The sequence below is a fragment of the Salmo salar genome, chromosome 12 (assembly GCF_965601325.2).
Source record: "Salmo salar chromosome 12, fSalSal1, whole genome shotgun sequence".
Taxonomy (NCBI): domain Eukaryota; kingdom Metazoa; phylum Chordata; class Actinopteri; order Salmoniformes; family Salmonidae; genus Salmo; species Salmo salar.
Genome location: NC_138302.1, coordinates 7,059,320 through 7,114,564, shown reverse-complemented (window position 1 = coordinate 7,114,564; position 55,245 = coordinate 7,059,320). Strand labels below are relative to the sequence as shown.

Genomic DNA, 55,245 nt, shown 5'->3' with positions numbered 1-55,245 from the left:
GGGGGAAGATCAGCTTTAATATTGAACATAGATTCTAACTCAGTCCTGGGGGGAAGATCAGCTTTAATATTAAACATAGATTGTAACTCAGTCCTGGGGGGAAGATCAGCTTTAATATTGAACATAGATTGTAACTCAGTCCTGGGGGGAAGATCAGCTTTAATATTAAACATAGATTGTAACTCAGTCCTGGGGGGAAGATCAGCTTTAGTATTAAACATAGATTGTAACCCAGTCCTGGGGGGAAGATCAGCTTTAATATTGAACATAGATTGTAACTCAGTCCTGGGGGGAAGATCAGCTTTAATATTAAACATAGATTGTAACCCAGTCCTGGGGGGAAGATCAGCTTTAGTATTAAACATAGATTGTAACCCAGTCCTGGGGGGAAGATCAGCTTTAATATTAAACATAGATTGTAGATTCAGTCCTGGGGGGAAGATCAGCTTTAATATTGAACATAGATTGTAGATTCCATCAATGTAATTGTCTGCATCCATTGTCGCACATTTCCTGTAAATGAACAAAAATATAAACACAAAATCCATTAATTTCTAAGATTTGACTGATTTACAGAAAAAAGTAAATTGAAATAAATTCTTTAGGCCCTAATCTATGGTTTTCACATGACTGGGAATACAGATATGCATCTGTTGGTCAACGATACCATGAAAAGGTAGGGGCACGATCAGAAAACCAGTCAGTATCTCATGTGACCACCATTTGCCTATAGTTGATCAGGCTTTTGATTGTGGTCTGTGGAATGAGAGACTAGTCAAGGTCCATATCACCTCCACCCTACCTGACACCCTAGACCCACTCCAATTTGCTTACCGCTCCAATAGATCCACAGACGACGCAATCACACTGCCCACTGCCCTAACCCATCTGGACAAGAGGAATACCTATGTAAGAATGCTGTTCATCGATTACAGCTCAGCATTTAACACCATAGTACCCTCCAAACTCGTCATTAAGCTCAAGACCCTGGGTCTCGACCCCGCCCTGTGCAACTGGGTCCTGGACTTCCTGACGGGGCGCCCCCTGGTGGTGAGGGTAGGTAACATCTCCACCCCGCTGATCCTCAACATTGGGTCCCCACAAGGGTGCGTTCTCAGCCCTCTCCTGTGCTCCCTGTTCACCCACGATGTCGATGTTGTCCAACTCCTCTTCTATGGCTGTGCAAAGTTGCTGCATATTAGCGGGAACTGGAACACGCTGTCGTACACATCAATGTAGAGCATCCCAAATATGCTCAATGGGTGACATGTCTGATGAGTTTGCAGGCCATGGAAGAACTGAGACATTTTTCAGCTTCCAGGAATTGTGTACAGATCGTTGCGACATGGGGCCGTGCATTATCATGCTGAAACATGAGGTGATGGAAGCGGATGAATGGCACGACAATGGGCCTCAGGATCTCGTCGCGGTATCTCTGTGCATTCAAATTGACAACGAAAAATTCCAATTGTGTTCGTTGTCCATAGCTTATGCCTGCCCATACCCTATCCCCACCTCCACCATGGGGCACTCTGTTCACAACGTTGACATCAGCAAATCGCTCGCTCACACAACACCATACATGTAAGGCCAGTTGGACGTACTGCCAAATTTTCTAAAACAACGTAGCTTATGGTAGAGAAATTAACATTAAATTCTCTGGCAACAGCTCTGGTGGACATTCATGTAGTCAGCATGCCAATTGCACGCTCCCTCAACTTGAGACATCTATATCATTGTGTGACAAAACTGCACATTTTAGAGTGGCCTTTTATTGCCCCCAGCACAAGGTGCATTTGTGTAATGATCATGCTGTTTAATCAGCTTGATATGCCACATCTGTCAGGTGGATGGATTATCTTGGCAAAGGAGAAATGCTCACTGACAGGGATGTAAACTAATTTGTGCGCAAAATTTCAGCGAAATATTTTTTGTGCATATGAAAACTTTCTGGGATCTTTTATTTCAGCCGGTGAAACATGGGACCAGCCCTTTACATGTTGGATTTATATTTTGTTTTAGTGTATATACAATGCATTCAGAAAGCATTCAGACCCCTAGACATTTCCACAGTTTGTTACGTGACAGCCTTATTATAAAATTGGAAAACAATTCAATCTGATCAATCTACACACAATACCCCATAATGACAAAGCACTCATTCAAGGGTTTTTCTTAATTTTTTACTATTTTCTATATTGTAGAATAATTGTGAAGACATCAAAACTATGAAATAACACATATGGAATCATGTAGTAAACAAAAAAGTGTTCAACAAATCAAAATGTATTTTATATTTGAGATTCTTCAAAGTAGCCACCCTTTGCCTTGATGACAGCTTTGCACACTTGGCATTCTCTCAACCAGGATTTCCCATATGCTGAGCACTTGTTGGCTGCGTTTCCTTCGCTCTGTGGTCCGCCTCATCCCAAACCATCTCAAATGGGTTGAGGTCGGGTGATTGTGGAGGCCAGGTCATCTGATGCAGCACTCCATCACTCTCCTTCTTGGTCAAATAGCCCTTACGTGACACTTGGCATTCAGGCCAAAGAGTTCAATCTTGGTTTCACCGGACCAGAGAATCTTGTTTCTCATGGTCTGAGAGTCTTTATGTGCCTTTTGGCAAACTCCAAGCTGGCTGTCATGTGCCTTTTACTGAGGAGTGGCTTCCGTCTGGCCACTCTACCATAAAGGCGTGATTGGTGGAGTGCTGCAGAGATGGTCGTCCTTCTGGAAGGTTCTCCCATCTCCACAGAGGAACTCTGGAGCTCTGTCAGAGTGACCATCAGGTTTTTGGTCACCTCCCTGACCAAGGCCCTTCTCCCCCGATTTCTCAGTTTGGCCGGGCGGCCAGCACTTCTTACATTTAAGAATGATGGAGGCCACTGTGTTCTTTGGGACCTTCAATGTTGCAGAAATGTTTTGGTACCATTCCCCAGATCTGTGCCGTGGCACAATCCTGTCTTGAAAGGAATATTTCACATCAAATATAGGCTACTTAAAGTTCATGAGAGAACACACATACTGCTCGTACACTTGTCTCATGTTTTTTTACAGAAATATAATTGTGCTTTAGGTCATTAAGCCACATTAAATCAAACTGTATAAAGCTGTATGCTTTTTATTTCAACACCTGCTCCTAAGCTGTACCTCAGTACATTGACTCGATACACGTACCTCCTGTATATAGTCTTCACATTGACTCTGTACAGGTACCCCCTGTATATAGCCTCCACATTGACTCTGTACTGGTACCCCCTGTATATAGCCTCCACATTGACTCTGTACCGGTACCCCCCTGTATATAGTCTTCACATTGACTCTGTACAGGTACCCCCTGTATATAGCCTCCACATTGACTCTGTACCGGTACCCCCTGTATATAGCCTCCACATTGACTCTGTACCGGTACCCCCTGTATATAGCCTCCACATTGACTCTGTACCGGTACCCCCTGTATACAACCTCCACATTGACTCTGTACCGGTACCCCCCCCCTGTATACTATCCTCCACATTGACTCTGTACCGGTACCCCCTGTATATAGCCTCCACATTGACTCTGTACCGGTACCCCCTGTATACAACCTCCACATTGACTCTGTACCGGTACCCCCTGTATATAGCCTCCACATTGACTCTGTACCGGTACCCCCTGTATACAGCCTCCACATTGACTCTGTACCGGTACCCCCTGTATATAGCCTCCACATTGACTCTGTACCGGTACCCCCTGTATATAGCCTCCACATTGACTCTGTACCGGTACCCCCTGTATATAGCCTCCACATTGACTCTGTACTGGTACCTCCTGTATATAGCCTCCACATTGACTCTGTACCGGTACCCCCTGTATATAGCCTCCACATTGACTCTGTACCGGTACCCCCTGTATATAGCCTCCACATTGACTCTGTACCGGTACCCCCTGTATATAGCCTCCACATTGACTCTGTACCGGTACCTCCTGTATATAGCCTCCACATTGACTCTGTACCGGTACCCCCTGTATATAGCCTCCACATTGACTCTGTACCGGTACCCCCTGTATATAGCCTCCACATTGACTCTGTACCGGTACCCCCTGTATACAACCTCCACATTGACTCTGTACCGGTACCCCCTGTATATAGCCTCCACATTGACTCTGTACCGGTACCCCCTGTATATAGCCTCCACATTGACTCTGTACCGGTACCCCCTGTATATAGCCTCCACATTGACTCTGTACCGGTACCCCCTGTATATAGCCTCCACATTGACTCTGTACCGGTACCCCCTGTATATAGCCTCCACATTGACTCTGTACCGGTACCCCCTGTATATAACCTCCACATTGACTCTGTACCGGTACCCCCTGTATATAGCCTCCACATTGACTCTGTACCGGTACCCCCTGTATATAGCCTCCACATTGACTCTGTACCGGTACCCCCTGTATATAGCCTCCACATTGACTCTGTACCGGTACCCCCTGTATATAGCCTCCACATTGACTCTGTACCGGTACCCCCTGTATATAGCCTCCACATTGACTCTGTACCGGTACCCCCTGTATATAGCCTCCACATTGACTCTGTACCGGTACCCCCTGTATATAGCCTCCACATTGACTCTGTACCGGTACCCCCTGTATATAGCCTCCACATTGACTCTGTACCGGTACCCCCTGTATATAGCCTCCACATTGACTCTGTACCGGTACCCCCTGTATATAGCCTCCACATTGACTCTGTACCGGTACCCCCTGTATATAGCCTCCACATTGACTCTGTACCGGTACCCCCTGTATATAGCCTCCACATTGACTCTGTACCGGTACCCCCTGTATATAGCCTCCACATTGACTCTGTACCGGTACCTCCTGTATACAACCTCCACATTGACTCTGTACCGGTACCCCCTGTATATAGCCTCCACATTGACTCTGTACCGGTACCCCCTGTATACAACCTCCACATTGACTCTGTACCGGTACCCCCTGTATATAGCCTCCACATTGACTCTGTACCGGTACCCCCTGTATACAGCCTCCATATTGACTCTGTACCGGTACCCCCTGTATATAGCCTCCACATTGACTCTGTACTGGTACCTCCTGTATATAGCCTCCACATTGACTCTGTACCGGTACCCCCTGTATACAACCTCCACATTGACTCTGTACCGGTACCCCCTGTATATAGCCTCCACATTGACTCTGTACCAGTACCCCCTGTATATAGCCTCCACATTGACTCTGTTCCGGTACCTCCTGTATATAGCCTCCACATTGACTCTGTACCGGTACCTCCTGTATATAGTCTCCACATTGACTCTGTACCGGTACCCCCCTGTATATAGCCTCCACATTGACTCTGTACCGGTACCCCCTGTATACAACCTCCACATTGACTCTGTACCGGTACCCCCTGTATATAGCCTCCACATTGACTCTGTACCGGTACCTCCTGTATATAGCCTCCACATTGACTCTGTACCGGTACCCCCTGTATATAGCCTCCACATTGACTCTGTACTGGTACCTCCTGTATATAGCCTCCACATTGACTCTGTACCGGTACCCCCTGTATACAACCTCCACATTGACTCTGTACCGGTACCCCCTGTATATAGCCTCCACATTGACTCTGTACCGGTACCCCCTGTATACAACCTCCACATTGACTCTGTACCGGTACCCCCTGTATATAGCCTCCACATTGACTCTGTACTGGTACCCCCTGTATATAGCCTCCACATTGACTCTGTACCGGTACCCCCCTGTATATAGCCTCCACATTGACTCTGTTCCGGTACCTCCTGTATATAGCCTCCACATTGACTCTGTACCGGTACCTCCTGTATATAGTCTCCACATTGACTCTGTACCGGTTCCCCACTGTATATAGTCTCCACATTGACTCTGTACAGGTACCCCCAGTATATAGCCTCCACATTGACTCTGTACTGGTACCCCCTGTATATAGCCTCCACATTGACTCTGTACCGGTACCCCCTGTATATAGCCTCCACATTGACTCTGTTCCGGTACCTCCTGTATATAGCCTCCACATTGACTCTGTACCGGTACTCCCTGTATATAGCCTCCACATTGACTCTGTACCGGTACCCCGTGTATATAGCCTCCACATTGACTCTGTACCGGTACCCCCTGTATATAGCCTCCACATTGACTCTGTACCGGTACCCCCTGTATACAACCTCCACATTGACTCTGTACCGGTACCCCCTGTATATAGCCTCCACATTGACTCTGTACCGGTACCCCCTGTATATAGCCTCCACATTGACTCTGTACCGGTACCTCCTGTATACAACCTCCACATTGACTCTGTACCGGTACCCCCTGTATATAGCCTCCACATTGACTCTGTACCGGTACCCCCTGTATACAACCTCCACATTGACTCTGTACCGGTACCCCCTGTATATAGCCTCCACATTGACTCTGTACCGGTACCCCCTGTATACAGCCTCCATATTGACTCTGTACCGGTACCCCCTGTATATAGCCTCCACATTGACTCTGTACTGGTACCTCCTGTATATAGCCTCCACATTGACTCTGTACCGGTACCCCCTGTATACAACCTCCACATTGACTCTGTACCGGTACCCCCTGTATATAGCCTCCACATTGACTCTGTACCAGTACCCCCTGTATATAGCCTCCACATTGACTCTGTTCCGGTACCTCCTGTATATAGCCTCCACATTGACTCTGTACCGGTACTCCCTGTATATAGCCTCCACATTGACTCTGTACTGGTACCTCCTGTATATAGCCTCCACATTGACTCTGTACCGGTACCCCCTGTATACAACCTCCACATTGACTCTGTACCGGTACCCCCTGTATATAGCCTCCACATTGACTCTGTACCGGTACCCCCTGTATAGAGCCTCCACATTGACTCTGTACCGGTACCCCGTGTATATAGCCTCCACATTGACTCTGTACCGGTACCCCCTGTATATAGCCTCCACATTGACTCTGTACCGGTACCCCGTGTATATAGCCTCCACATTGACTCTGTACCGGTACCCCCTGTATACAACCTCCACATTGACTCTGTACCGGTACCCCCTGTATATAGCCTCCACATTGACTCTGTACCGGTACCCCCTGTATACAACCTCCACATTGACTCTGTACCGGTACCCCCTGTATATAGCCTCCACATTGACTCTGTACCGGTACCCCCTGTATACAGCCTCCATATTGACTCTGTACCGGTACCCCCTGTATATAGCCTCCACATTGACTCTGTACCGGTACCCCCTGTATACAGCCTCCACATTGACTCTGTACCGGTACCCCCTGTATATAGCCTCCACATTGACTCTGTACCGGTACCCCCTGTATACAGCCTCCACATTGACTCTGTACCGGTACCCCCTGTATATAGCCTCCACATTGACTCTGTACCGGTACCCCCTGTATATAGCCTCCACATTGACTCTGTACCGGTACCCCCTGTATACAGCCTCCATATTGACTCTGTACCGGTTCCCCCTGTATATAGCCTCCACATTGACTCTGTACCGGTACCCCCTGTATACAGCCTCCACATTGACTCTGTACCGGTACCCCCTGTATATAGCCTCCACATTGACTCTGTACCGGTACCCCCTGTATATAGCCTCCACATTGACTCTGTACCGGTACCCCCTGTATATAGCCTCCACATTGACTCTGTACCGGTACCCCCTGTATATAGCCTCCACATTGACTCTGTACCGGTACCCCCTGTATATAGCCTCCACATTGACTCTGTACCGGTACCCCCTGTATATAGCCTCCACATTGACTCTGTACCGGTACCCCCTGTATACAACCTCCACATTGACTCTGTACCGGTACCCCCTGTATATAGCCTCCACATTGACTCTGTACCGGTACCTCCTGTATATAGCCTCCACATTGACTCTGTACCGGTACCCCCTGTATATAGCCTCCACATTGACTCTGTACCGGTACCCCCTGTATACAACCTCCACATTGACTCTGTACCGGTACCCCCTGTATATAGCCTCCACATTGACTCTGTACCGGTACCCCCTGTATAGAGCCTCCACATTGACTCTGTACCGGTACCCCGTGTATATAGCCTCCACATTGACTCTGTACCGGTACCCCCTGTATATAGCCTCCACATTGACTCTGTACCGGTACCCCCTGTATACAACCTCCACATTGACTCTGTACCGGTACCCCCTGTATATAGCCTCCACATTGACTCTGTACCGGTACCCCCTGTATATAGCCTCCACATTGACTCTGTACCGGTACCCCCTGTATACAACCTCCACATTGACTCTGTACCGGTACCCCCTGTATATAGCCTCCACATTGACTCTGTACCGGTACCCCCTGTATACAACCTCCACATTGACTCTGTACCGGTACCCCCTGTATATAGCCTCCACATTGACTCTGTACCGGTACCCCCTGTATACAGCCTCCATATTGACTCTGTACCGGTACCCCCTGTATATAGCCTCCACATTGACTCTGTACCGGTACCCCCTGTATACAACCTCCACATTGACTCTGTACCGGTACCCCCTGTATATAGCCTCCACATTGACTCTGTACCGGTACCCCCTGTATACAACCTCCACATTGACTCTGTACCGGTACCCCCTGTATATAGCCTCCACATTGACTCTGTACCGGTACCCCCTGTATACAGCCTCCATATTGACTCTGTACCGGTTCCCCCTGTATATAGCCTCCACATTGACTCTGTACCGGTACCCCCTGTATATAGCCTCCACATTGACTCTGTACCGGTACCCCCTGTATACAGCCTCCATATTGACTCTGTACCGGTTCCCCCTGTATATAGCCTCCACATTGACTCTGTACCGGTACCCACTGTATATAGCCTCCACATTGACTCTGTACCGGTACCCCCCTGTATATATCCTCCACATTGACTCTGTACCGGTACCCCCTGTATATAGCCTCCACATTGACTCTGTACCGGTACCCCCTGTATATAGCCTCCACATTGACTCTGTACCGGTACCTCCTGTATATAGTCTCCACATTGACTCTGTACCGGTACCCCCCTGTATATAGCCTCCACATTGACTCTGTACCGGTACCCCCTGTATATAGCCTCCACATTGACTCTGTACCGGTACCCCCTGTATATAGCCTCCACATTGACTCTGTACCGGTACCCCCTGTATATAGCCTTCACATTGACTCTGTACTGGTACCTCCTGTATATAGCCTCCACATTGACTCTGTACCGGTACCCCCTGTATATAGCCTCCACATTGACTCTGTACCGGTACCCCCCTGTATATAGCCTCCACATTGACTCGGTACCGGTACCCCCTGTATATAGTCTCCACATTGACTCTGTACCGGTACCCCCTGTATATAGCCTCCACATTGACTCTGTACCGGTACCCCCTGTATATAGCCTCCACATTGACTCGGTACCGGTACCCCCTGTATATAGTCTCCACATTGACTCTGTACCGGTACCCCCTGTATATAGCCTCCACATTGACTCTGTACCGGTACCCCCTGTATATAGCCTCCACATTGACTCTGTACCGGTACCCCCCTGTATATAGCCTCCACATTGACTCGGTACTGGTACCTCCTGTATATAGTCTCCACATTGACTCTGTACCTGTACCCCCTGTATATAGCCTCCACATTGACTCTGTACCGGTACCTCCTGTATATAGCCTCCACATTGACTCTGTACCGGTACCCCCTGTATATAGTCTCCACATTGACTCTGTACCGGTACCCCCCTGTATATAGCCTCCACATTGACTCTGTACTGGTACCCCCCTGTATATAGCCTCCACATTGACTCTGTACCGGTACCCCCTGTATATAGCCTCCACATTGACTCTGTACCGGTACCCCCTGTATATAGCCTCCACATTGACTCTGTACCGGTACCTCCTGTATATAGCCTCCACATTGACTCTGTACCGGTACCCCCCTGTATATAGCCTCCACATTGACTCTGTACCGGTACCCCCCTGTATATAGCCTCCACATTGACTCTGTACCGGTACCCCCTGTATATAGCCTCCACATTGACTCTGTACCGGTACCTCCTGTATATAGCCTCCACATTGACTCTGTACCGGTACCCCCTGTATATAGTCTCCACATTGACTCTGTACCGGTACCTCCTGTATATAGCCTCCACATTGACTCTGTACCGGTACCCCCTGTATATAGCCTCCACATTGACTCTGTACCGGTACCTCCTGTATACAGCCTCCACATTGACTCTGTACCGGTAACCCCTGTATATAGTCTCCACATTGACTCTGTACCGGTACCTCCTGTATACAGCCTCCACATTGACTCTGTACCGGTACCCCCTGTATATAGCCTCCACATTGACTCTGTACCGGTTCCCCACTGTATATAGCCTCCACATTGACACTGTACCGGTACCCCCTGTATACAGCCTCCACATTGACTCTGTACCGGTACCTCCTGTATATAGCCTCCACATTGACTCTGTACCGGTACCTCCTGTATACAGCCTCCACATTGACTCTGTACCGGTACCCCCTGTATATAGTCTCTACATTGACTCTGTACTGGTACCTCCTCTATATAGTCTCCACATTGACTCTGTACTGGTACCTCCTGTATATAGCCTCCACATTGACTCTGTACTGGTTCCCCCTGTATATAGTCTCCACATTGACTCTGTACCGTAATACCCTGTATATAGTCTCCACATTGACTCTGTACCAGTACCTCCTGTATATAGTCTCCACATTGACTCTGTACCGGTATCCCCTGTATACAGCCTCGGTATTGTTTGTTTATTGGTACTTTTTTCCCCCTTTAGTTTATTTAGGAAATATATTCTTAACTCTTATTTTTCGTTACTGCATTGTTGGTTAAGGGTTTGTAAGTAAGCATTTCACAGTAAGGTCTACACCTGTTGTATTCATGTGACAAATAACACTTGATTTGAAGTAAATATGGAGTATGTCAGTTTCAATGTTATGGTTTTTGATTAAATTATATTTTCAAACTCAGGTTGTGTGTGTGTGTGTTTTTTATCTCCATCCTTCCTTGATCATTCCTTTTGGTCCTGTAGCTCAGTTGGTAGAGTATGGTGCTTGTTAAACCAGGGTAGTGGGTTTGATTCCTTGCACACATGACTGCAAATCACTTTGGATAAAAGTGTCTGCTAAATGGCATATATATCCACTGATTATACCAAACATTTAGAACAACTTCCTAATATGGAGTTGGAGTTCCTTTCTCCCCCAGAACAGCCTCAATTTGTCGGGGCATGGACTCTACAAGGTGTCGAAAGCTTTCCACAGGGATGCTGGCTCATGTTGACTCCAATGCTTCCCACAATTGTGTCAAGTTGGCTGGATGTCCTTTGGGTGCAGTGGAGGCTCCTCAGAGGAGGAAGGGGAGCCCCATCCTCCTGAGTGATTTTCAGAAAAATAAAAATGGTAAAACATTAAAAAAGTTATCCTTTTTAGATAAAACTATACTAAATATAATCACGGCACCAAATAATTGATTTAAACATACTATTTTGGATCCTCTGGTTACATTGACTTCAATACAAAATCCAGGAGGCTCATGGTTCTCAAGCCCTTCCATAGACTTACACAGTAATTATGACAACTTCTGGAGGACGTCCTCCAACCTATCAGAGCTCTTGCAGCATGAACTGACATGTTGTCCATCCAATCAAAGGATCAGAGAATGAATCTAGTACTGAAAGCATAAGCTACAGCTAGCTAGCACTGCAGTGCATAACATGTGGTGAGTAGTTGACTCAAAGAGAGAAAAAGACAATAGTTGAACAGTTTTGAACAAAATGAAGGAGAAGAATATGGTGACAACGATGTAGGCTGTGTGTAGCAGTTATGATATGGTTTGGCTTGAAAAGGTTTTTTCGCCAGATCACATACAGCTGACGGGTTGTGCATTGAAGTCCAGAAGGGAAAAGGTGAGCGCATTGATGGGAGAAGAAATACAACGGCAGTTGTGAACTGTGTTTACGAGTCATCAGGGGTGAATTCGTTCCACCGATTGTGTTGACAAACGTTTCATAAATGGAATAAAACCAGGATAAACATACCTGAATTTGTCCAATAGAATCTCTATTTCAGCAAGATGCAGGCAAGAGTGTGCAAGGCGGTATTGAATGTGTCACTGTTTGTCCATCTGTCACTGTCTGTCACCTCAAATGTTTCTCTCGACCTGTGTGCACCTACATTGTAAATTTTAATTCATAGGCTAGGTTGTAACAACCTCATGATGGGTACAGGGACAGTTAGAGTATCATGTAGTAAAGTAAACCTACCACTGTTACATTGAACAGGGTGAATGGATTATGAATGACAGTCATCCAATATGCTGTAATAGGAATAAGGCCATGCTCATGAAAAAAATCGTCCTCCCTCATCTTAAACGACACTGGTCTCCCCTGTTTGGGTGGTGGACCACTCTTGGTACACATGGGAAACTGTAGTTGCAGTTCTTGACACAAACCGGTACACCTGGCACCTACTACCATACCCGTTCAAAAACACTTAAATATTTTGACTTCCCCATTCATCCTCTGAATGGCAAACATACACAATCCATGTCTCAAGGCTTAAAAATCCATATTTAACCTGTCTCCCCCCCTTCATCTACACTGATTGAAGTGGATTTAACTAGTGACATCAGTAAGGGATCATAACTGTTTGAATGTTAAATGACGAGACAGAGGCATTGATGCGAGTAACCAGTCTTGTTCAGTATATTACAATACATCCGGGTATATCAAGCACACCGGTAAAAACACTGGAGTTGCAGTAATTAACATTTACCAACAGATGGCATCACTGTGCCATCTTACACCAATAACAATAAGCTTTCACCTGGATTCACCTGGTCAGTCCATGTCATGGAAGGAGGAGGTGTTCTTAATGTTTTGTAGACTCAGTGTATAGCACTACAGATAATTAAGTGCTATTTGCATGTGATGCATTTGCTCTATTGTTTACAGGATGATTTGTATCTTATAGAGCGTGGCTTTAAGGGAATAATATGGTCACATCTAGATTAAAACAAATGTAAAAAATTAAGAGTAAATGTGTATTAACACACTACCTATTCATATAAATATTTATTCATCATCTACATATTCATATTAAGCTTCTACGTCTGTGTACAGGAAAGTATTATTTGTAAGACGAAAGAGAAAATATATCAGCTTATTGTTAAATTATTATGACTTTCTTTCCAATACTAAAAGTGTAGTAACTATTGTTTCCAAACTGCGTTACCCACTCCAGCCAGCAGATGGCGATGTGCGTCTTTCAGGTGATGCTTGTTGCGTGACGTATAATCTAGTGGACAGGACAGAAGGCTTCTTCAACCGCGACAAATGGCGTATAACGGACTGGACGTATAATGGACTGGACGGGACGCTTCTTCAGGAACAACAACACGGCTACTCTTTCAACCACGTCGGTAGCTTGCTAGCCAACATAAAACTGAAAGATTGGCGCTTTAGACCATGTTAATGTACATTAGCTAATCTCAGTGTTGTTAACACAGTTCAGTTGACGTTAACTTTAACCTAATTTGTTTGTTCAATTTGCAAACTTGTTAAAGATTGATGCTGAGCCTAGTCGCTAATGTTTAACTAACTAACTAACATCCCTGACCATGAGTTCACTAAACTACTCCTCCCCTGCTAAAGAAGAGGATGTCTACTGGACGGAGAAAGAACCTCTGGGTCTGAACATTGTCGTGAAAGAAGAAGAGGGTGTTGCAATGAAAGGAGAGAGAGAAGCTTTCATAATTAAAAAGGAGGAAGAGGAGGCTGTTATACTGAAAGAAGAGGAAGAACATTTTGGAGTGGAAGAGGGGATAGAGGCTGTCACAGTGGAAGAGGAGGAGGTAGAAGCTTTCAGAATGAAAAAGGAGGAAGAGGCGGCTGTCACATTGAAAGAAGAAGAGGAGGAGGATGTTACAGTGAAAGAACCTGTAGTGAAAGAAGGAGAGGGGATAGAGGCTGCCAGAGTGGAAGAGGAGGATGGTTTTGGGGGAAAAGAGGAAGGACCTTTTAGAGAGGAAGAGGATGCTATCTCAGTAAAGGTGAAGAAGGAAGACGTTTTGGGAGTGAAAGAGGAAGAGACAGAATATCAGATTAACGTCAGTGAGTACTGTCTTAAACACAGGAGCACAAACTATGCAGTTGTTGAACTAATGTGTGGTTTTAAAGGGGCATTCTACTGAAGTTCTACACTTGAATATGTTGTTCAGTACTGTAGGAATTGTTGAAGGGGTAATCTGCCATTGGTACATATATTGTGGGTTCTTTTAAATGAGGTTTATTGAATTCTCCATGTGGTCTATATTAAAGTGCACCTCATCTAATATAACCGGATTTTAAAATTCAATATTGGTGTATAATTTCTACTTAAAATATCAAAGATAAAGGGAGCGCAAACGTCACCCAAATCGTGGAACTACCCTTTTACATTTACAACACAAACAATATTTTTTTAAATCATGATGAAAGTGGCAATTTTAGGCCCTTTGTAGACATATTCATGCCTCTTGTAAGACTCTGTGATTGTAATAGAAGATCATAAGTTTACCATCTGTTTGATGTTCTCATTCACACAGAAGAGAGACATGACTATCGTGGATCCTCTGGGGAGCCTCAACAACATCCTGATGCTGACGAGGCAGAGAAGAGTCTCTCCAGATCAGAACACCAGATGGTCCAGCATACAGCTTGTTCTATCAGGGTCTGGGCTGGGTTTCTGTAAAGCACTTTATGACAACAGTGACATCAGCATCCATAATGATATGTGTCTGTGTCCCCTCTTTATGGTTACCAGGACAACGCTAGCCCTTCCTCTCTCCTGGAGTCCCCGTGTCGTGCCTCTCCCGGTAGTACCTTACTGCTGGGTATGAAGAGGTTGTCTGTGCTGCTGGTGGACTGCAGGAAAACAACGGGGCTGAGTGGAACTGTGAGAGGAGGAGAAGAGAAGAAAGGATCAGATTTGACACGTCAAAGTAAGTGCTGTAGTTTAGTTTGAACAAATACAATAGATCTGTCCACTGGTATCTGTTACCAGGACAACAAGCAGAGTTCTGTTAATTCTGGGATTGAACCTGGGTCTGTAGTGACACCTCAAACACTGCAATGCAGTGCCTTAGACCTCTGTGCCGCTCGGGTGGCAGCTCCTTTGTTTGGCTGACGTTGAGGGACAGGTTGTTTACCTGGCAACACGCTCGTTGTCCTCAGGGATTCTCCACGGCATCTGAGTCATTATGCTCAAAGTGGAAGAAAATACAGTTTAGCTCATCCGAGGTGACTAGTTTATTTTTTGTATTCCGTGACCGTTAGAAGCCCCTGACGCATGTCCCACTCACTAAATAAGTCTTCAACATTTCTATGATTACTGGACAGACTGACTACTACCACATGGACAGACTGACTACTACCACATGGACAGACTGACTACTACCACATGGACAGACTGACAACTACCACATGGACAGGCTGACTACTACCACATGGACAGGCTGACTACTACCACATGGACAGGCTGACTACTACCACATGGACAGGCTGACTACTACCACATGGACAGGCTGACTACTACCACATGGACAGGCTGACTACTACCACATGGACAGGCTGAATACTACCACATGGACAGGCTGACTACTACCACATGGACAGGCTGACTACTACCACATGGACAGGCTGACTACTACCACATGGACAGACTGACTACTACCACATGGACTACCACATGGACAGACTGACTACTACCACATGGACAGACTGACTACTACCACATGGACAGACTGACTACTACCACATGGACAGACTGACTACCACCACATGGACAGACTGACTACCACCACATGGACAGATTGACTACCACCACATGGACAGATTGACTACCACCACATGGACAGACTGACTACCACCACATGGACAGACTGACTACCACCACATGGACAGACTGACTACCACCACATGGACAGACTGACTACCACCACATGGAATGGACAGACTGACTGACTACTACCACATGGACAGACTGACTGACTACTACCACATGGACAGGCTGACTACTACCACATGGACAGACTGACTACTACCACATGGACTACCACATGGACAGACTGACTACTACCACATGGACAGACTGACTACTACCACATGGACAGACTGACTACCACCACATGGACAGACTGACTACCACCACATGGAATGGACAGACTGACTGACTACTACCACATGGACAGACTGACTGACTACTACCACATGGACAGACTGACTGACTACTACCACATGGACAGACTGACTGACTACTACCACATGGACAGACTGACTGACTACTACCACATGGACAGACTGACTACTACCACATGGACTACCACATGGACAGACTGACTACTACCACATGGACAGACTGACTACTACCACATGGACAGACTGACTACTACCACATGGACAGACTGACTACCACCACATGGACAGACTGACTACCACCACATGGACAGACTGACTACCACCACATGGACAGACTGACTACCACCACATGGACAGACTCCACCACATGGACAGACTGACGACTACCACCACATGGACAGACTGACGACTACCACCACATGGACAGACTGACGACTACCACCACATGGACAGACTGACGACTACCACCACATGGACAGACTGACGACTACCACCACATGGACAGACTGACTACTACCACATGGAGAGACTGACGACTACCACCACATGGACAGACTGACGACTACCACCACATGGACAGACTGACGACTACCACCACATGGACAGACTGACGACTACCACCACGTGGACAGACTGACGACTACCACCACGTGGACAGGCTGACGACTACCACCACGTGGACAGGCTGACGACTACCACCACGTGGACAGACTGACGACTACCATCACGTGGACAGACTGACGACTACCATCACGTGGACAGGCTGACTACTACTACCACGTGGACAGACTGACTACTAACACGTGGACAGACTGACTACTAACACGTGGACAGGCTGACTACTACCACGTGGACAGGCTGACTACTACCACGTGGACAGGCTGACTACTACTACCACGTGGACAGGCTGACTACTACTACCACGTGGACAGGCTGACTACTACTACCACGTGGACAGGCTGACTACCACTACCACGTGGACAGGCTGACTTTATTTTTTGTATTCCGTGACCGTTAGAAACCCCTGACGCATGTCCCACTCACTAAATAAGTCTTCAACATTTCTATGATTACTGGACAGACTGACTACTACCACATGGACAGACTGACTACTACCACATGGACAGACTGACTACTACCACATGGACAGACTGACTACTACCACCACATGGACAGACTGACTACTACCACCACATGGACAGACTGACTACTACCACCACATGGACAGACTGACTACCACCACATGGACAGACTGACTACCACCACATGGACAGACTGACTACCATCACATGGACAGACTGACTGACTACCACCACATGGACAGACTGACTGACTACTACCACATGGACAGACTGACTGACTACTACCACGTGGACAGACTGACTGACTACTACCACGTGGACAGACTGACTGACTACTACCACGTGGACAGACTGACTGACTACTACCACGTGGACAGACTGACTGACTACTACCACGTGGACAGCGACTGACTACTACCACGTGGACAGGCTGACTACTACCACGTGGACAGGCTGACTACTACCACGTGGACAGGCTGACTACTACCACGTGGACAGGCTGACTACCACTACCACGTGGACAGGCTGACTACCACTACCACGTGGACAGGCTGACTACCACTACCACGTGGACAGGCTGACGACCACTACCACGTGGACAGGCTGACGACCACTACCACGTGGACAGGCTGACGACCACTACCACGTGGACAGGCTGACGACCACTACCACGTGGACAGGCTGACGACCACTACCACGTGGACAGGCTGACGACCACTACCACCTGGACAGGCTGACGACCACTACCACCTGGACAGGCTGACGACCACTACCACCTGGACAGGCTGACGACCACTACCACCACCTGGACAGACTGACTACTACCACCACCTGGACAGACTGACTACTACCACCACCTGGACAGACTGACTACCACCACATGGACAGACTGACTACCACCACATGGACAGACTGACTACCATCACATGGACAGACTGACTGACTACCACCACATGGACAGACTGACTGACTACTACCACATGGACAGACTGACTGACTACTACCACGTGGACAGACTGACTGACTACTACCACGTGGACAGACTGACTGACTACTACCACGTGGACAGACTGACTGACTACTACCACGTGGACAGACTGACTGACTACTACCACGTGGACAGACTGACTGACTACTACCACGTGGACAGGCTGACGACTACTACCACGTGGACAGGCTGACTACTACCACGTGGACAGGCTGACGACTACTACCACGTGGACAGGCTGACGACTACTACCACGTGGACAGGCTGACTACCACTACCACGTGGACAGGCTGACTACCACTACCACGTGGACAGGCTGACGACCACTACCACGTGGACAGGCTGACGACCACTACCACGTGGACAGGCTGACGACCACTACCACGTGGACAGGCTGACGACCACTACCACGTGGACAGGCTGACGACCACTACCACCTGGACAGGCTGACGACCACTACCACCTGGACAGGCTGACGACCACTACCACCTGGACAGGCTGACTACCACTACCACCTGGACAGACTTACTACTACCACCACCTGGACAGACTGACTACTACCACCACCTGGACAGACTGACTACTACCACCACCTGGACAGACTGACTACTACCACCACGTGGACAGACTGACTACTACTACCACGTGGACAGGCTGACGACTACCACGTGGACAGGCTGACGACTACTACCACGTGGACAGGCTGACGACTACTACCACGTGGACAGGCTGACGACTACTACCACGTGGACAGGCTGACGACTACTACCACGTGGACAGGCTGACGACTACTACCACGTGGACAGGCTGACGACTACTACCACGTGGACAGGCTGACGACTACTACCACCACGTGGACAGGCTGACGACGACCACCACCACGTGGACAGACTGACGACGACCACGTGGACAGACTGACTACCACCACGTGGACAGACTGACGACGACTACCACCACGTGGACAGACTGACGACGACCACGTGGACAGACTGACTACTACTACCACGTGGACAGGCTGACTACCACTACCACGTGGACAGGCTGACTACTACTATCCACGTGGACAGGCTGACTGACTACTACTCACGTGGACAGGCTGACTACTACTACCACGTGGACAGGCTGACTACTACTACCACGTGGACAGACTGACGACGACTACCACCACGTGGACAGGCTGACGACGACTACCACCACGTGGAGAGACTGACTACCACCACGTGGACAGACTGACTACTACTACCACGTGGACAGGCTGACTACCACTACCACGTGGACAGGCTGACTACCACTACCACGTGGACAGGCTGACTACTACTACCACGTGGACAGGCTGACTACTACTATCACGTGGACAGGCTGACTACTACTATCACGTGGACAGGCTGACTACTACTACCACGTGGACAGGCTGACTACCACTACCACGTGGACAGGCTGACTACCACTACCACGTGGACAGGCTGACGACTACTACCACGTGGACAGGCTGACGACTACTACCACGTGGACAGGCTGACGACTACTACCACGTGGACAGGCTGACGACTGCTACCACGTGGACAGGCTGACGACTGCTACCACGTGGACAGGCTGACGACTACTACCACGTGGACAGGCTGACGACTACTACCACGTGGACAGGCTGACGACTACTACCACGTGGACAGGCTGACGACTACTACCACGTGGACAGGCTGACGACTACTACCACGTGGACAGGCTGACGACTACTACCACGTGGACAGGCTGACGACTACTACCACGTGGACAGGCTACTACCACGTGGACAGGCTACTACCACGTGGACAGGCTGACGACTACTACCACGTGGACAGGCTGACGACTACTACCACGTGGACAGGCTGACGACTACTACCACGTGGACAGGCTGACGACTACTACCACGTGGACAGGCTGACGACTACTACCACGTGGACAGGCTGACGACTACCACCACGTGGACAGGCTGACGACTACCACCACGTGGACAGGCTGACGACGACTACCACCACGTGGACAGGCTGACGACGACTACCACCACGTGGACAGGCTGACGACGACCACGTGGACAGGCTGACTACTACCACCACGTGGACAGACTGACTATTACTACCACGTGGACAGACTGACTACTACTACCACGTGGACAGACTGACTACTACTACCACGTGGACAGACTGACTACTACTACCACCTGGACAGACTGACTACTACTACCACCTGGACAGACTGACTACTACTACCACCTGGACAGACTGACGACTACTACCACCTGGACAGACTGACGACCACTACCACGTGGACAGACTGACTACCACTACCACGTGGACAGGCTGACTACCACTACCACGTTGACAGACTGACTACTACTACCACCTGGACAGACTGACGACTACTACCACCTGGACAGGCTGACGACTACTACCACGTGGACAGGCTGACTACCACTACCACGTGGACAGGCTGACTACCACTACCACGTGGACAGGCTGACTACTACTATCACGTGGACAGGCTGACGACGACTACCACCACGTGGACAGACTGACAACGACCACGTGGACAGACTGACTACCACCACGTGGACAGGCTGACTACTACCACCACGTGGACAGACTGACTATTACTACCACGTGGACAGACTGACTACTACTACCACGTGGACAGACTGACTACTACTACCACGTGGACAGACTGACTACTACTACCACCTGGACAGACTGACTGACTACTACCACCTGGACAGACTGACGACTACTACCACCTGGACAGACTGACGACTACTACCACGTGGACAGACTGACTACCACTACCACGTGGACAGACTGACTACCACTACCACGTGGACAGGCTGACTACCACTACCACGTTGACAGGCTGACTACCACTACCACCTGGACAGACTGACGACCACTACCACCTGGACAGGCTGACGACCACTACCACGTGGACAGGCTGACTACCACTACCACGTGGACAGGCTGACTACCACTACCACGTGGACAGGCTGACTACCACTATCACGTGGACAGGCTGACTACTACTATCACGTGGACAGGCTGACTACTACTACCACGTGGACAGACTGACTACTAACACGTGGACAGACTGACTACTACCACGTGGACAGACTGACTACTACCACGTGGACAGGCTGACTACTACCACGTGGACAGGCTGACTACTACCACGTGGACAGGCTGACTACTACCACGTGGACAGGCTGACTACCACTACCACGTGGACAGGCTGACTACCACTACCACGTGGACAGGCTGACGACTACTACCACGTGGACAGGCTGACGACTACTACCACGTGGACAGGCTGACGACTACTACCACGTGGACAGGCTGACGACTACTACCACGTGGACAGGCTGACGACTACTACCACGTGGACAGGCTGACGACTACTACCACGTGGACAGGCTGACGACTACTACCACGTGGACAGGCTGACGACTACTACCACGTGGACAGGCTGACGACGACTACCACGTGGACAGGCTGACGACGACCACGTGGACAGACTGACGACGACCACGTGGACAGACTGACGACGACTACCACCACGTGGACAGACTGACGACGACCACGTGGACAGACTGACTACTACTACCACGTGGACAGGCTGACTACCACTACCACGTGGACAGGCTGACTACCACTACCACGTGGACAGGCTGACTACTACTACCACGTGGACAGGCTGACTACTACTATCACGTGGACAGGCTGACTACTACTACCACGTGGACAGACTGACTACTAACACGTGGACAGACTGACTACTACCACGTGGACAGACTGACTACTACCACGTGGACAGACTGACTACTACCACGTGGACAGACTGACTACTACTACCACGTGGACAGGCTGACGACGACTACCACCACGTGGACAGACTGACGACGACCACGTGGACAGACTGACGACGACCACGTGGACAGACTGACGACGACCACGTGGACAGACTGACGACGACCACGTGGACAGACTGACGACGACTACCACCACGTGGACAGACTGACGACGACCACGTGGACAGACTGACTACCACCACGTGGACAGACTGACTACCACTACCACGTGGACAGGCTGACTACCACTACCACGTGGACAGGCTGACTACTACTACCACGTGGACAGGCTGACTACTACTATCACGTGGACAGGCTGACTACTACTATCACGTGGACAGGCTGACTACTACTATCACGTGGACAGGCTGACTACTAACACGTGGACAGACTGACTACTAACACGTGGACAGACTGACTACTACCACGTGGACAGACTGACTACTACCACGTGGACAGGCTGACTACTACCACGTGGACAGGCTGACTACTACCACGTGGACAGGCTGACTACTACTACCACGTGGACAGGCTGACTACTACTACCACGTGGACAGGCTGACTACTACTACCACGTGGACAGGCTGACGACTACTACCACGTGGACAGGCTGACGACTACTACCACGTGGACAGGCTGACGACTACTACCACGTGGACAGGCTGACGACTACTACCACGTGGACAGGCTGACGACTACTACCACGTGGACAGGCTGACGACTACTACCACGTGGACAGGCTGACGACTACTACCACGTGGACAGGCTGACGACTACTACCACGTGGACAGGCTGACGACTACTACCACGTGGACAGGCTGACGACTACTACCACGTGGACAGGCTGACGACTACTACCACCTGGACAGACTGACTACTACTACCACCTGGACAGACTGACTACTACTACCACCTGGACAGACTGACGACTACTACCACCTGGACAGACTGACGACCACTACCACGTGGACAGACTGACTACCACTACCACGTGGACAGGCTGACTACCACTACCACGTGGACAGGCTGACTACTACTACCACCTGGACAGACTGACGACTACTACCACCTGGACAGGCTGACGACTACTACCACGTGGACAGGCTGACTACCACTACCACGTGGACAGGCTGACTACCACTACCACGTGGACAGGCTGACTACTACTATCACGTGGACAGGCTGACGACGACTACCACCACGTGGACAGACTGACGACGACCACGTGGACAGACTGACTACCACCACGTGGACAGGCTGACTACTACCACCACGTGGACAGGCTGACTATTACCACCACGTGGACAGACTGACTACTACTACCACGTGGACAGACTGACTACTACTACCACGTGGACAGACTGACTACTACTACCACCTGGACAGACTGACTACTACTACCACCTGGACAGACTGACTACTACTACCACCTGGACAGACTGACGACTACTACCACCTGGACAGACTGACGACTACTACCACGTGGACAGACTGACTACCACTACCACGTGGACAGGCTGACTACCACTACCACGTTGACAGACTGACTACCACTACCACCTGGACAGACTGACGACTACTACCACCTGGACAGGCTGACGACTACTACCACGTGGACAGGCTGACTACCACTACCACGTGGACAGGCTGACTACCACTACCACGTGGACAGGCTGACTACCACTATCACGTGGACAGGCTGACGACTACTACCACGTGGACAGGCTGACGACTACTACCACGTGGACAGGCTGACGACTACTACCACGTGGAAAGGCTGACTACTACCACGTGGACAGGCTGACTACTACTACCACGTGGACAGGCTGACTACCACTACCACGTGGACAGGCTGACGACTACTACCACGTGGACAGGCTGACGACTACTACCACGTGGACAGGCTGACGACTACTACCACGTGGACAGGCTGACGACTACTACCACGTGGACAGGCTGACGACTACTACCACGTGGACAGGCTGACGACTACTACCACGTGGACAGGCTGACGACTACTACCACGTGGACAGACTGACTACTACTACCACCTGGACAGACTGACTACTACTACCACCTGGACAGACTGACTACTACTACCACCTGGACAGACTGACTACTACTACCACCTGGACAGACTGACGACTACTACCACCTGGACAGACTGACGACTACTACCACGTGGACAGACTGACTACCACTACCACGTGGACAGGCTGACGACTACTACCACGTGGACAGGCTGACTACCACTACCACGTGGACAGGCTGACTACTACTACCACGTGGACAGGCTGACTACCACTATCACGTGGACAGGCTGACTACTACTATCACGTGGACAGGCTGACTACTACTACCACGTGGACAGGCTGACTACTACACACGTGGACAGACTGACTACTACCACGTGGACAGGCTGACTACTACCACGTGGACAGGCTGACTACTACCACGTGGACAGGCTGACTACTACCACGTGGACAGGCTGACTACTACCACGTGGACAGGCTGACTACTACCACGTGGACAGGCTGACTACTACTACCACGTGGACAGGCTGACTACTACTACCACGTGGACAGGCTGACTACCACTACCACGTGGACAGGCTGACGGCTACTACCACGTGGACAGGCTGACGACTACTACCACGTGGACAGGCTGACGACGACTATCACGTGGACAGGCTGACGACGACTACCACGTGGACAGGCTGACGACGACTACCACCACGTGGACAGACTGACTACTACCACGTGGACAGACTGACTACTACCACGTGGACAGGCTGACTACTACTACCACGTGGACAGGCTGACTACCACTACCACGTGGACAGGCTGACTACTACTACCACGTGGACAGGCTGACTACTACTACCACGTGGACAGGCTGACTACTACTACCACGTGGACAGGCTGACTACTACTACCACGTGGACAGGCTGACGACTACTACCACGTGGACAGGCTGACGACTACTACCACGTGGACAGGCTGACGACTACTACCACGTGGACAGGCTGACGACTACTACCACGTGGACAGGCTGACGACTACTACCACGTGGACAGGCTGACGACGACTACCACCACGTGGACAGGCTGACGACTACTACCACGTGGACAGGCTGACGACTACTACCACGTGGACAGACTGACGACGACCACGTGGACAGACTGACGACGACCACGTGGACAGACTGACGACGACTACCACCACGTGGACAGACTGACGACGACCACGTGGACAGACTGACTACCACCACGTGGACAGACTGACTACCACTACCACGTGGACAGGCTGACTACCACTACCACGTGGACAGGCTGACTACTACTACCACGTGGACAGGCTGACTACTACTACCACGTGGACAGGCTGACTACTACTATCACGTGGACAGGCTGACTACTACTACCACGTGGACAGACTGACTACTAACACGTGGACAGACTGACTACTACCACGTGGACAGACTGACTACTACCACGTGGACAGGCTGACTACTACCACGTGGACAGGCTGACTACTACCACGTGGACAGGCTGACTACTACTACCACGTGGACAGGCTGACGACTACTACCACGTGGACAGGCTGACGACTACTACCACGTGGACAGGCTGACGACTACTACCACGTGGACAGGCTGACGACTACTACCACGTGGACAGGCTGACGACTACTACCACGTGGACAGGCTGACGACTACTACCACGTGGACAGGCTGACGACTACTACCACGTGGACAGGCTGACGACTACTACCACGTGGACAGGCTGACGACTACTACCACGTGGACAGGCTGACGACTACTACCACGTGGACAGGCTGACGACTACTACCACGTGGACAGGCTGACGACTACTACCACGTGGCCAGGCTGACGACTACTACCACGTGGACAGGCTGACGACTACTACCACGTGGACAGGCTGACGACGACTACCACCACGTGGACAGACTGACGACGACCACGTGGACAGACTGACTACCACCACGTGGACAGACTTACGACGACTACCACCACGTGGACAGACTGACGACGACCACGTGGACAGGCTGACTACCACCACGTGGACAGGCTGACTACTACTACCACGTGGACAGACTGACTACTACTACCACGTGGACAGACTGACTACTACTACCACGTGGACAGACTGACTACTACTACCACGTGGACAGACTGACTACTACTACCACCTGGACAGACTGACTACTACTACCACCTGGACAGACTGACGACTACTACCACCTGGACAGACTGACGACTACTACCACCACGTGGACAGACTGACTACCACTACCACGTGGACAGGCTGACTACCACTACCACGTGGACAGGCTGACTACCACTACCACGTGGACAGGCTGACTACCACTACCACGTGGACAGGCTGACTACCACTACCACGTGGACAGGCTGACTACCACTACCACGTGGACAGGCTGACTACCACTACCACGTGGACAGGCTGACTACCACTACCACGTGGACAGGCTGACTACCACTACCACGTGGACAGGCTGACTACCACCACCACGTGGACAGGCTGACGACCACCACCACCTGGACAGGCTGACGACCACCACCACCTGGACAGACTTACTACCACCACCACATGGACAGACTGACTACCACCACCACCTGGACAGGCTGACGACCACCACCACGTGGACAGGCTGACGACCACCACCACCTGGACAGGCTGACGACCACCACCACCTGGACAGACTTACTACTACCACCACATGGACAGACTGACTACTACCACCACCTGGACAGACTGACTACTACCACCACCTGGACAGACTGACTACTACCACCACCTGGACAGACTGACTACTACCACCACCTGGACAGACTGACTACTACCACCACATGGACAGACTGACTACTACCACCACATGGACAGACTGACTACTACCACCACATGGACAGACTGACTACTACCACCACATGGACAGACTGACTACCACCACCACATGGACAGACTGACTACCACCACCACATGGACAGACTGACTACCACCACCACGTGGACAGACTGACTACCACCACCACGTGGACAGACTGACTACCACCACCACGTGGACAGACTGACTACCACCACCACGTGGACAGACTGACGACCACCACCACGTGGACAGACTGACGACCACCACCACGTGGACAGACTGACGACCACCACCACGTGGACAGACTGACGACCACCACCACGTGGACAGACTGACGACCACCACCACGTGGACAGACTGACGACTACCACCACGTGGACAGACTGACGACTACCACCACGTGGACAGACTGACGACTACCACCACGTGGACAGACTGACGACTACCACCACGTGGACAGACTGACGACTACCACCACGTGGACAGACTGACGACTACCACCACGTGGACAGACTGACGACTACCACCACGTGGACAGACTGACGACTACCACCACGTGGACAGACTGACGACTACCACCACGTGGACAGACTGACGACTACCACCACGTGGACAGACTGACGACTACCACCACGTGGACAGACTGACGACTACCACCACGTGGACAGACTGACGACTACCACCACGTGGACAGACTGACGACTACCACCACGTGGACAGACTGACGACTACCACCACGTGGACAGACTGACGACTACCACCACGTGGACAGACTGACGACTACCACCACGTGGACAGACTGACGACTACCACCACGTGGACAGACTGACGACTACCACCACGTGGACAGACTGACGACTACCACCACGTGGACAGACTGACGACTACCACCACGTGGACAGACTGACGACTACCACCACGTGGACAGACTGACGACTACCACCACGTGGACAGACTGACGACTACCACCACGTGGACAGACTGACGACGACTACCACCACCACATGGACAGACTGACGGACGACTACCACCACCACATGGACAGACTGACTGACGACTACTACCACGTGGACAGACTGACTGACGACTACTACCACGTGGACAGACTGACTGACGACTACTACCACGTGGACAGACTGACTGACGACTACTACCACGTGGACAGACTGACTGACGACTACTACCACGTGGACAGGCTGAAGACGACTACCACCACGTGGACAGGCTGACGACGACCACGTGGACAGACTGACTACCACCACGTGGACAGACTGACTACCACCACGTGGACAGACTGACTACCACCACGTGGACAGACTGACTACCACCACGTGGACAGACTGACTACCACCACGTGGACAGACTGACTACCACCACGTGGACAGACTGACTACCACCACGTGGACAGACTGACTACCACCACGTGGACAGACTGACGACGACCACGTGGACAGACTGACTGACCACCACGTGGACAGACTGACTACCACCACGTGGACAGACTGACTACCACCACGTGGACAGACTGACTACCACCACGTGGACAGACTGACTACCACCACGTGGACAGACTGACTGACGACTACCACCACGTGGACAGACTGACTGACGACTACCACCACGTGGACAGACTGACTGACGACTACCACCACGTGGACAGGCTGACTACTACCACGTGGACAGGCTGACTACTACTACCACGTGGACAGACTGACGACTACCACCACGTGGACAGACTGACGACTACCACCACGTGGACAGACTGACGACCACCACATGGAGAGACTGACTACCACCACATGGACAGGACTGACTACCACCACATGGACAGACTGACGACGACTACCACCACCACATGGACAGACTGACGGACGACTACCACCACCACATGGACAGACTGACTGACGACTACTACCACGTGGACAGACTGACTGACGACTACTACCACGTGGACAGACTGACTGACGACTACTACCACGTGGATAGACTGACTGACGACTACTACCACGTGGACAGACTGACTGACGACTACTACCACGTGGACAGGCTGAAGACGACTACCACCACGTGGACAGACTGACGACGACCACGTGGACAGACTGACTACCACCACGTGGACAGACTGACTACCACCACGTGGACAGACTGACTACCACCACGTGGACAGACTGACTACCACCACGTGGACAGACTGACTACCACCACGTGGACAGGCTGAAGACGACTACCACCACGTGGACAGACTGATGACGACCACGTGGACAGACTGACTACCACCACGTGGACAGACTGACTACCACCACGTGGACAGACTGACTACCACCACGTGGACAGACTGACTACCACCACGTGGACAGACTGACTACCACCACGTGGACAGACTGACTACCACCACGTGGACAGACTGACTGACGACTACCACCACGTGGACAGGCTGACTGACGACTACCACCACGTGGACAGGCTGACTGACGACTACCACCACGTGGACAGGCTGACTACTACCACGTGGACAGGCTGACTACTACTACCACGTGGACAGGCTGACTACTACTACCACGTGGACAGGCTGACTACTACTACCACGTGGACAGGCTGACTACTACTACCACGTGGACAGGCTGACTACTACTACCACGTGGACAGGCTGACTACTACTACCACGTGGACAGACTGACTACTACTACCACCTGGACAGACTGACTACTACTACCACCTGGACAGACTGACTACTACTACCACCTGGACAGACTGACTACTACTACCACCTGGACAGACTGACTACTACTACCACCTGGACAGACTGACTACTACTACCACCTGGACAGACTGACTACTACCACCACCTGGACAGACTGACTACTACCACCACATGGACAGACTGACTACCACCACATGGACAGACTGACTACCACCACATGGACAGACTGACTACCACCACATGGACAGACTGACTACCACCACATGGACAGACTGACTACCACCACATGGACAGACTGACGACTACTACCACCACATGGACAGACTGACTGACGACTACCACATGGACAGACTGACTACTACCACCACATGGACAGAGCTCATTAGTGTGTTTGAGGGGAGCATGCTGTTTATTTAGTCAGGTATTGACCACATTATTCTGATATATTTTAGAATGTTAATTATGTGAACATCAATGCATAATGTTATTGGGTAGTTAAATAAAATAAACATTATTGTTAAAGTGGTAGGCTAATGCATATGTTTTTTGCATACATTTTGGGGGGAGTTTTTATCCTATAGGCTATTACAACGAAGTGCTTGAAAAGTCCTTATGTCCTTGAATTTGACTTTCCAATGTCTATATGAACCCTGTGACTTGCTCAGCCAGCAAATGAAAGATAAAATAATCTGCTATTTAAATTATGCACGCGTCATTCAGTTTCCTGTCATATCGTCAGATCTTATCCCCTGGGCAGTAAATTTCAGTTGGCACTGGCCCGGTGCCACTGGTAAATGTACCTGAATGTTGAACCATGTGTGTGCGTGTAGGGTCTATATGTCTACCACTCCGTGTAGCCGTTAGCGATGCTAATGTATTCAGGTAAGACTGAAAGACAATTACAAGGTAACTACAAAGTAGCCTATGCCTACCTGGCAGAATCGTGATTATTTGCATCAATCCATTGGCCATTTTGTTTTGAAAACTCCCATCACAACTGCGCTACAGAAACACTGCTAGACAAACAAGAATGCCTGGCTGGTGGCACTAGAATTAAAGGGTAACTACACACAAAAATAAATATATTGCAGATTTTTTCCCCCAAAATAAATTTCTTCTGATGTGGTTAAAGTTGTGGATTGAGAACATTCAATATTGTTTTTCTATTTAAGTGTGATTTTGAGAGGCCGAAAACCTGGGGGAAAAAATGGGGAAATCAGTCCCCACGTTTTTGTTTTGGTGTCGTGGTATCTCTTTTCTTTGCTGTTACAGTAAATCAATGTAAGAACACAGGGGAATGCTAATTTAACAGATGGCTAGTCATTATTAGCCTGGTTATATTATGGGACACAGGCCAGGTCATTAGAAATGATCACATTTAATTGAGGGAACATGTGGTTACTATCACTGTTGTGGTTGTCTCACCAAGCTACCTTAAGATGGATGCACTAACTGTAAGTTGCTCTGAATAGTGACCATACTATTCCCTTAAAGCCACACAGTGTAAAATACATGGGTCATGTAAACAATAGAGCACATGCATCACATGCTAAGAGCACTTGACTTTAAGTCTCTCTGGATAAGAGCGTCTGCTAAATGACAAAAATATAAATGTATGTGGAGATTTCATTCAGGTCTCCCTGTTTTAACCACTCTGTTTGTCTTTAACAGAAGAGAGACCCGACTCAGAGGAACCAGACACGTCTGAACCAGTGAGACGACACCACTGTTCACAGTGTGGAAAGAGTTATACCCGTTTATGGAGCCTGAAAAACCATAAGAGAACACATGCAGGGAAGAAGCCTTATCACTGCTCCCAGTGTGGAAAGAGTTTTACACGGTTAGGGAGCCTTGAAATACATAAAAGAATACACACAGGAGACAAGCCTTACCAATGCTTCCAGTGCGGAAAGAGATTTATCCAGTCAACACATCTGAACGAGCATAAGAGAATACACACAGGGGAAAAACCATTCCAATGCTCTCAGTGTGGAGGGACATTTTCCCGATCAGGGGACCTGAAATCTCATGAAAGAATACACACAGGGGAAAAGCCTTATCACTGTTCCCATTGTAAAAGTAGTTTTAGCTGGTCAGGGCAACTGAACGAGCATGAGAGAACACACACAGGAGTGAAGCCTTACCACTGCTGCCAGTGTGGAAAGAGTTTTACAAGGTTGGGGTCCCTTAAGTCACATAAGATATATACACACACACAGAAGACAAGCCCTATCACTACTCCCAGTGTGAAAACAAGTATTTATCATTAGGGGACATGAAAAAGCATGAGAGAAAACACTCTTTAGAGAGGCCTTTCCAATGCTCTCTGTGTGGAATGGGATTTATCCAGTCATGGCATCTGAAAGCGCATAAGAGAATACACACGAGAGAAGCCATTCCAATGCTAGCAGTGTGGAAAGAGTTATACCCGGTAAGGGAATTTAGAAACGCATGAGATGACATACACGAAATAACGAGAGAAAATGGCGAAATGTAGATTTCCGGCTAAATAGACATACAAAAGTAACTGCTATTCATGTGGAATTACATGATTCTGACATGCAAAAACTTTGTATATTTGGAAAGAAGACATCTGAGAGATTATGCGGAAATGATCAGAAGATAGATAGGAGTTACATAGTTCAGAATACACAAGATCAAGCACACACAAAATACACTTATTGTTTTATTTATTTTGGCCCCTGCGCAAGAGATCCATGGAGGGCATTACTTCACCAGTTCTCCTACCATGTATTACTATTATGTGATTAGCCTAGTTGGTGTTATAATGTTAACTCCCATGAGAGGAATTATGGTGTTATTTTTCTATCATTGTAAATTGTGTATAGAGATTGAGCTGACATGTATTATTTAATGTATATTGGATTTACATTGCAATAATGCTCTCTTTCATCCTGTTTCCCTCTGTACACAGACCACTTGTATACTCTGGTTCATCATTAAAACTCCTACTGTAGACTGAGCTTCAGTGCCTGTTATCACTCTTTGACCAGGTGCTCAAAGCCTCTCAAAGCACATGGCTACTTAAAAATCTCTTAAGGATCGGCCCCTTTCCCCCCCCCCCCCCCAATTTTCACCTAAAATGACATACCCAAATCTAACTGCCTGTAGCTCAGGTCCTGAAGTAAGGATATGCATTTTCTTGGTACCATTTGAAAGGAAACACTTTGAAGTTTGTGGAAATGTCACAGGAATGTAGGAGACTATAACACATTAGATCTGGTAAAAGATAATACAAATACCATCTTTGAAATGCAAGAGAAAGGCTATTCCAGCCCAGGTGCAATTTAGATATTTGTAACTAGATGGCAGCAGCATATATGCAAAGTTTTAGTCTGATCCAATGAACCATTGCATTTCTGTTAAGTTTTGTATCAAGACTGCCAAAATGTGCTTAGTTTGTTTATTAATAACTTTTCATGTTCAAAACTGTGCACTCTCCTCAAACAATAGCATGATATTATTTCACTGTAATAGCTACTGTAAATAGGACAGTGCAGTTAGTGTCAGAAAGCTTTCTTGTTAATCTATCAGATATGTCTATGTCCTGGGAAATGTTCTTGTTACTTACAACCTCATGCGAATCGCATTAGCCTACGTTAAATCAACTGTCCCACAATCCTGAAGTTAATATGCATATGCGGTGATAGGGTGCCTGGAGCATTGATTGATTGGTGTTACACCATCAAGAGCTGTTTGAAGAAAGTGCAACTGGGCCACTGACCTGTGGACAGAAATGTATATTCTTGCAAAAGGTAAGCTATTCATGCCGTATATTGTTTTACCTATGTGTTATAGCTACTGCTGTTGAAAAAAACATTAGCTCTACCAAGAAGTTGAGTTTTCACTGGATGTATTGATAAATCATGTTTGATTTGTATATGTATATTTTAATGTCTATAAAAATTATTTAACAGGTTCATCACGATCCTGTCTGTCTTTGCTATACAGTCATTTTATTGAATTATGTAAATAAAATGTTCATGTGCTCATAAAATGTGCATTTTGCTTGGGAACGGACCGACGTTAGTCTGGTGTCTCGCCTCAGAACTACTGACCATGGGTTACCCTACCAGTAGTCTTATAGACTACAGACAATATACCTCTGAGGGTCCTCAACACACACAAGCCTCTACACCGCGCTCAAGGTCTCGGTCCAGGTAGAGGGGAACAGGAAACTATTTACAATAAAAACATCCGACCACGAAGCCAGTGGCTCAGTGTCCTTCATCCCCACTCACTACCGGCCAAGTGCAACCTTGTCTCGCTCCCCAATTAATTTGTACATTTTGAAAAAAGTTGAACTCAGACTGCAACCTTGCCTAACTCCCCAATTAATTTCTAAATGTTGAATAAAGTTGGCCTAAGACTGCAACCTTGTCTCACTCCCCAATTCAAAAAAGGACCACTTCACGAATTTGTGTCTCTCACCCAGCATTTCCCCACTCCTTAGACTGTGAAGAATTGGCAATTGATTTCCCCCATCACTACCGGCCAATTTCTCTGTGTCTCGAAGTGTGAGGAAAATAAGGAGCGCTTCACGGATTTCAAAACCCACCCCTAGAATATTGCTGTGATGTTTAAACTTTATTTGTAGATGTAGAACTTGAAATAGAATTGACTTTAGATTTTTTAAAACAATGATATTAGACTAAAATGTTGTTTAAAAACTAAGCCTTTTATGATTCAGGGCTCTTGGTCTCTAACCCCTCACCTGCTGCTTTTAGTTGCTACTCCACCAGGTCTTTGTTCCTCTGCCCCGACCACTTCCCACCCTTCCCCCATTTTCTGCAACATGGCCTGGCCAAAGATACTTATAACTAACTCCCCAATTAGTAGCGAGAGAGAGAGAGAGTGTTTGAGTCTAGCTTTGATGTCTGTATAAAATGTTGTGACATTCAAGTTTGTTATGTTTAATACAGCTGGAATAAAATTGAAACCCTGTCTCACTCTCCAATTCAGTTGTTTATATTGAGTAAAGTTGGACTCAGAGTGCAACCTTGTCTCGCTCCCCAATTAATTTGTACATTTTGAAAAAAGTTGAACTCAGACTGCAACCTTGCCTAACTCCCCAATTAATTTCTAAATGTTGAATAAAGTTGGCCTAAGACTGCAACCTTGTCTCACTCCCCAATTCAAAAAAGGACCACTTCACGAATTTGTGTCTCTCACCCAGCATTTCCCCACTCCTTAGACTGAGAAGAATTGGCAATTGATTTCCCCCATCACTACCGGCCAATCTTCTCTGTTTGATTCCAATATCTCTGTGTCTCGAAGTGTGAGGAAAATAAGGAGCGCTTCACGGATTTGCGTGTCATCCTTTCCCCATATCACTACCGGCCAATCTTCTCTGTTTGATTCCAATTTCTCTGTGTCTCGAAGTGTGAGGAAAATAAGGAGTGCTTCACAGATTTAACCATTTTCACTGTAGTGTCCAAAACACACTGCACACTGCCCTAACCCATCTGGATAATAGGAATACCTATGAAAGAATGCTGTTCATCGATTACAGCTCAGCATTTAACACCATAGTACCCTCCAAACTCGTCATTAAGCTCGAGACCCTGGGTCTCGACCCCACCCTGTGCAACTGGGTCCTGGACTTCCTGACAGGCTGCCCCCAGGCGGTGAAAGTAGGTAACAACATCTCCACCCCGCTGATCCTCAACACTTGGCCCCACAAGGGTGCGTTCTCAGTCCTCTGCTGTACTCCCTGTTCACCCACGAATTCATGGCCATGCACGCCTCCAACTCAATCATTAAGTTTGCAGACGACACTACAGTGTTAGGCTTGATTACCAACAACGACGAGACAGCCTACAGGGAGGAGGTGATTGCCTTCGGAGTGTGGTGTCAGGAAAATAACCTCACTCTCAATGTCAACAAAACAAAGGAGATGATCATGGACTTCAGGAAACAGCAGAGGGAGCAGCCCCCTATCTACATTGACGGGACAGTAGTGGAGAGGGTGGAGAGTTTTAAGTTCCTCAGCATACACATCATGGACAAACTGAAATGGTCCACCCACACAGACAGCGTGGTGAAGAAGGCGCAGCAGCGCCTCTTCAACCTCAGGAGGCTGAAGAAATTTGGCTTGTCACCAAAAACACTCACAAACTTTTACAGATGCACAATCGAGAGTATCCTGTCGGGCTGTATCACCGTCTGGTACGGCAGCTGCTCCTCCCATAACCGGAAGGCTCTCCAGAGGGTAGTGAGGTCTGCCCAACGCATCACCGGGTGCAAACTACCTGCCCTCCAAGACACCTACAGCACCTGATGCCACAGGAAGGCCAAAAAGGTCATCATGGACAACAACCACCCGAGCCACTGCCTTTTCACCCCACTATCATCCAGAAGGCGAGGTCAATACAGGTGCATCAAAGCGGGGACCGAGAGACCGAAAAACAGCTTCTATCTCAAGGCCATCAGACTGTTAAACCGCCATCACTAACATTGAGTGGCTGTTACCAACATACTGACTCATCTCTAGCCACTTCAATTATGGATTAAATGATGTAATCAATTTATCACTAGCCACTTTATTACTCTACATTACTCATCTCATATGTATATACTGTACGCTAATTCCATCTACTGCATCTTGCCATCTTGATGTAATTAAATGTATCACTAGCAACTTTAAACAATGCCACTTTATATGTTTTCCTACCCCACATTACTCATCTCATATGTGTATACTGTACTCTATACCATCTACTGCATCTTGCCATCTTGATGTAATGTATCACTAGCCACTTTAAACAATGCCGCTTTGTATGTTCTCATACCCTACATTACTCATCTCAAATGTATATACTGTACTCTATACCATCTATTACATCTTGCCTGCCGTTCGGCCATCACTCATTTATATATTTTTATGTACATATTCTTATTCATTCCTTTACACTTGTGTGTATAAAGTAGTTGTTGTGAATTGTTAGGTTATATTACTTGTTAGATATTACTGCATGGTCGGAACTAGAAGCACAAGCATTTCGCTACACTTGTATTAACACCTGCTAACCATGTGTATGTGACAAATACATTTTATTGGATTTGATTTGAACATCTTTCAAGCTGTCAGGCATTCCCTTGGCAGCAAGAGCCTCTCGGTGGATGCTGCAGTGTTCCGAGGTGGCGTAGGGAGCAACTGGTTGCACGCGTTACCACTCCACTGTCTCCCTGTCATGGCTTTTGCGCCATCAGTACAGATACCAACATGAGCAGCAGCTACGTTTGGCTACATACGGACCATTAGTGTAATTCCCGTGAGAGAGTAATTTTTAATGTGATTGGATGTTAATTATTTAACTAGGCTACCTGTATTTGACATTGTGTTGTTATTTCACTGAACACTAGATGGTTGAATTTTATTTTTGGCAGGGAAACGAGGGTACTTAGGCAAGAAAAAAACCTCACCCAAATGTATAGGCCCATTGGAAAATATAAATGGACTGATTGAAAATGTGATAAAAAAAAAAATGTGAATCACATTTTTTATTTGGCGTACGCCCGACGGCATTGCGCATACCCTTGAGGGTTAGGGTCCCGACGAACAGTTATTGTGCTGACATTGATTCCAGAGGCAGTTTGGAACTCGGTAGTGAGTGTCCCATTCTGTGAGCTTGTGTGCCCTACCACTTTGCAGCTGAGCTGTTGTTGCTCCTAGATGTTTCTACTTCACAATAATAGCACAGTACAGTTGACAGTGGCAGTTCGAGCAGGGCAGAAATTTTACCAACTGACTTGTCGGAAAGATGGCATCCTATGACAGTGTCACGTTGAAAGTCACTGAGATCTTCAGGAAGGCCATTCTACTGCCAATGTTTGTCTATGGCGATTGCATGGCTGTGTGCTCAGTTTTATACACCTGCCATCAACCGGTGTTGCTGAAATAGCCGAATTCACCAATTTGAAGGGATGTTTACATACTTTTGTATATATAGTGTATTTGTGTGTCAGCAGCATAAAAATGTAAGTTCACTCTACATCTTCATATATGTATCAGAAGCCCTGGTAATGAATGTGAATTTGCCTTAAATGTAGATGTGTAGTAGATATAAACTGTGTTTTTAAATTCACAATCATTAAATATTTGCTGAACTTTTCAATCAACTTGCTTCTTTTTGTATGTCTCAATGTAATATTATTTAATGAAAGAAATTACAAAATAAACTTCTTGTCTGGCAATAAAATAAACTTCTCTCAACTGCGTTACCAACTCCAGTCAATAGATGGCGATGTGCGTCTTGCAGGCGAAGCTGCTGGTGTGACGTATAATCTAGTGGACTGGACGCTTTTTCAACAACACAGCTAGTCAAGCCTCCTCGGTAACTTGCTAGCCAACATAGCCGAAACATTACAGCTCTTTAGACAATTTCTCTGTATATTAGCCTCTGTGTTTTAAGCAAACTTATGTTGTATAGCTAGTTGCCGCATTTAATTTCATTTTACGTTGTTAGTCAGCTAGCTGGCTTGCTAAATTAGCTCAGCACTAATGATAACTAGCTAGCAAACATCCCGACCATGAACTCACTAAGCTACTCCCCCCCTGCTAAAGAAGAGGTCTGCTGGACGGAGAAAGAAACTCTCGTGAAAGAGGAGAAGGAAGAGGAGGCTGTCACAGTTAAACAAGTAGAGGGTGAGGCTGTTACATTGAAAGAAGTTACCGTGAAAAAAGAGGAAGAAGCTTTCAGAGTGAAAGAAGAGGATGTTACTGCGAAAGAAGAGGAAGAAGCTTTCAGAGTGAAAGAAGAGGATGTTACTGCGAAAGAAGAAAAGGAAGAGGAAGTGTTTGGATTGAAGGAGGAGGGGGAGATTACTGTCACATTGGAGGAGGAGAATGGAGATCTGATTAACACCAGTGAGTATTGTCTTAAACACAGAGGCACAACCTCTGCTGTTGTTGAATCAATGTGTGGTTTTTAAGGTGCATTCTACTGAAGTTCTACACTTGGATATGTTGGTCAGTACTGTAGGAATTGTTAAAGCTACAAAGAATGGAGGCCACCAACAGAACGTTAGAAAATGGATCAAATGCTTCCCGTATCTCTTCATGTAGTGCTTCTTCCAGTTTAAATACTCACCATCCCATAGACTCAGTAAGTCCCAAATAAAATGTTGCTTTTCTTCTGGTTTAATGTATCTCGAAATTAATTTGCCGGTTGGGTCACATCCAATTGATAAAACTGAAGGTTTTACGAATTTTAAGTACAGCAGCTTTGTTTACAAATTGTAGGTCAGATTTCTCAAGGTAATTACTACAGCAACACATCAACAATACATAGGCCTATATCTAACTACATCCCCCTCATTGCAAATGAGACTCATTATAAATGAGAGTTGAGTGATACAAAATAAAAGTGTAATTTAGCTGACAAATGCGTGTCGTAATGGTTAATAATATTGGCTCCTGGCTGTCAGTTTTTATGCATGCTTATGGTATAATATCGATAATATTAGCAGTTGTCGCCCTGCGTATGAATGGTGTGAAGGAACAACTGGTGTACTCAGCAGGAACTACAATATTCCGGTCGGTGTGTTTTTCAGGCGATTCCAGCATTATGGACGTTGCCTTTGCACGTATAGCATATGGAATGTCGTGTGACATTTACAGGGGTGATACAATTTTTTAACAATGCTTTTTCTGATTAAAAAAAAAACTAGTTAATTGCATCTGCCGTAGAACACAGTTTCATAATATTACTACATTTTATTTATTTAACCTTTATTTAACTAGGCAAGTCAGTTAAGAACAAATTCTTATTTACAATGACGGCCTACCAAAAGGCAAAAGGCCTCCTGTGGGGACGGGAGCCTGGGATAAAAAAAAAATATATATACAATATAAATAGACAGACAAAACACACATCACAACAAGTGAGACAACACTACATAAAGAGAGACCTAAGACAACAACATAGCAAGGCAGTAACACATGACAACACAGCATGGTAGCAACATAACAACAACATGGTAGCAACACAACATGGTAGCAGCTGAAAACATGGTACAAACATTATTGGGCACAGTCAACAGCACAAAAGTCAAGAAGGGAGAGACGACAATACATAACACAAAGCAGCCACAACTGTCAGTAAGAGTTTCCATGATTGAGTCTTTGAATGAAGAGATTGAGAGAAAACTGTCCAGTTTGAGTGTTTGTTGCAGCTCGTTCCAGTTGTTCGATGCAGCGAACTGAAAAGACGAGCGACCCAGGGATGTGTATGCTTTGGGGACCTTTAACAGAATGTAACTGGCAGAACAGGTGTTGTATGTGGAGAATGAGGGCTGCAGTAGATATCTCAGATATGTGGGAGTGAGGCCTAAGAGGGTTTTTATAAATAACTATCAACCAGTGGGTCTTGCGACGGGTATACAGAGATTACCAGTTTACAGAGGAGTATAGAGTGCAGTGATGTCCTATAAGGAGCATTGGTGGCAAATCTGATGACCAAATGGTAAAGAACATCTAGCCGCTCGAGAGCACCCTTACCTGCTGATCTATAAATTATGTTTCCGGAATCTAGCATGGGTAGGATGGTAATCTAAATCAGGGTTAGTTTGACAGCTGGGATGAAAGAGGAGCGATTACGATAGAGGAAAGCAAGTCTAGATTTAACTTTAGCCTGCAGCTTTGATATGTGCTGAGGGAAGGACAGTGTACTGTCTAGCCATACTCCCAATCTTCTTACCAAACCACATGACCTTTGTTTTGGAGGTGTTCAGAACAAGGTTAAGGACAGAGAAAGCTTGTTGGACACTAAGAAAGCTTTGTTGTAGAGCATTTAACCCAACATCCGGGGAGGGTGAGTATAAGACTGTATCATCTGCATATAAATGGATGAGAGAGCTTCCAACTGCCTGAGCTATGTTGTTGATGTTAATTGAGAAGAGCATGAGGCCTAGGATTGAGCCTTGGTGTACTCCCTTGGTGACAGGCAGAGACAGCAGATGTTCTGACTTTATAAACTGCACTCTTTGAGAGAGGTAGTTAGCAAACCAGGCCAAAGACCCCTCAGAGACGTCAATACTCCTTATCCGGTCCACAAGAATGGAATGGTCTACCGTATCAAAGCTTTGGCCAAGTCAATAAAAATAGCAGAACAATATTGCTTAGAATCAAGGGCAATGGTGACATCATTGAGGACATTTAACCTCTCTAGGGGAGGTGGGACAAAATCGTCCCACACTATTCAACAGCCAGTGAAAAATCAGAGCGGCAAATTTAAAACCACAAAATGTCATAATTCAAAGTTCTCAAATGTAGGACTATTTTACACCATTTTATAGATACACTTCTCCTGAATCGAACCACGTTGCCCGATTTCCAAAAGGCTTTACAGCGAAAGCAAAACATTAGATTATGTTAGGAGAGTACATAGACACAAATAATCACACAGCCATTTTCCAAGCAAGCATATATGTCACATAAACCCAAACCACAGCTAAATGCAGCACTAACCTTTGATGATCTTCATCAGATGACACTCCTAGGACATTATGTTATACAATACATGCATGTTTTGTTCAATCAAGTTCATATTTATATCAAAAAACAGCTTTTTACATTAGCATGTGATGTTCAGAACTAGCATACCCACCGAAAACCTCCGGTGAATTTACTAAATTACTCATGATAAACGTTCACAAAATACATAAGAATTATTTTAAGAATTATAGATACAGAACTCCTCTATGCACTCGATATGTCCGATTTTAAAATAGCTTTTCGGTGAAAGCACATTTTACAATATTCTCAGTAGATAGCCCGGCATCACAGGGCTAGCTATTTAGACACCCACCAAGTTTAGCATTCACCAAAATCAGATTTACTATTAGAAAAGTTTGATTACCTTTCCTGTTCTTCGTCAGAATGCACTCCCAGGACTTCTACTTCAATAACAAATGTTGGTTTGGTCCAAAATAATCCATCGTTATATCCAAACAGCGGTGTTTTGTTTGTGCGTTCTAGACACTATCCAATTGGTAAATAAGGGTCGCGCGCATGGCGCATTTCGTGACAAAAGATTTCTAAATATTTCATTACCGTACTTCGAAGCATGTCAACCGCTGTTTAAAATCTATTTTTATGCCATTTTTCTCGTAAAAAAGCGATAATATTCCGACCGGGAATCTGCGTTTCGGTAAATAGAGGGGAAAAAAGAAAGACGGGGGCGGCCAGTGCACGCGCCTAAGCCCACTGTCCCCTGATCGGCCACTTGACAAAGGCGATAATGTGTTTCAGCCAGGGCTTTGAATTACGTCATTCAGCTTTTTCCCGGGCTCTGAGAGCCCATTGGAGCCGTAGGAAGTGTCACGTAACATCAGAGATCCTTTGTAATGGATAGAGATGACAAAGAAGGCCAAGAAATGGTCAGACAGGGTACTTCCTGTACAGAATCTTCTCAGGTTTTGGCCTGCCAAATGAGTTCTGTTATACTCACAGACACCATTCAAACAGTTTTAGAAACTTTGGAGTGTTTTCTATCCAAAGCTAATAATTATATGCATATTCTAGTTTCTGGGCAGGAGTAATAATCAGATAAAATCGGGTACGTTTTTTATCCAGCCATGAAAATACTGCCCCCTAGCCATAACATGTTAAAGTAGTAAACTTTGGCCTTCCGGATTGCCTGAGTGCACTTATTTCTCATTTGCCTGAACGATAGCCAGTCAGCTTGAGTATGCGTGTGCCGAGCCTTTCGCCAAATACAATTCTTGAGGTGGTGTAACTCTGCAAGATCATGGTCGAACCAGGGGCTGAACCTGTTTTTAATTCTCATTTTCTTTATGGGGGCGTGTTTTTTAACAATACCACTGAAAATATCAAAAAAGAAGGTCCAAGCGTCTTCGACAGAGGGGATCAAGATGATTCTATACCATTTTACAGAGGCAAGTTCATGAAGGAAGGCTTGCTCATTAAAGTTTTTTAGCAAGCGTCTATGACAAATCAGGACAGGTAATTTCACTGAGCAGCCTTTACGAACACAGGCTGTAAAACAGTGATCACTAAGGTCATTACAGAAAACACCAGACTGATACATATCAGGATTATTTGTGAGGATAACATCGAGGAGAGTAGCCTTTTTGGGTGTTTGGAGTCATACCTTGTGGGATTGGTGATCATCTGAGAAAGATTTAGGGAGTCCCATTGCTTTAGGACTTGTTCAGGTGGTTTAAGCATGTCCCAGTTTAGGTCACCTAGCAGGACAAATTCAGATTTAGTGTAAGGGGCCAGGAGAGATTAGGGCAGGTAGGGTACAGGGTGGTGCTGATGGAGGACGATAGCACCCAGCAACAGTCAACAAAGAGCTATTTGAAAGTTTAATGCTTAAAACCAGCAAATCAAATTGCTTGGGGACAGACTTGGTGGAGACAACTGAGCACTGAAGGTGATCCTTGGTAAAGATTGCCACTCCCCCACCTTTGGAAGATCTGTCTTGCCGAAAAAGCTAATAACCAGAAAGGTTAACATCAGTATTCAAAACACTCTTTCTTAACCACGTCTCAGTAATGACCAACACATCTGGATTGGAACCGTGAACCCACACTTTCAATTGATCAATTTTAGGTAATAAGCTTCTAGTGTTAACGTGCAGAAAACCCAGGCTTTTACGAGAGCAGAAATCAGTGAAGCAGATATCAGAGCACAAGTCAGAATTGGGGCTAGCAACTGTCGATGGGCCAGGGTACACATTTCCAGATATCATCAACTGTAATACAATCAAGGCACGGCATAGTACAGGGAGAGCTCTGCAGTGCTGATTTATGACATCTGAATGTGTCCCAGCTGCTTGCCATAGTTTTGAAATAATCACAGGGGTAAAATTCACCCTGCTTCCATGTGGGGCGGCAGGTAGCCTAGTGGTTAGAGTGTTGGGCCAGTAACCAAAAGGTTGCTGGATCGAATCCCTGAGCTGATAAGGTAAAAGTCTGTCGTTCTGCCCCTGAGCAAGGCAGTTAACCCACTGGATGTCGATTATGGCAGCCCCCCGCTCCTCTCTGATTCAGAAGGGTTGGGTTAAATGCGGAAGTCACATTTCAGTTGAATGAATTCAGTTCCCTTTCCCCATTAGTTCTATTGAGCACCGTGGCGCCGAGCACCGTGGCACCAACTCACCAACTTCTATTCCCAGCTCACAATGTCTATTTTGCCAAATATCTCGCAATGTGTATATTTAGATTTTTTTCAAATTGGACACCATTTTAATAATCACAATCTCCTCTTTCTAATTATGTAATGCTGGGCATCGTACTCTGTTGTCATCGATAGTCAAAAGTTGCCATTTTTCCCTACTTCCTCATGCAGACATAAACACACTTGGCACCATCGAGGTGCGGATGTTTACTTTCTACACAAGTTGTTATTGTTCAGTTTCATCCTAAGAACAGATTGTAGTGGTAAAATAAAAAGGGATACATTTTTTGGTGCCATTTAGGTTAAATGGAATTCTGACTGGATTGACACATTCAACTACACATTGACACATTCAGCCCAAAGCAGGAAGTTTAAAAAATACTTACTAGTCGCCGAAGTTCCGGAGCATGTCTTTAAGATGCTTTTGGGAAACCTGGCCCTGGACTATTCTCTGATTTTTTTATAAACACACTTCTCATCTTTCTATCTAAAAAACACTACTGCCATGTATGAGAGATACATTTTCCATGATAATGGGGTCCTGTTATGTCTGGTGAAAACCAATCACTGCATTCCACAGCAAGAACCTCATACCAAACTTTGATTTGCTGTGGGAGCAACCAGCACTTTTTAAAAGAGACGGGATTCACCCAAACTGCAGGGGTTCCAGGATTATTTCCATTACAAACTGTTTAAGAGACTGACAGACCGGGTCTGGTAATGCTCCAGTCCCAGCAACATCAAACTGTTTTAGAGACTGACGGACAGTCCCAGCAACATCAAACTGTTTTAGAGACTGACCGACACGGTCTGGTAAAGCTCCAGTCCCAGCAACATCAAACTGTTTTAGAGACTGACAGACCGGGTCTGGTAAAGCTCCAGTCCCAGCAACATCAAACTGTTTTAGAGACTGACGGACAGTCCCAGCAACATCAAACTGTTTTAGAGACTGACAGACAGGGTCTGGTAAAGCTCCAGTCCCAGCAACATCAAACTGTTTTAGAGACTGACGGACAGTCCCAGCAACATCAAAAATCTTTGTTATTTTCGAAGGAGAGGTCAACTCATATGGTTTAGCAAAATCAGGAGCACACATAAACGTCTCAGACAGTTTTCTGACATCCTCCTCAACACTAGACTTTCTCCCGGCGACTTTCTTAGACATAGCATGTGTAACGGCACATGCTGGGAACCCTCTAGGGTACTTTTCTGATAGCCCATCAGGTTCCTCTACTCTGGGTTCCTTACAAACAACAGGATTTGGCACAACTTTCCCTCCAGCCAAATCATTTCCCAAAATGAAAGAGACCCCCTTCACCAGTAGGCTAGGCCTCACTCCAACGACAACAGAACCAGGAATAAGATCAGACTCGAGTTCCACATTATACAAAGGAACTTCCATGCAACCCATCTCCACGCCTTGTACTAATGCACTGTAACCAGTTTCTGAAGTGTCAGACAAAGGCAAAAATACCCTCCAAAAATGAAGGATTGGGGTTTACCTGTGCACTGGCTTCCTGGATGAGCCCCCATTTCTGTTTTCGTTCCCACAAGAAAAACTCAAAATGTTGCTCACAACAAAGGGAACTAACAAAGAAAATCATTGACAACCAAACAGAAAGGTGTTCAAAAGGGGTTCGCCACTAGTAAGGGGTTCTAAAAGACCAGAGAGACTCATCCATGCTTTTATTACAGGCAGGCTTGACTACTGTAATGCTCTCATGTCTGGTCTACCCAAGAAAGCTATTGGTCAACTGAAAAACATACAGAATGCTGCATCACGGGATCGGACCAAGACCAGACAGAGAACATGCGTTACACCGGTTTTAAAGTCTTTGCACTGACTGCCTGTGAGTTTTAGAATTAATTTAATGATTCTTCTATTGGTTTTTAAATCAATCCAGGATTGTGCACCCCAATACATGTCAGACATGCTTTTAAGTGATGTACCCAGTAGGTCCCTCAGGTCCTCTGGCCTTTTCACTATCCCAAAGCATAGGACCAAGAGGCATGGAGAGGTAGCCTTTAGTTATTATGCCCCCAGCCTCTGGAATAGTCTGCCAGAGACCCTGAGAGGGGCTGAAACTGGGAACATGTTTAAAAGAGATCTTTTAGCTTTGCTTTTCCTTTGGGTGCTTTTTAGTCATGCAGTTTTTGCTATTCTTTTGTTTGATGTGTAGTACATATTTCAGTTTTTATTTTCATTGTTTTTATTATTTTTCTTCCTGTGAAGCACATTGCATTCCGCTCCATGTCTGAAATGTGCTGTATAAATAAAGCTTGATTTAATTTGTTTTGGGTTGAAGATCTGATTAACATTCAGTGTAAAAAAATATGTAAAAATAGAGAATCTGAACGAGGGCAATTACTTTTTCACGGTACTGTAAAAAACTGGTCTCCAACTCTGAAATGGGCAAAATTCATTACATTTTCTCAAACCCCCCCCCCAAAAACTAAACAAAAGCATGACCTCATATACGGATAAGTGTGAACATGGTTTCATTTGGCAATTCTTAACTTTATTTGGGCATGCTCAGCTGACCATCCCATGGAATCGCCGCTATACAGATTAGGTCTAATAAATGCGTAACAACCGTCAAGTTCAATAGTGTTTTTATTAGCCTACAAAGCCCTACATCCACTCTATGATGACATGCTCTGTTCTTTTATTGAATGATCTAGTCTGGATTAAACATCATAGGAAGACTAACTATACACTCCTGTCTTTGGCAGGAGAGCGACCAGTCTCTCAATCTGACAGCGGGAAGAGTTCTTCAGTGGAACCAGATCCAGAGACGTCCAAACCAGCAAGACAACACCACTGCTCCCAGTGTGGAAAGAGTTTTACTTTGTTGGGAAGCCTGAAACTACACCAAAGAATACATAAAAAGGAGAGGACTTACCACTGCTTTGTGTGTGGAAAGAGTTTTACCCATTTAAGGACCCTGAAAACACATAAGAGGAAATGTACAGGAGAGAAGCTTTACCAATGCTCTGAATGTGAAAAGAGTTTTAACCAGTTATGGAGCCTGAAAGAACATACAAGAGTACACACTGGGAAAAAGCCTAACCAATGCTCCCAGTGTGAAAAGAGATTTACCCAGCTAGGGAGCCTGAAAGAGCATGAAAGTACACACTCTGGAGAGAAGCTGTACTATTGCTCCCTGTGTGGAAAGACTTTTCCTCGTTTAGGGAACTTGAAAAGGCATGAAAGTACACACTCAGGAAATAAGCCTTTCCAATGCTCCAAGTGTGGAAAGAGTTTTACCTGGTTAGGGCAACTGGAAAAACATGAAAGAATGCACACTGGAGAGAAGCAATACCGATGCTCCCAGTGTGAAAATAGTTTTAGCACGTTTGGGAACCTGAAACGACATGAGAGGACACACACAGGGGAGAGACCTTTCCAATGCTCCCTGTGTGGAAAGAGTTTTACTGTTTTAGGGACACTGAAAAAGCACGAGATTACGCACACAGGCGAGAAGCCTTTCCAATGCCCCCAATGTGAAAAGAGTTTTACCCAGTTAGCGAGCTTGAAAAGGCATGAAGGAATACACACAGGAGCAAAGCCTTTCCAATGTTCCCTGTGTGGAAAGAGTTTTACCCAGTTAGCGAGCCTGAAAAGGCATGAAGGAATACACACAGGAGCAAAGCCTTTCCAATGTTCCCTGTGTGGAAAGAGTTTTACTGTTTTAGGGCATCTGAAAGAACATAAAAAAACCCACACAGGAGATAGGCCTTTCCAATGCCCCAAATGTGGAAAGAGTTTTACCCATTTAGCGAGCCTGAAAAGGCATGAAGGAACACACACTGGAGAGAGGCCTTTCCAATGCTCCCAGTGTGGAAAGAGTTTTACCCGGTTAGGGAGCCTGAAAACTCATGAGAGAACACACACAGGGGAGAAGCTCTTCCATTGCTCAGACTGTGGAAAGAGATTTTACCATCTTTGGAACCTGAAATCACACGAGAGAACACACACCGGGGAGAAGCCTTACAATTGTTCTCAATGTGGAATGACATTTACCTGGTTAAGGCAACTGAAAGAACATGAAAGAATCCACACCTGAGAGAATGGTATCAATGCTCCCAGTGTAGAATGATATTTACTCAGTTTAGGCACCTGAATGACCACGAGGTAACGCACACAGCGGAGATTTCTTACCATTACTCCCAGGTTTAACCTGTTGGGGCTAGGGGGCAGTATTTGCACGGCTGGATAAAAAAATGTACCCGATTTAATCTGGTTACTAATCCTACCCAGTAACTAGAATATGCATATACTTATTATATATGGATAGAAAACACTCTAAAGTTTCTAAAACTGTTTGAATGGTGTCTGTGAGTATAACAGAACTCATTTGGCAGGCAAAACCCTGAGACATTTTCTGACAGGAAGTGGATACCTGATGTGTTGTATTACCTTTAAACCTATGCCATTGAAAAACACAGGGGCTGAGGAATATTTTGGCACTTCCTATTGCTTCCACTAGATGTCACCAGCCTTTACAAAGTGTTTTGAGTCTTCTGGAGGGAGATCTGACCGAACAAGAGCCATGGAACAATGATGTCCCATTAGACACCTGGCGCGCGAGTTCATGTTGGGTACCCTCGTTCCAATACGTTATAAAAGAGAATGCATTCGTCCACCTTGAATATTATTCATGTTCTGGTTAAAAAAGTCCCTAATGATTTATGCTATACAACGTTTGACATGTTTGAACGAACGTAAATATATTTTTTCCCCTCGTTCATGAAGTGAAGTCCGGCGGGCTTAGATCATGTGCTAACAAGACGGAGATTTTTGGACATAAATGATGAGCTTTTTTGAACAAAACTACATTCGTTATGGACCTGTGATACCTGGAAGTGACATCTGATGAAGAGAATCAAAGGTAATGGATTATTTACATAGTATTTTCGATTTTAGATCTCCCCAACATGACGTCTAGTCTGTATCGCAACGCGTATTTTTCTGGGCGCAGTGCTCAGATTATTGCAAAGTGTGATTTCCCAGTAAGGTTATTTTTAAATCTGGCAAGTTGATTGCGTTCAAGAGATGTAAATCTATAATTCTTTAAATGACAATATAATATTTTACCAGTGTTTTCTAATTTTAATTATTTAATTTGTGGTGCTGACTTGACTGCCGGTTATTGGAGGGAAACGATTTCCTCAACATCAATGCCATAGTAAAACGCTGTTTTTGGATATAAATATGAACTTGATAGAACTAAAAATGCATGCATTGTCTAACATAATGTCCTAGGAGTGTCATCTGATGGAGATTGTAAAAGGTTAGTGCATCATTTTAGCTGGTTTTATGGTTTTGGTGACCCTGTCTTTGAATTGGCAAAACATTACACACAACTCTTGTAAATGTACTGTCCTAACATACTCTAAATTTATGCTTTCGCCGTAAAACCTTTTTGAAATCGTAAAACGTGGTTGGATTAAGGAGATGTTTATCTTTCAAAGGGTGTAAAATAGTTGTATGTTTGAAAAATTTGAATTTTGACATTTATTTGGATTCAAATTTGCCGCTCTTGAAATGCACCTGCTGTTGATGGAGTGCACCACGGGTGGGACGCTTGCGTCCCACCTAGCCCATCGAGGTTAAAGAGATATTTCAAATCACATGTATTTAAATGTCTTGGGAGGGCAGGGAGCTCGCCCCCAGTGATGAATTGGGCTGTCCGCACCGCTCTCTGTAGAGCCCTGCAGTTGCCATACCAGGCGGTGATGCAGCCGGTGAAGATGCTCTCAATGTTGCAGCTGTGGAACTTCTTGAGGATCTGAGGGCCCATGCAAAATGTATTCAGTCATCTGAGGCTGTGCTTTTTTAAAATTATTTTTTTTACCTCATTTTCTCCCCAATTTCGTGATATCCAATTGGAAGTTAGTCTTGTCCCATCTCTGCAACTCCCGTACAGACTCGGGAGAGGCAAAGGTCAAGAGTTAAGCATCCTCTGTAACACGACCCTGCCAAGCCGCACTGCTTCTTTACACACTGCTCGCTTAACCCGGAAGCTGTCAGAGGAAACACTGTACAGCTGGCCACTGTGTCAGCGCGCACGCGCCTGGCCTGCCACAAGGAGTTGTTAGAGCGTGATGTGACATGGACATCCCTGCAAGCCAAACCCTCCCCCAACTCGGACAACGCTGGGACAATTGTGCGTCGCCTCATTGGTCTCCCGTTTGCGACACAGGCCTGGATCGAACCCGGATCTGTAGTGACACCTCAAGCACTGCAGTGCCTTAGACCGCTGCGCCACTCGGGAGGCCTCTGCAGTGTGCTTTTTTTCCCTCTGCTGTGCATCTTGTACACCAATGATTGTAAAAGCTGCTACCCTGGTAGACACCTGATTAAAGTTTGTAAACGACACCGCATTGGTCAATCCACTCAAGCACAAGCCACTCTTGGAGGACTGTGAAGTGGTGCAACGACTCTCACTTAGTTCTGAAGACAAAAACAATACCAAAGAGATGTTATTTTTTTCTCCTTAAGTCAATATGCATAACATCTTCCCCACTGACTGCTGTCAGACCTAGAGTGGAGAAGTATTAATACCTGGGTGTTGTACCTGACTACAAGCTACAGTGGAAATGCACAGAGCTGATCCATAAGAAAGGACAGCAGAGGTTCTACTGTTTAAGGAAGCTGGCTCCTTTTAGTGTTGATCGTGTTTTACTGTAATAGTTTTACAAGGCATTCATTGGAAGTGTTTTAACATTGTGTATCATTTGCTGGTACGGAAATGCCAATGTGTCTCAGAGGCATGCTAAGAAAAATGGTTAGCTCAGCAACTAAGGTGCTAGGGGTCAAGCCAATAAGCTCGCAGGGGAAGTGCTGGCAAAGGAGGCTCAAGGTGACAAGTCTGGAGGTGCTAGGGGGTCAAGCCAATAAGTCTGGGGGTCGTTTATGACAAAAGAACCCTCACTAAAGCCTACAGGGTTCTGTTGGACCCCAGACGTCCTCTATACGAGGAGTTTGAGCTACTCCCCTTCGGGCGCCGTTACCGGACACCAGGGCATTAAAGGAACAGAACCAAACAATCCTTTATCCCAGTGGCAATAAGGCTGAATGACAATCACTAGTGGGTCCAGCAGGACAGTAAGTGATCACTGTGCCATTGCCTGTGTGAGAGATCCTAAGCGATCTCCACGTTTCATTACGTAGAGAAACTGGAAGCAGTTTGATATTCAAGGTTTTTTTACATGATGTATTTAGCATTGAATGGAATAGAATTAATCTTCTTACTTCCACAACGCATTCCAGGATGTATGCAATAGGCATGCTCCTTTTAAACAATTCAGGATTGAACTTACTAAAATCATAAGTGAACTACATGCTGTATAAATAAAGGTTAAATACAAAAAATAAGGCTGCTGAATGACAATAACTAGCAGGTCTACACTGGACAATGTGGTTGGTAATATACTGATGTGTACAGTTCAATCATTATGAATCACCTACGATTTCACTTTTTCTATTCTCATATTTATTGTCTGCAGTTGTCTTGATGTCCTTTGTATGCTTCATGACAAGCAATTTGCTACATCTGCAATAACATCTGCTAAATATGTGTTTGTGACCAATAACATTTTATTTGATATGTTTTTATCCACAAATAAACATTTTCCCATGGGCATAATAAAGTAATTGTCTTGTGTAGAGGAAAGTCTTGGCTATAAGAGAAAAGGTATCTGTTAATTGTTTTAATTATTTGTTGTAACATTGTTTTCCAGCATAAACAATGTAGTGAATAACTGCTTTACCAACTCCAGTCATCAGATGGCGATGTGAGTCTTTCAGATTATGCTTCTTGCGTGACGTCTAATCTAGTGGACCGGACGCTTCTTCAACAACCACTCGGCAACTGATGCAGCCACCTCCGTAGTTTGCTAGTCAACCTAAAACCGACACATTGAAGCGTAAATTGTATTTATATTAATCTGTGTTTTTTACACAATTATGTTTACGTTTCTCCTAGTTAACTTAAACGTAACTTGCTTGTTAAATTTACTAATTCGTTCAGATTAATGTAAGATTTAGGCTAGTCGCTAATGCTGACTAGCTACCATCTCCGACCATGAGCTCACTAAGATACTCCCCCCTGCTAAAAAAAGAAGAGGTCTGCGGGACAGAGAAAGAAGCGCTGGCGCTGAACATTGTCGTGAAAGAAGAAGAAGAAGAAGAAGAAGAAGAGGAGGATGTTACAGTGAAAGAAGAGGAAGAACCTTTAAGAATGAAAAAGGAGAACGAGGGGATAGAGGCTGTAACAGTGAAAGAGGAGGAGGTAGAAGCTTTCAGAATTAAAAAGGAGGAAGAGGAGGAGGTAGAAGCTTTCAGAATTAAAAAGGAGGAAGAGGAGGCTATCACATTGAAAGAAGAGAAAGAACCTTTTGGAGTGAAAGAGGAAGAGGAGGATATCTCAATAAAAGAGGAAGACATTTTGCGAGTGGAGGAGGAAGAGGAGACAAGAGATCTTAACACCAGTGAGTATTGTCTTAAAATTAGGGGCACAAACTCTGCAGTTGTTGAACTAACGTGTCATTTTTACGAGGCTTTCCTCGGAAGTTCTAAACTTTTCACATGTTGGTCAGGGGTGCGCTCAGTACAAGAGAACGGTTTTCAACATCTAATTAAAAGGTGTGATTGGTGACCCAGAGATGTATTGTATGGTGTGTGCTGCCCAAGTTTTTGCGATTTCACACCAAAGGAGAATTCAGCTTTTTTTTTTACAACCAAATATCTAATTTTGATGTAAATGGCATAATGTAGAAGGGTCCAGACACACAAACATGTTTAGCATCTCCAGGCATCCACGGTTACAACCGTTGAAACATCGAAGTAAAAAAAAATAAGAATAAATAAATGTTAACCATCACAATAAAATACATTATTTATTTAGTTGTGGTAGGGCTATAAACCTGGAAATATCTTAGAAATCATACATGTGTGCTGCATGATGGGACTCTATAACGATGATTTGGGAAAAAGTCGCAAAAAAGGCATGCGCTCTGATTCTTGCGCTTCCCGTCGAGAGAGGGAGACAATTGCATTGCTGCTCTGCTTGTGTGGCAAGCATGTTATGTTGATATCAAATCAATGGAAGATGATGGACACTTATATGGCCTTCTCTCGTTTGGTTAAGCCACGGAGGAAGATTAGCCAGCAGTTAAAGTGTACATGTTTCTGCGTCGGTCGGCCTACACTGTCTGGGGTAGAAAGTGCTCAGATTCCTAAGGACAGGGACTGTTTCGTTGTAAACAAGACAATGATTTGCCATTGGAGAAATATGATAGGCCTGTGTGTTCATCCTGTCTCTGTCTATTGGCAGCCTGTAATTTCGTGTGGTATTAGAAAGTTTGTGCAAATATGTAAAATGATGTGTAATGCTTTTACGATAAAGGAAATATTTCCAACCCTTACTCTTGTCCACGAATCCACAACCTTCTGGCCCATAGCCCTGTGCACTATTAAAGTTCCTGCGTTGCCATGTGATGCTTACATAACGAAGAACAGTTTCTAAACGGCCTATCTAAAGCTCTAAAGCTCTGTTCTCTGCTATTCACTTTGTTTTAATTATTCTTTTGGGTACACTTTTTTCTAATTCAAGTAATCAGGGAGGGTTTAGGTTAAATTTATTTAGCTGAAGAGAGCCATCAGTTTTAATTTCAGAGAGTTCCGATTTTATCCATGTAATGCTTATTATAAATAAGGTTCACTCCCTAACCATCATAATGGGTTTGGTTAGCGAGCTAGTTTCTTCTACTATATTAGCATCTGAATTCGAATTATTTTGAGTGTAATGCAGTTGATTGGTGACAATGGTATGAACATATATTCAGCATTATAACTTGATCATAACCCCAAATAAACATGGAATGTCATGTATATTTACACTTCAGCTGGACTTGCTAATTGCTAACGATTTCCAGTGGGGAATTGCATGCTGGGAGTTGCAATGCAGTCTGGGAGGCGTAGTTTAACTGGTTATAGTATAAAGTGGTGGAATTTTCTTTGTAATATTTTTACCACTTGACCTCAGAACACAGTTAGCTGCGCTTGTATTATATAAACTCTATGGTGCTGGTCTACTTGGTCGGCTTCCCAGCTGGCACCAGGGATGAGGCCGAACTCGGCTGAGTGAAGGCACGATCAGTGTCAGGTGGCTTCAGCTGGGCAAACGGCGTGCCGACTTTGATGGTGTCGCAAGGGTTTGGGTTATGGCGAGGAAGGCATCTCCATGGCACATGGTGGACAAAATGTTATACTTTAGATTTATATTGTTGATGGGAGGGGAGACTGCCATTTTCATGCCCTCTACAACGTATTTTGTCCAGTAGGCTCTGGTCGGTGAGTGTCCCAATTTGGTCCCAACTGAGAAACCTTGTGAAGGATTATTGGAATGTGGAGAGGTTGATGCGTCACTATTCCAAGGGTTTTTCTTCACTCCGCCATCGGATATTTTCAGCTAAGGTAGCGTTAGCTAGCTAGCTAAATTGCTCGATAGCCAAACTTAGTTTCAACCAAATTTAGTTTTATTACATTGACTGTGTTGGGTATTGACAGTATTTGGTCATCAAGCTCGTTTTGATAAATGGATACAAAACATAAAGCTAGTTAATCCAACGTTAGCTGGCTGACAGTGGAACTGAATTAGCTAGCTAACTAGCTAGCCAGCCTTAAATTCGTTTTATCTGGTTGACAGTGTATATTAGATATATAAATATAGTGAACAAAGCTAGTTTAGACAGTCATCTACATGAATTTAATCATAGTCATTCTTTGTGTTGAACATTTCCCTTATCCATAGCTGGCTAGCAATTGGATTGCACAAAAACAAAATAAAAATCCTGCACGTGCGCCATAATGTGGACAACAAATGGGGGACCTTTATTTTCACTCGAGGTTAGCAGAAAGGAAGTGGGTCTACAACAGACCCACGTTTGGAAAGTATTTTTTATAATATGATATTCTGTCTCAAATTCCCCTTTTCATAATGACCCATTTCCCTGCCCACTGGAATTGCATTTAACTTTTGGGTTCCTGCAGACTGTCTATGCCATACAATTGAAAGCAACACTAGTGAAAGAGCAAAAATATAAACGCAACCTATAAATAAAATATCCCAGAAATGTTCCATACACACCAAAAGCTTATTTCTCTCAAATTTTGTGCACAAATTTGTTTACATCTCTGTTAGTGAGAATTTCTACTTGGCCAAGATAATCCATCCACCTGACAGGCGTGGCATATCAAGAAGCTGATTAA

At 46.3% G+C, this 55,245-nt stretch overlaps 2 protein-coding genes across 2 annotated transcripts; both read left to right on the top strand.

The window, feature by feature from the left end:
* Positions 1-13,372: 13,372 nt before the first annotated feature.
* On the top strand, positions 13,373-32,784 carry LOC106590981 (uncharacterized). The gene is made up of 4 exons (XM_082958510.1): positions 13,373-14,191; positions 14,665-14,762; positions 14,883-15,060; positions 31,472-32,784. The coding sequence occupies exons 1-4, from the start codon at positions 13,699-13,701 to the stop codon at positions 32,068-32,070; spliced, it is 1,368 nt and encodes a 455-aa protein (XP_082814636.1). The 5' UTR covers positions 13,373-13,698; the 3' UTR covers positions 32,071-32,784.
* A 5,338-nt stretch (positions 32,785-38,122) lies between these two features.
* LOC106564021 (uncharacterized) lies at positions 38,123-48,803 on the top strand. Its single transcript, XM_014129989.3, has 2 exons — positions 38,123-38,690; positions 46,701-48,803. The coding sequence occupies exons 1-2, from the start codon at positions 38,354-38,356 to the stop codon at positions 48,032-48,034; spliced, it is 1,671 nt and encodes a 556-aa protein (XP_013985464.2). The 5' UTR covers positions 38,123-38,353; the 3' UTR covers positions 48,035-48,803.
* The last annotated feature ends 6,442 nt before the right edge of the window (positions 48,804-55,245 follow it).

What these genes read in the sequence shown, in the direction of transcription:
- LOC106564021 (XM_014129989.3), top strand. Translation starts at nt 38,354, where the DNA reads ATGAACTCACTAAGCTACTCCCCCCCTGCTAAAGAAGAGGTCTGCTGG. An exon ending in TGGAGATCTGATTAACACCA is followed by an intron (nt 38,691 to 46,700) that starts GTGAGTATTGTC and finishes TGTCTTTGGCAG; the next exon opens with GAGAGCGACCAGTCTCTCAA.
- LOC106590981 (XM_082958510.1), top strand. Translation starts at nt 13,699, where the DNA reads ATGAGTTCACTAAACTACTCCTCCCCTGCTAAAGAAGAGGATGTCTAC. An exon ending in CCAGATCAGAACACCAGATG is followed by an intron (nt 14,763 to 14,882) that starts GTCCAGCATACA and finishes TATGGTTACCAG; the next exon opens with GACAACGCTAGCCCTTCCTC. An exon ending in ATCAGATTTGACACGTCAAA is followed by an intron (nt 15,061 to 31,471) that starts GTAAGTGCTGTA and finishes TGTCTTTAACAG; the next exon opens with AAGAGAGACCCGACTCAGAG.